Genomic DNA, 72,089 nt, shown 5'->3' on the forward strand with positions numbered 1-72,089 from the left:
TCCTATCTCCCTGGTCAGCAGTGGAATAGGTTGGAAATTACAGATCTTATCTCCCTAAGTAGTAGTGGAGCAGATCGAAGACGACAAATCTTATCTTCCTCAGGAGTAGGGAAACAGATTTAAGCCACTAGTCCTATCTCCCTGGTCAGCGGTGGAATAGGTTGGAAATTACAGATCTTATCTCCCTAAGCAGTAGTAGAGCAGATCGAAGACGGCGAATCTTATCTTCCCCAGGAGTAGGGAAGCAGATTTAAGCCACAAGTCCTATCTCCCTGGTCAGCAATGGAATAGGTTGGAAATTACAGATCTTATCTCCCTAAGCAGTAGTGGAGCAGATCGAAGATGGCGAATCTTATCTTCCCCAGGAATAGGGAAGCAAATTTAAGCCACAAGTCCTATCTCCCTGGTCAAGAGTGGAATAGGTTGGAAATTACAGATTTTATCTCCCTAAGCAGTAGTGGAATAGATCGAAGACAGCAAATCATATCTTTCCCAAGAATAGGGAAGAAGATTTAAGCCACTAGTCCTATCTCCCTGGTCAGCAGTAAAATAAGTTGAAGGTTGTGAATCTTATCTCCCTGGTCAGTAGTGGAATAGGTTGAAAATTACAGATCTTACTTCCCAGGCGATGCGATGGAACAGATTAAAGCCACAACAATGAATCTTGCTTCCCCAACATTACAGTTAAAAAGATTAAAGCTACAACAACGTATCTTACTTCCCAGGCGGTGTAGTGGAACAGACTAAAGCCAAAACGGCGAATCTTGCTTCCTCGACATTGCAGTTAAAAAGATTAAAACTACAACAGTGAATCTTACTTCCCAGGCGGTGCGGTGGAACAGATTAAAGCCACAACGACGAATCTTGCTTCCCCGACATTGCAGTTAAAAAGATTAAAGCTACAATAGTGAATCTTACTTCCCAGGCAGTGTAGTGGAACAGATTGAAGCCACAATGGCAAATCATGCTTCCCCGACATTGCAATTAAAAAGATTGAAGCTACAACGGTGAATCTTACTTCCCAGGCGGTGCAGTGGAACAGATTAAAGCCACAACGACAAATCTTACTTCCCCGACAATGCAGTTAATAAGATTGAAGCTACAAGGGCGAATCTTACTTTCCAAAAGTTACGAGTTACAAATCCTATCTCCCTGATATTACAGTGGAGTGGATCGAAGCACCAATTCCTATACCTCTGAAGATGCAGTAGGATGGAATGAGGCAACTCGAAGAAGAAAAGCACCAAGGTCCAACACGACCGGGCAAAATTGGCCATTTTTAGAGTCTTTGCTCCGTTCCTGTTACACATCAGCGAGCAAAGACGGGCAGCTGTAATACCCAAATTTTGCCCGGCCTGAGCCCAACTATTAAAACCCACATATAAAATATATATATATATACATAATAAAAGTCCAATAACATTACTCCAGATTACAAACCAAAATAAATTAAGCCCAAACCCGATTACAAAACCTAAACTACCCAAAATCAACCCAATATAGTGGCCCAAATGCTTAAATGCTAATCCACTAAGGCCCATTAAAATTTAAACCTAATTTGCCTAGACCCTAGCCCAATCACAAAGCGGCCCAACGCAAAATCGTAAGTGAAACCCTAGCGACTTCCGGTCTTGCTTCTCCCGACCACGCACACCTCTCACAAACCTTCACACACACCAGCATGCATTTAATCGACCGTACCTACACACAACAAAAAAGAAACAAATAGAAAGAGAAAAGGAAAAATAACAAAATAGCAACAGAAAATAAAATTAGTGGAAAAATGAAAAGAAAAATGGATGTATTTTTGGGGCTATAAAACCCCATTTCTGTATTGTTTCGAGATCTTTTGACACATATATTGAATATAAAAAAACAAAAAAATTCAAAGAAAACGAAAAGCCAAAAATTTGAAATGTGATTTGCAGTTTTTCTTTGTTTTCTTTTTCTTCATTTCTTTTCATTTCTTTTTTTTTCTCTATACGCGTAACAATAAAAAGGAGAAAAGGAGGGAATCAAACATTGTTTTTGGAAGCCGTCCAATCTCTGACCCTCTCCGTCGCAATCGGGGTCTTGGTGGAGGTCATGGACGCGAGAACGGCGCAGTACCTGGGGGCTGGCACCTAGGTTTCTTTGAAAAGGGGAAATGGAATCTGATGGTTAGGTTTTAGGTTTTGTTTATTTTTTTAGTTTTATAAAGCGTGAAACGACACCGTATTGAACCATGACCCGAGTACTGACCCGATCCAATCTCGGATCTGCGCATTTTACTTTGATTGGGCTATTTGCGCACTGAATCCCTCCGCATTTTGTTTTCATTTCAGTTTAGCTTTTCTTAAATTTTTAATTGCTGCCTTATGTTTGATTCAGATTCCAATCGAATCCACGAGTGAACGATGTCGTTTTATCAATTGGATCTGAATGTTTTAATTTTGCATTTAATTACTACATTAGTCCCTGTATTTTAAATAGATTTTAAATTCGCCCTTTCAAATTTTTGTTTAATCTTAATTTAATGACTTTAACTATTATTATTATTATTTCATATTCTCTTTAATTACATTATTATTATTACTATTACTATTATTATTATATGTGTTAATATCGTATTAGTTTGTATATTTTTTTACATTATTTTATTATGTTTTTCTAATTCTTTTATCATGTATTATTATTATCTAATTACATAATGCTTTATTTTAAATCTTCTCTATGATTAATTTGTACACATATTTATAATTTTATTTTACAATATATTCATAAATTCCATTTTTTCACAATTCTTAACTTTATTTATACAATAATATTTTCATAATTCCATTTCATATATATATACACAATTTTATTAAATTATTTTTATTATACACATGTACATACATAATATGCTATTAATTTTTTATAACATTCTTTTTATAATATTATTCTTTTATAATTTTTCTAATCTTAATTTTCTTTTTGTATAATATTTGCTTCAAAATTCATCTAAATAATATTATTTATGTAGTGTTTGTTTTATGAAATTTATTTTGAATCTAATACAAATTCATATATATTTCTTTTAAAATTTGGTGTTTACAATTTATTGATTATCATTTCTTTTTTAGGTACTTAAAGATTAATTATTAATGTTATGGTTCTTCTTTTAATGTTGATAATTAGGTTTGCATGGCTTGAGATGTGTGATTATTATTCGTACATGTTTGATGTTGTTTATTTGTATTCATAAATTATTGATGACCATTAATCTAAACTTTAGTTTATTAATTATTATTTCGTGTTGTACATTAATATCTCATCACATTATTATTATTTTTAAATATTTGATTTCATGAAATTGTTAAAATCATCTTATTTTGCAAATTGTCAAAATACTTGATATTCATGATTCTCGAGAAAATTGTGCCCTAACTTACTGGGCTTCAATTCTTCTCGATGAATTTAGATAATCAAGTGTTCATTTTATTAAAACCATACAATTGTTAAAATAAAGTTCTTAAGATTTCAAAATGTTGGATCCTAACTTACTGGATATGACATTTTGTTATCTCGATTTTAAAATAAAGGCAATATTTGATGTTTAAGAATTTCGAGAAATTGAACCCTAACTTACTGGATTCTGATTTCTCGATTGACTTAAATAATCAAATATCCTTCTTAAAACACATGATTTTCTTAAAAAAAAAGGGGACAATCTAATTTCGAAGATTGAACTGTTGCACTCTAACTCACTGAATGTGGCAGTCTATCTCTTTGAAATGGGTCCGTCTATTTAACAAATTCAATTATTTAAGCTTTCATTTCGTGGGATCGTATTTAAAAATCTTTTCAAGTTTCGACACTAAGACATTAAATAATCAATTCGGTACCAATTTTGGGAGTTACGAGGGTGCTAACCCTTCCTCGTGCGTAACCGACTCTCGAACTTGTTTTCTCAAAATTCGTAGACCAAAAAAATCATTTTTAAGGTGATCCGATCACACCTCAATAAAAGATTGGTGGCGACTCCATTTTCAAAATGGATTCCCATTTTTTCAAATATAAAAAAATGGTTTCGACAGAAAATAACACAGAGTAAGCATTTAAACTTAGTAAGTTTGTATAACATAAAACTTAACTTACAATTTCATTGCATAATAGGTAAGATAACATAGCATATTCCAACCATAATTTTGCCAATGCCTATGCATATACCTCAAGCAAGTTAGCCATGTAAACATATACATAAACCAAACAAATATGGATGAGCACAACATACAAATTATGTTTCACATACATGTATCATCCAATTAAATTTTCCATATAGCATGGAATGACATTTCCATGTAATTCATATGTGTCCCTGTAATAGTCTGTATTGAACCCTTACCATTCCGTTTCAGAATAATGCCCGTTGAACCATTTAGAATATCATTGGATACCTGAGATAGCTCACACATAGTGTGCTAACTCATATAACTGTAATCTATCAAATCCTGTACATGTACGCTCACACAAGTTGTATCACCTACATTAGTGGAGAGGAAGTCCTAAGTTCAACAAATGAAGATCATGAATAAGCCTTGTGATTGTTTGCTTGATTGATAGGAAATTATGTTGAATGAAGAATGTTATCTATGGTTGTGACATACATGCAAACTATGATTCATGTTGGCATATTTTGAAGCTTAGTATAATCTTAAGGAATGTTTGCATATGAATTACTTGTTAATAAAGAAGATCGATAAACATGAAGTTATTAATGCATGATTATGGGACAAAGTATGATGCTGCTTAAACAATTAGCAATTTTGCCTTAACAAGACCTTTTGCTGTGCATAAACATTACTGGGGACGAGCAATGATTTAAGTTCGGGGGTGTGTAAACGGAAAAATATATAGGATCTTTCCTATGTAATTTATCACCTTTTTTACTTAAATCTGTTGTTAAAACTAAGTAATTGTTTAATAAATTAGTGAAATATGTGAAAAATATGAAATTAGGACATAGAAATTATTAAAATGTGATTTTATGCTTTATTATATAGTTTTCATGCAATAAATGACTTATTTTATATTAATTTGAATATATTATATTTTTTAAAACCTAAAGTGGGCCATGCATGATTAAATTAAATGATAAAATATAAAATTATATTTAATAATTCATTTAAAAATATTTCATTAATAATTTTGGTTTTAACTAATTAATTAAATTGGATAAATTTTATTCTTTGGTCCTCTAACTTGTTGATTTATTTTGGATAGGTCTGATAGCTTTGCTGGATTACAAAACCGTCCAAATTGGAGACCAAGTCAACCCAATATTTGGCTACACATGGCTGCCCATTTAAACCATTCTTTGGTTTAATTACACAAGGTCCTTGCAGTGTTGAAGAAATTAGAGATTTGCTCGAAGATTTACGATTGACCGACTCTCAGTCCTGAGTTGTGTGGCATCCAAAATTGCTTAAAAATCAAGCAAAAAATCAAGTCAAAAGCCACTAAGCATGGCTGATCACAATTTGAAGAGATTTGAAGAGGTTAACATCCACTATTTTTAACAAACTGTCCCCCTCTCATCACCTATAAATAAGACCCTCTCATTCCTTTATTCATCATCCCTCAAGCATCCCTTAATCATTCCTCATTCATTCTCATCATTCATCATTCTCTCTTTTCTCCTAATTCTCTTAGCCTTTTCCATCCCCACGCCTAGCATCATCTCTTCATAGAGATTTTAGCAATTAAGCCTCTTAAAGAACCCTTGGTCGGCCACCGTGGAGAGCCATCAGCAAAAGAGCAAAGCAAAGGAACGAAGGAGCCTCATTAATCAGAGTCTTGGGTGACAGCCACTCTGAATTGGGTTTAATCTTCCTTTTCTTTAATTTAATATAAAGATGTTTGCTATGTGTTCTTTGTTCTTGTTTACAACAATGTTAGCTTAATTTTATTTAAGCTAGGATGATTATTTTGATTAAATAATATTTATTTGATTCATGCTTATAATGTTTGTGCCTCAATCGATCATCTTTTCAATTAAAATCAAGTCTGTATTTCGTTCATACGTGATTGAAATGCTCTAGAATTAGCTGAGCGATCCTGACCAGACGACGACTAATGGACACATAATTGAAATGTGCATGCTCAATTTAGATCCTGACCCGATTAAATTGAAGGTTGCATAACAACTCTGACCAAGCTCTGTTATCTACATAGTTTTTAGATTTGTGTGATTAAATTATTTCAAACCTGACACGTCCCTGTTACCTCACAAGAATGCTAAGAAACCCTTAGTAAATAAGGATTAGTAAAATGCGTATTTACTAAGTAAAGGATTCCGAAAGGACTTAATGTGGTTTCCAAACTCATGAAAGATCGAGTTGCCATTGAATGTTTTTCCGAATGTTATTAAGCATGTTGATAATAAATTGAGTTTAATTAAAGTAATTGCCCTAGCTTATTTATGTTATAATTGTTGCAAATTGTGTTTAATTTTACTAAAATCTATTTCATTCATATAGTTTGCATACTTAGGATAATTTGCATTAGGGATCATTGCATTTAGTTTAATATATTTTAATCACAACTTATCAACTATATTGTGTTTTTATTTACGAATTCTTAATATAATTTTACAAATTAAGTGACTTACCACAAATACAATCCTTGTGGAGACGATAACTCGATACTTACTTATTACTTGATAACGACTGTGTACACTTGCACAAACCTACGTGTTACAGTAAGTAATAAGAGGAAGTAAGTTTTATTTTTATTTCTTGATATTTCTTTTGGAGTAGAGCTGAATTCTTAATCAAGTGATTATTTTGGATTGAAGGTTTAATTTAGGAACCAAAGTCTTTTTGCGAAACCAAGTTTGAGTTTTTGGAGGAAGAGACTTAAGGGTAAGTGTTGTTTTCAAGTATGAAGAGTATGTTGGATATTATTTGGTTGGTGGACAATTTCTTTCAAGTGGACATAAGTGATTCTAATTTTCAATCTAATTTCCTTATAGCACAAAATTCCCTCAATCACCACTACCCCCTAAATCCCTTAATTAACTCCCCAACTGTCCACCACAATCCTCTCAACCACCGAATTCAAACCCCACTCAAACTTTTCAGAATTTTGGTCAAACTACAACACCCTCATGGAAGAAGCAGTAAAAAAATAAATCCCATGTTTGCGCAAGGACTCGAACTCCAAACCTCCTGCTTAATTGCACTCCACTTAACCACCAAACCAATAGGCCCATTCTAACATATTTTACCAATATTTATTAATAAGCTTACTGACTAGAGATAGAGGTTTATTCATTTAAAAACAAAAATTTTCCCAAGCTAAGGCTTGAACTTGGGATCTCCCAAACACTCCCAAAACACATAACCACTAAAGCTGACAGATAGTTATGTCACAAACATACGAAAATAAATATATAAGGGATTTTTGGGGCATTACAGTAAAGCATGGGTTACCATGGCTATCGATATTTGATTTGTATATGATTGCATTTTTAACATACTTAACATTTTGATAATGAGTATGCATGTCATGTCACATTTCATAGGGTTGGGACTATCTGTAAGGAGGAAGATGTGGCAGTTTAATAATATGCAATATTTGGTAGTTTATCCACATATGTTATTTGACAAGTTGTTTGTGATTTTGGTGGGTTGACCGCAAATATGTGTTTTGGAAGCTTGTCTGCAACTTTGGTGGCTCTGTCCACATATGTGTTGGTGTGTTTTGGATGGAAGAGTTTTGGGGAACTCTTGTTGGTGGAGATGGATAGGAAAGTTTTGAAAATTTGCATATATGTTTTATAAAAATATTTGCACTATCATAATCATGCACATGAAGTTTGCATGTTTGATTATTATGTGCTTAATAATATTTTTGTTTATCTAAACTAATTTCTTATTTTATTTAAGCTTGATGTAAAATTCGCACTAGGCATATTAGCTCACTCTTTTAGTTTTCTTAAAACTTTTCAGATAACACTCAATGATAGGACTTGGATACATAAATTTGAGGAGATTCTCAAATTTATTTTAAAATAAAGTATTTAAAACTCTTATGTGCTTAATAATATTTTGTTTCATCTAAACTAATTTCTTATTTTATTTAAGCTTGATATAAAACTCACCTGGGCATATTAGCTCACTCTTTTAGTTTTCTTAAAACTTTTCAGATAACACTCAAGGATAGAACTTGGATGCAACAATTGGAGGAGATTCTCAGATTCATTTTAAAATAAAGTTTTTAAAACTCTTTTGGGATTGTTTTGGATAGTGGGCTTTGGTTTGTTTTTGCTATTTTAATTATGCCATGAGAATTGATATAATATTTAGAATGCATGCATAATCTTTGGATTTTAAAACACTTAAATCATTGGTTTTAAAACTTAAATTGATAAATTTGAAATTTTAAAATAATTTAAATATAAAGTTTTCAAATGTATTATTCAGTTCATTGCGTATTTTTGAAAATAGAACATTTGCAAAACAACATTTCAAAATTTAATATGAGTCTTTTTCTTCGAAATACTTAAATTGAACATACTTTATTAATTTTTTTCATTTCTAAAATTTCTATCAAAGATAAATAATATTTTTTTGACAAATGTTTTAAAACATATTGTCTCTCAAATCATTTCTACAAAATTGATGTAGTTTCCGAAATCTGGTCATAACGTCTAGGTCGGGTTTGGGGGGTTACAAGATTGTGAGTTGATAACTCACATGTGATTGTCTTGTAGATGCATCTACAAAAATTATATCAAAACATCCAGTTGCTGGAAAAATGGGCTCATATTTATTTCAAAAATGCAAGGGATTCAATCTCAGTTTTTATTAGTGAGGGTGTAAGAAATAATCTTCTTTGAAAACAAGCGACGCTTAAAAAATCTTTAAAATGAATATTATTCATGTTCTTTAATAAATATCAATGTGAATTCTGATTTTTCGCATCATTATTTATCGGGATGATTGAACTAATAAACTTCTAGTTTACTATGCATGTGATTCAATAATATTAACACATGTATAGTACAAACTAGAAGAAAAGTAGTTAACTCTATTATATAAATTTCTTACTAAATATAATATAAAGATATTCATTCTTACTTCAAATATGATATCCATCACAATAAATGTCTTTAACACTTAATAATTTCTTTGAGACTTATTAGAACATAATACATTACATCACAAATTTTTATTCTTTTGGGTCATATTAGCTCTTACGGACCTTGAATTAATTTTGTACTATAAATATTATATTTATATTGGCATGTTTCATTACCACATTGATAACATAATTTAGGCCTATATTTATATTGGCATGTTTCATTACCACATTGATAACCCGGTCTAGACGTTAGGCCCAAATTCGGAAAACTACATCAGCCACTAAGATGGCCTAGTAGTGTTATTAGAGTTTCGAAAATAGTTATTTTAAAAAAATTGTTTAATTTAGTAGAAAACTTAGTTAAATACCTGTTTATTATTCCACAAAAGTTTAATTGTCATCTAGCAGTGAAAAAAGATGGTATTTACTTAGGTTTTTAACAAAAATCGGGTTCATGCATAATTATTTAATAATCATAATTCGAAAACTTTAAAACTTAAATTAAATTTCATGTAAAATAAAACAACCCTAAAACCTAAATCTTATGCCATAATTCAAAATAAAATAATACAATCCTCAAATAATAAAATATATCAAAAGATCAAGCCTTAATAAATCAAAAATAAAATAGATTGTGTCGAGACCCTCTTGATGCCACATCCGTGTCCTAACCTAGTGGGTTATATTTAAGGATGAAAATATAAGGGGGAGTGAGCTATGGTGCTCAGTATGAGTCTATTTAAAATAAACTCAGTGCAAACAATTGTTAAGAAGAACTAAATAACACCGCATAAATTAATCACAACCAGATAACAGTTCAAAGTGTCAATTTTACAGTTTAATCGTCAATGGTATCACAGTTTTCACAGTAGTAATTTCAGAGTATCAAATTTCTACATCATTCACAATGTTCACACATATATATTATAATAGAAATCTAGATTTTGTATGCACATGATTTGGAAGATGCCATACAGTTTCGAGTTTTAATAAAATAGATCCTACCCCACCGCTATACACCATAATGGGAGTTCCTCAACACTCCCTTGTCCAACATACCGGGATGTGGATAAACCACTACTAGTTCACAGATAATAGTTGTCATTTGGTTGTGGACACACAACAAGTTCCTGCAGTTGGAATCTACCTTCGGCTGTGGGTTCATAGCAATAAGTGCTGCAGAAGAAACTTGCTTTTAGCTATAGATTTTATAGCATAAACTTGCAGTTGGAATCTACCTTTGGCTATGGATACACAACAATACCTACAGATGGAATCTGCCTTCGGTTGTGGGTGCACAACAAAGCTGATTATTGTAGATAAACTGCCAAACTTCCTCCGATCACATCGTCCCTTCTCATGCAATGCAATGTGACATATTTAATACAAATCACATATGGTAGCATTTAATGTACTAACACATGGAAAATCAGTAGCAAAATCATGCTTTTCCTGTATTCAGATTATTAATAATATAAGGCATGTCGTTCACATGATCGTAAGTATATAGATACAACAGTCATATATACTATTCATAGTTCATGCATTTATATATATGCTTTTAATTTAATCAGGCAAGGCATATATTCTAACATGTTTCATATTATCAATGACTTAATTGCACAAATTAAACATTAAAATAGTTCGGTCATCAAACAGGGGCTAATCAAAACAAATTATAAAAAATTTGGGTCAAAACTATAAATTTTGAGTTACAAGGGACATACGACCGTGTGACCGAACCGTGTGGGAGGCCCTAAACCGTGTGGAGGGAGTACGCAATCATGTGAGAGTCTGTGGTTGTGTAGCATTCGAAATTTCAACCTACAAGGGAGACATGATCGTGTGGCAAGCCATGTAGAGGGTCCTAGGCTATGTGAGAAGCGAAAATCTTATGGTTTTAGGGGGACATTACCGTGTAAGGGGGCCATGCGGTCACATTTACGGCCCACGTTCCCATGTGGTTAGTCGTATGGACTATTCTAGGCTCGATTTTGCCTCAATTTTCTCGTAAAAGAACACACACCTATCTCTATGGTTTTAATGTTGTTCCTCACACCTAAGTCTAATTTGGGGTACCTAAATTGGGTTCATCAACAAAGAAATACGCAAGAATTAATATCGATTTTCAAGATTTATAAAGATTATCGAAAAAAATATCCGCAAGATTCGCAAAAAAATGTTTAATCGATATTAAATTAATGCGAATAGGAATTCTATAGGAATTTAAGATCGAAATGTCGGATTTGGAAAGTTCTTACTGAAACTTTGCAATGTTAAAGACGAAATTGACGATAATTCGATTCCAGTAAGAAAACGGGTTAATGTCGAAGATGAACTTTGATTCAAGTTGCAAAAAGAAGGATAATTTCAGTAATGGAAAGAAAATAATTGTAAAGATGAAAATGGAAAAGAAAATGGGGGGAAATAGGAAAAGAGAAGGAAAATTTTCAGCCTTAGTAGAAAAAGAAACTAGATTTAATTTCTTCCTATTAAATAGGATTAAATAGTTAGAGCTTTCAAATTATAAAGGGTTGATTGGGTAAATAATCCTTCTTTCCATCCAAAAAAAAAGAAATGGAGAAGGAGAGTGGCATGACTTAAACCTAGGAAGCAAAAGGGGAAACACAAAGAGCTTACCATTTGGATTGCTACCTACACTTCATATATTTCTATCACATTTAATATACATTGTAGTTTGATTTTGCTCCTTAGTTGCTAAAAAAATAAAAGAAAATGGGAAAAATGGGGTTTGAACCTACGATTTATTAAGGATTACTCTAACTACATAACCATCAAGATTAATTCATTTCTTAGTGATTTATTAATTCTAACCCTATATATCTTGGGGTGTTACATAAGTTATCTCTAATTTTCAAATGTTACCTTTAGATCTCTTTTTGTTTTATACATTTCCTCTTTGTCGGTGACAAAAGTATCATGATTATCCTTATATTGGTTATTATTAAGCCACAAATTTGCATTCACTTCAAGGAATGAAATAGGTCTTGTAAGATAGACATATCCATACTAATCGATTATTTATTTAAACAAAGTCAATATCACAAAAACTTGAATTTGAATAAATGATGAATCAAGCACAGTTGAAATAACCCAAATAAAAAGTGGCATGAATTAATGTCATAAAAAATCCAAACTTTGAATGATATCAACTAAAATGATGCAACTTATACTTTTACAAATTTCATCACAGGAGATGTAACATCCCAAAAATAGGAGATTAGTAGAATCGAGTTTGTGAATCAAGGGAGAGTGGTCATACCTTAATTTCTGAGATTATCTATGCATTTTTAGGAAATAAATGAGGTATTGGTTTTTTAGTTAAGTGTTAGTGAAGCGTTCCTTGAAACCTAAGTTCAAATCTCTCTCTCTCACCATTTTTATTATTTTGCAAATTTTGTCTTAAACCCTACTATGTGACATGCCTTATTTTTAAAATAAGTATTGCAAAATTATTTCAAGAATGAGGAAGAAGCTTAATGGTTAAAATAAATATGAGAAAGCATGGAATTAAACGAGGTTCCAAATTCGAATACTTTCCTTTGCGAAATAATTAAATTTTGCAAAATCCTTTGTTTTTTTAATGTGTGTGTCATCCGTACCCTTAAACACTAAGTATAAATACAAATTTTATTGTACTTTTCAGAATTTAATTCAAATTTTCCCTACCCTAGCCGTTCACCCTCTTCCTCTCCTCTTTTCTCTTCAATTTTCTTTCTTTCGTCCATTATTGTCGTCGCCTACACCTCCCATTTTACCATCTCTTTATTCTTCTTTTTGCATCAATATTGTGCACCATCTTCTTTAATCTATTGATTCCATTTATAATTATTTAAATCAGCCCCAGATATGAAATCTTGAACCCCATGATTGATCCCAAACATTACCAAGCAAGTGACATTGCGGTTTCTCTCAACGAGCTTGGGTAAGATCTTTTTTCTCTTCAATTTTTATTAATCTTGTCAATTAAAAATTAAAATTTACAAATATTAAATTTAAGGAATTTTAAATGATTTCAAAGGTATTTTTCCAGATTTTAATGAGATCTTAAACCATTTTAAAATTTAGCCCCAATTTTGGTCACTATGGGTGGTGGTGCATGCGCCTATATGCAACAAAACGAGTTGTTTTGTTTCTTGGGTCTTGCTAATATTTTTCCAGTATTAAATTGTGCTCTTAAACCCTCATAATCATCCTTTAATCACATGTTAATTATGGAGAGAAATTATTGATCAATTAGCCAATCAGATCCTAGAAATCGTGAAGCGTAAGTGCAATTAAGGATAACTAGTTTGTTATTTTGACATAGTTGTTGGGTAAATGTTATAAATTGATTAAGTGAAGGAATTTAATCATTAATTAGCTACTGACTTTCCAGTATATTATTTAATTATGTGCTAACCCAAACACCCAAAATCATCCATGAAGGCGAAGAACGATTGTACGTACGGTTCCCATCGATATAGTGTAAGAAATCTAACTAGTTTGGATTTGTAAAATAGTAGTAATTTTGATGATTGGTTGGACCCCATAAGTGGGTTTTTAAGGGATGCTTAAGAGATGAATTGATTGAATTTATATTGATTTTTTGTTTAGGTTCGTTTAAGGAATTACTAATGAAAATTGGAATATTCAATAGTGTGTTGCGAGGAAGCGAAAAATAAGGTGTGGGTCCTAAACTCATAAAATCGTTTGAAAATGTTAATTATCATGTTATATTTGATAAATTAGCTTGCTTATTGGATTGACTTAATAGCCAAATTATTGATTTTGTGAGTGGCCGAACCAGGTATGTTTCAAGCGTTAAAAGATTGATATGTTGGAAAAATTGCTAGTTTGGTAGTATGAATGTTTGATTGAGTTTGTAATTTCATATTTGAGTTATGAGATATGAGAATGTTTGACTAAATGATATTGTAACAGCCCGATTTTAGCTAAATCGAAACAGTGGTTTCAAGACCACAAATCCAGAGCCAAAATATTTATTTTATCATTTTATTATGGTTTATAGCATGATAGAATTATTGTGTGAAATTTTCGTAAAGAAATTTTACTGTTTAAGTGTTTAATTCGGTAAAAAGGACTAAATTGCGTAAAGCGTAAAAGTTGTGTTCTATAAGCTAAAGGTATCAAATAGCTATAGAACTTAAAAGTGAAGGTCCTTATGTAGTAAATATCCCATTTATGAGATAGTGGATGATAGTGGAGTGGCAATTGGTGTTATTATTAATGTTTTTAAAGGGTAAAATGGTAAATAAGTAATTAATGATAAGTTAAATAAAATAAAAACAAAACATCTTCATCTTTTCACCATTTTTAGCCGAAACTTAAAGGGGAAAAAGCCATTTTTATGTTCAACATTTGGCAACCTTAACCCCTTCAATTAGGTATAAATTATTAACCTGTTTTTAATGATTTTTACGTTTTTGAGATCGTTGCTTTGTAAACTAGCTAGCCTGTGCCTCTGAATTTGAAACTATTAAAGATTTAACATGTTGTCATTGTTGAATGCTTGAGTAAATTGATGATTTATTATAGATTATGAACATTTGATGTTATATTTTCATCTTTTATAAAGTGATTTTTGAGAAAAATGTCAATTTTGGACTAAATTGTGAAATGTGGAAATTTAGTGGTTAAAATGTGAAATAAATTGAAAATATGGGCTGATATTAAGATATGGAAAATTTGGCTAGCTTGGGTTTGTGTTTAATTTCATGCAATTGTGATTTTATGTGATAAGTACTAAATTGCAAAAATATGAAATAATAGGGGCAAAAATGTAATTTTTCCAAAATGTGTAAATTGTGCTAAATTGAATGAAATGATGATTAAAAAAAAAGTAAATTTTGATATTATATAGATTGAGATAAACGAGATTTGGATCTAGAACGGGGGAAAATAAAGTATCGAATTAGTCGACCTAATTTGTTGTTTTAGCGAATGAGGTAAGTTCGTATTTTTAATAAAGATTAAATTATACATGTTTAAATGCTTAATTGAGATAATTATAATGAGTGCTTAAATATTGAATTTAATTGTGATTACAATGATTAGGAAATGTTCGACGGAGGTTCGACAAAGTAAAAGTCCCGGTTGAACCTTATGAATAGATAGGTTACAAATGTAATGACATTAGGGTTACCGAGATTACATGTAAGACCATATTTGGGATATGGCATCGATATGAGAATTCATGTAAGACCATGTCTGGGACATTGGCATCAATATGTGATTTCGTGTAAGACCATGGCTGGGCTATTGGCATCAATACGAGATTACATGTAGGACTATATATGGGATATGGAATTGTTACAGTACTATGTGTACGAGATCCCCGAGTATCCTTTAATATTCCAAATGGTTCAACGGGAAAAGTGGATGAAACATGGTTATAAGTAATGGTACAATGAAAGCAAGGTATTCGTGACAGAAATCAACAAGTAAGTGAAAGTTGAGAATGAAAGTATGATCGAGTTAAGCAAGACAGGTACATACAGAACCTATGTGAGAATCGAATGAAAGTGAATTGGTGAGTTCATACCGTATCATGTATATGAAATGAGAAAGGTATGTGTTTAAATATGTTGTATACCAAAATGTGCTCATTTGGCTATATGGAAGTATGAATTGAATGTTATATGGGAATTAAAGTGATTAAACTTATGAAAGGTAAAGTTAGCTATGTAAATGATTATATGATTGAGAATGAAATGAAATATGATCTATGTGATTTGTATAGATGAAATATGATATGTTTTATGAGGACGTATGAAGCTGGAAACGAAATTTTATGAAATGTATGAAAGAAATCATGAAAGAGTAAAATTTGCAATAAAATAGTTTTAGATAGCAATAGTTTTATAACTTTGAAAATCACTAAAATTGTGGGAATTGCAGTAGAGGTTTAATAAGACATGAAATTAAAGCTTATTGAGTGTAGTTTCACATAGAAGAAACAATGTAAGAAAAAGAATCTTGTATTTTCAGATATTTGAATTTTTGAGAGATAAGGTCAGAATGATTTTGGAATCCCCTATTTTGACTTTGGAAAATCATTACAAATTGTATAAAAATATTATGGGTTGTAAATTATATTATTAAAATTCTTAATAAGTCTATTTTGAAGTGAAACAAACAAGAATATCATCTGAATCTGGTACTAAGAGATAATTAATTTTTAGAGAAGAATGGTCGAAACTATCAGACAGCAGAACAGGGACGACTTTGAAGAATTAACTGTACTTATTGGCTAAACCAAAAATTCTAAAAATTTTATGGTAAGAAGATATGTGAGTCTAGTTTTTGGAAAATCAACCAGGCCTTAATTTGGAGTTCTGTAGCACAAGATATAAATAATTAAGTGGCTATGACTCGAGTAGATAGCTTGATGTGAACATGAGTAAATAGTGGAACTATGTGCAATTTTGATTGTATTATCTTGAGAACATGTTGTGAGGATTGGTAAAAGTAGGTTAACAGATTGCTTACTATTTACATATCAACTTACTAAACTTTATAGCTTACTTTGTGTTATTTTTCTATGTTTATAGTGTTCCGAAGGCTCGCTCTGTTTGGAAATCGTCAGAGATCCCATCACACTATCCAGCTATGGTTTCGGTACTTAAAAGGTTTGTAATTTTTGTTATGTGGCATGTATAGGCTAGTTGGTTTGTTAAGTGTATAAGTGATTTTGGCTATTGGTGCCTATATGTTTGAAATGTATTGAGCCATGAGATTTGGCTTGTTTATAATGTGAGGTTTGATATGTAGATGGCCTTATAATTGGAATGTGCTTGTGTAGGGTTGACCCTTATGGTTGACGAATTGGCCTTACAAATGGCCTATATTCGTCCACGCGGCTGTTCACACGGGCGTCTGACGTCTGTTACTTAGAAAATTCTTAAATTTTCAAAAATTTTTATGTGAAACTAGTTTAGTCCCGAACCTTCTTAAAAGTATGTTTTAGATCTCGTACACCTAATTAAGGGACAATGTGATTATGAATGAATGTGATATGATGATACATGATCAATGTATATGAAATGTTTGTATAATGATGTGAATTGTTCGGTAATGCCTCTTAACCCTAGTTCGGTAACGGATACAGGTTAGGGGTGTTATAAATATAATGTGTTAAGATATTAAGCTTATGTATGATTTAAACGCATGATATATTCTTTATATTGTGTACTGAAAAGGGTGCTATTAATGCACAATGAAAATTCGTAAAATATGTGAAATTGAATGATTGATTGATACCAACACAATGGTAATTTAAAAGATTGGAACACTATTTCCATTTATGAAAGTATGTGATTATTGGGGACATGCTCAAATGTGAAAAGTATTGAGATATGATTACGTATGAGATAGTGTGACATATTGTATATGCATTGGGTTGGGATTTTATGGTTGATAGAGGAGTTTCGTGGAGTAACGGTGGCATATTAAGTCTGCATTATTCGTAGTTAATGCACTGCACCTGGAGTACCGAGGGGAATGGCAATTTATCACATTTATATAGGTAGTTGATCTGCATTTTTACTGGCAGAATTTTCTGCATATTGCTATCGATGGTTTTAACCGCAACAGACTTAAGCCCATAATGTTTTGGAGTTTGGATGATGGGTTCTGGGGAACTCGTGGTGTGTAGCGGATGGTATGGGTAGGAACATTTTTGCATTGCATCATGCTCACAACATATTCGAATGTTATTGATTTATGATATGTATTGTATTGTGCTATATTAATGGTATTATAATTAATGATTATTACTCGAATGAATGATGTCCCATTCTCATACACCATTTGACATCAATTTGATAATGGCTATGTAATGATTTGAAATTCCTATGATGGTTTTGTTTTCTTCTGTTAATGTTAATATGTTTCACTGTATTTGACGTTTTTGTCTGTTTAAATAATTGTTCGACTCACACTGAGCTTTCATAAGCTCACCCCCATAGTGTTTAACTTTTCAAGTAAACCTCGAAACTAGGACCGGACCTGGCATACTGAGAATCACCTTGGGCCTCGGACTATTCTTAATAAGTATTATTAAGTCTTTATTGGTTTTGGTTTGTAAACTTTAATTATTTCTGGTTTGTGGCTTGGTAACTTTTCTTCTAGAATTTTGCATGCATGGATTACTCAAGCATAATAATTGGATAATGCATGATATCAGGCTTAAGCAAACAGTTTTTCTAGAACAACATTATCAACAATAAAATGAATCCTACACGACCTAATGAAAGAATGCTTTTAAGCTAACTCAAAGTACAACTACGGTTTTCTCTAAAATGAGTTTATTTAAGGTCTACAAAAGTAACGTAAGTTAGCTTAGCCATTTCGGTGGCGAATGTAGCCTTCTCAATCTAGCAATAACATCTAGGCCTGATTTGGGAGGTTACAAGAGCTTTACATAATTAGATAACAACCAAAAATAACTAATTAGGTCATGTACAGATTTAAACCTTTATCTGAATAAAACTCACATATCAAACATAAAAAAGCCGACATAATATAAGAACTAACTTTTTTTCCATAACGACCATCACAAATATGCATGCATTTCATTTCAAAACCTAAAATTTAATCTATACTCTCTAATTATTATATGCATGTCAGAATAAACTATAATAAATATTGAACAAAAAAGTAATAAATTATAACAAACATAGCTAAAGGTTGTACAGGTTGGACATCATTAGCATAACTGTCATCACAATCACAAGCTAACTAGGTTGTGGGAAAAATCATCGACTTTTCATTCCTTTATAACTGTGCAATTTCTTACTTCAGCTTGTATTCGCCGCAGTACTTCACTCTTTTCGGCTTGTATCCACCGCAGTACTCCACTCCTCCTGGCTTAAGTTTATCGATGGTGTTTGGGGCATATGATTTTTCTTCTATATTTCTTACACCCCCATGTGCAGGTGAAGAGAACGTTGATCGCCGCGATCACCCGCAACGTGAACGTCAACCTCCACAAAAATATACCCTAAGACCACACCATCAAACCATCAATTTTAGGGGCTTTTACAATTAAAATAGTCAAGTTTGTATTTATTTTATTCTACAAAAATATAAATGAAAAAAGGACAATATTTATATTTATTTAATTGAGATTCATTACAACATTAAAACGAGGAACAAACTTTGTAATATAAATTAGATTAATTGCAACATTAAAATAAGGAACAAACTTTGTAATATAAATTACATACATTGGATTACATTAGCTCAATTCCTACCCAATTGTGATGATTGTCCAATATGGTAGTTTTGCTACGGGCATTTACTCCGATTATGACTAGCTAATCTGCATACTCCACAAAGCTTCCCATCCGATTTCTCCCTAATGTCCATTTCATTATGGATTCTGGATGATGGCGGACGACCTTTTGGATTCCTATGTAGCCCTTTGTTTAGGACAAGCTCGAAAGTTGTCAGACGCACCTCACATGTAGATAGGTCAGGCAGGGCGGGGAACTGGTTCTCCCAGACATGCAACGTGCACTCAAGGGTGTACACCTTATCGGTAAATTGTTCAAAATTGAGCGAGACTTTAGCACAAACTACCACAACATGTGCATAGGGATAATGAAGTGTCTAGAACCTCCTACAATCGCACCGTCTATTTCGGAGAACAACTTCATACGACCTAGGTGGTATACCGGGTCGAGGACCAATGGTCTCTGTAACTTGAAACGTTTCAAGACATCGTAAATATACTTCTACATTTATTGACCTCGCCATCCGATAGTTTGCAACCATTGTATCCATAACATCTTCGACAAACACGTGTCCTGCCTCCATCTGGTTGACTTGTTGCTGCCCCATTCTTGGCATCAAGGTAGGCAACCTATAGAACGTAGTCTAGAAGATAGATGAAATCAGAAGATGTCGTGTTTTCATCAACACGGAGTTAACCCCCTCCGCCAAGTTGGTGGTCATATAACCTTAGCGAAAGCCCTCATCGAAACTTTAAGTCCATTACCACGGCTCCATGTTACCCAACTATTGTCGAAAAGGTGTGTTCGTTTCACCCTCTATGTCACTCTCAAGTCGAGTCATCCTTTGTCAAAAAAATGTATAGCTCTAGCTCGTACACTAAATATATATTAAGAAAATATAAGTTACAGTCTCGCCCTAAAACATTAAAACTTATATTGAAAATATAAGGTCATCCTTTACCCATTCTCACAACTTGCCTCTACCAGTCTGCATTCTTATAATCTCGGTGAAAGTTAGCCGCGATGTGCCGGATGTAGTAAACAGATTTCCACGGTACACCGAAATGCCTAATGGTGGTAATTAATCTTTTCCCTCTATTAGAGATGATGCAAATATTATCGTTACTAATAACATACCTTCGCATGTTCATAAGGAATATTTCCTACAATTCCATATTCTCCTTATCCACAAAGGAAAAAGTATCGGGAGTATGTTCTTGTTCCCGTCTTGAGCAACCACAAGAAGCAAGATCTGTGTATATTTTTCTTATAGCCAGGTCCCATCTACTTGCACAAATGGCTTACAGTGGGGAAATGCGTGAACGCATGGATCAAACGTCCAGAACATCCGTTGGAAAATTCTTTTTCCCGGTTGTAGTTGGTCATCCGGGCCATAATAAGGTCGTGTCTGTAACTCAATGATAGTCCCTGGTACGTATTCCTACATAGTAGCTATCCATCCTTGTAGCTCATTTTACAACGTATCAAAATCTCCATACTATTACTCCATTGCAATCTATTTAGCTATCCATGCCTTCTGGTATAATACTCAATATTGGAATCGTGCCTGCATTTTGGCAATCAGTACTGAAACTTTAATGGTCAACATGCCCTTCACCATTGGCATGATACACGTATAGATAGTTTTTGAATTAAGTTTTCGATGATCCTCTATCATACGTGTAGAAGTGCATGTGTGCTGCCCAACAAATTTTTGTATCTCCCACATCTAAGACTTCTGGATAAATGTGGCTCGTACTCGCCAATTGCAGCCTTCCGTTGACCTCCAACACTCTCCAAAATATAATCTTGGTTTAGACACGATGATTTTGTAGTCCACTGACATATTCATGTTATACCACTTAATGACAAATATGCATTCTTCCTTACTTTCAAATCTCTGGCCCACGAACAACTCCTCTGAATCGAAATCTATGGTGAGCAGGTAGTATATCTGGGTACTCCCAGAACTCAGCTACGTGTGCTGCATCGGGGTCTATGAGCAACATGTGTGGCCCAAGATTATTATAAAACAAATCGATGAATCGGAGCATTTTGGTAGCTCTGATCCTACAATAAAGAGTGACCATTATCTCCACGTCTTCATCGTCTACAAGTTTCATTTCGATGAATTTGATGGGATTTGTCAAAACTGGAAACTTGTAGAAAAGTTTTGAAATCCTTCTTGATACGAGTCATAAAGGCCTTAGATGCATACACAAAAGAACGAGAAAATCAAGAATCACTTTCTAGTTTTCAAGAAAATCAAGAAACCGAATCTTGGCCCAATCTTGCTGTTTGGAATGATTTCAAGAATCAAGAAAATCAAGATTTCAAATCTTGGAAATCTTGGTCCAAGAAACCGAATCTTGTAGCCAAAGCGCATTGGATCTCCGTTACGAGCATCAACGAATCAATTTCAGTCAGAGATGGACTACAAGCCCAAGTTCTTAAAGGCAAGGCCCAATAAGAGGATTCCAAGCTCAACAAAAAAGTCCACCCATACTTAGTTGAAAATCAGGCCAAATTGTTAAAGGGCCCAATTTGCAAACATTTTAATTATTTAATTTAATTTTTAGGCTTTAGGAATATTATATGTTAAATTTTGGCCCAAACAGCCCAATTAAATGCCTGGCCGAATTTCCCTCTTATTTTTTTAATTAGGTTTTTTTTTTAAGTTTTCCTAATGAGATTAGGACTAGTTATAAGGCCTATTTAAAGGCATGGCCGGCCACCCTTGTAGAACACTTCTCAAATATATTAAAAATTTCAGATTTGTTTAAGTGCAGAATTCTCCTTGAGTTTTTCTCCAAGAATTCTCTCTTGAGTTTTCTTTAGAAGTTGTTTTAACAATCTTTTGATTGTGGGAGCCATCTTCAGCCTTCTTCTTGCCATTAATATTCTTTGGAGGGGAGATTAGAGCTGTTTGAAGGGAGTTGTGATATCTTTCGGGATTTCAAGGCTTCTTAGGACTTATCTTTTAATTTCTTGCTGTCAATTTTTTCTTTTAAATTCTGCTTGTGTCAATTTTATTTAATCACTTTGTTTGCTATTCTTGTTGCATTTCAGGCGTTCCAAAGCATTCCAAATCTGATTCGCCCTCTTCTTTACTAAAGATCGGATCGCCCCTTTTGTTCTTGGCAGCAAAATTAGTTCAAAATCCCTAAATTCCTTGTTCTTGCCGATTTTTTTTTTCATATTTGGGTTGTTTTGATTGCTGGAATTTTAGGGAAATTTAACTTGCTGTTTGTGTCTTTCTTTTCAGATTCGGCAGATTGGAGTATTCTTTGGGTTTAATTACATGTTCTTGATTCCCCAAGAACCTTTATTAACACTTATCCTATTCTCAATTTGATTCTTTGCTGATTTTAAGATTTTTATTCCAGATCTGGAAATTCAAAGTTTTAATCTTTTAATTTCTGTTTCGTTTCAGATCTGTTCATTTAGAACCTCATAGGAGTTTTCTCGTGACTTGGCAACTCGATCTTGGTCCACGCGCAACCCTCTATCACTTCTCCTACAACGTCTAACAATTTTTGCACTAATTTTTTCCTTCATATCATCAAATGAGACATTTCTATTAAATCTCATTGCTATTTGTTGGTGACATTCAAACATACATCCAACGGTTGTTTTCAAAATTACTCCATCGAAATAAACGCATACGAAAAATTCATTATCCATCTTCAATACTAAATCTGATAAAAAAGAAATAAAAAATCTCAAAACAATTTTGAACAGCAAAAAGAAATACTTATATAAAAAATTTAATGAATAAAAAGAGATCAAAATTATATCAATATGAAAAAATTTTCATTCATAAGCTCAAACTTTATCATTTCTAATTTCGTACATGTACAACCATATTTACCCATTTTTTTCACGTTCTCAACTCTCTAACATTTATCTTTACATTTAACCACTTAAACACATTTCTACATTTTCTTCCATCTCCGATTCTGTATCTTCCTCCGGGAAATTCACTATATTAAATTCTGAATTCTCTTCAAATTCATTTCTACAATCCAATTTGGAAATTCCTTAGAATCTTCTTCCACTTCAATATTTATAACGGGTATTGAATTTATAAATTCTCTTGAAAATTTCCTAACAACTAATTTATCCATTCATGGCATGTCAAAGATGTCGAAACCATTTTTTTTAAAAGGGGTCGACTTTTGTTTGAAAACGAAAATTAAAACGAGAGTCGCCACCGATCAATTTTATGAGGAGTGATCGGGTCACCTCATAACGGTTTAATTTATTAAAACAACAATTTTGGTCTACGAAATTCAGAAAAATGGGTTTGGGAGTCGGTTACATACGAGGAAAGATTAGCACCGTCGTAACGCCCAAAATTGGTACCTAATTGATTTCTTCGTGTCTTAGTGTCAAAACTTGAAAACTTGAAAACAATTTAAAAATACGATTCCTTTTTGTATTAATGTTAATTTTACTAAAAAAACACTTGGATAAATCGAAACAACCTTAACACTCTCATCTCGAAATAACAAAATGTCACATCCTGTAAGTTAGGACACGACACCTTGAACCTTTGAGAATAAGCTTGCCTTTATTTTTTATTTGAAATCTTATATATTTTAATTATAAAAGGATATTCGGTTGTTTTAGTCCAACGAGAAAAAAATCGAAACCCCGTAAGTTAGGGTACAACATTCTCAAATTTCTAAATAAGGAATATTGCCTTTATTTTCAATTTTTTTACAAATTTGGGTTAAAATGTGTAATATTTAAAATGATACATGAATGAAATGTCGCATTAATAAATGACAATAATGAATATACTAATAAAAACAATTTACAAGAATCATATAATGTACACTATTTTAACATTAATATGAACAACCAAAAGATAAATAAAATAAATAATAACAATGATAATAGCAACAATGCATGCACATAAAGGACAATGCCAATAAAATAATAATAAAGACAAAGAAACAAATACATAAATAAATATAAGGGAAGATAATTTATAAAATATCGAAAATAAAGAACCAAGTTAAAGCATAAATGAAATTAAGGGTACAATTTGTAATAAAATATAAAAGTAAAATATAATAACAATAGTAAAATATAAAAGTACATAAAAGAATATAAATAAATGAACTTTAATTATTAAATAAGGTTGAAGAAATAATAAATAAATGAATAAATAAATAAAATAAACTAATGAATAAAACAATTTGCAAAAAAGGATTGAAGTTAAATAAATCAAGTATCAAATTGAAATTAAAATGACATTAGGGAGTATAAATTATAAATAATAATAAAAACTACTAAGTATTAAAAAGTAACAAACCAAAATCGTAAGATAAAAATAAAAGAAACAAGAAACAAGACCAAATTGTAAACCATTAAAAATCAGAAGGACCAGGACAGCAATTAAACGCACTGATCCCATCTGGAAACCAAGTTGGGTTTCGGGTCGTCGAAAACTGCACCGTTTCAGGCATTCGTCTTCTCAAATGGTCTAAGGACCAAATTGAAAATAAAGGAAGATTAGGTGATAAAATTAAAAAAATAGAAAGGTATTAAATTGAAGCAGGCCGAAAATCGGAAGGACTAGATGCATAAATATCCTATCATCCAAAAACACGTGGATCCTCCAAGAGCGGGTCGAGTCCCGTGTGGGTCAAAGGCCAATATGGTGTCGTTTTAGGGCTATTGAGATTAGCCCTAAACAATGTCGTATTACATAACCTATAAAAGCTATTTTTTAAAAAAAAAACTTTTCATTCTATCCCTTTTTTTAAAAAAAAATTCTGAGAGCTCTCTCTCAGTCTCTCTCACCCTCTTATCCTCTAGCCAAGTTCCGATCGTCGGCCACCGCGGTGACCACCGGTCGCCGGCGACGGTGCCATCGTCTACGGTGGTCAAAAATTTGAAAGAAGGCTATTTTTTTGCTTTTAGACTCCCTGAGCCTAAAAATGTCATTTTTCATCAGAAACGACGAACCTCAGCCTCCCACGGTGGCGCAAACGCAAAAAGAAGCGGTAAGATTTAACTTTTCTTCTTTATTTTTTTCTTTCCTTTCCCCTTTTTATAAAAAAATTAATAAAATAAAACAAACGAAAATAATGAAAATAACAGAATCACAAAACTACCTGTAAAATTTTTTTTTCTTCTGTTTTGATTGCTGTGTAAAAACATTACAACTTGTAGTGGCTTTTATAGCTGAAGAAAAAAAATACAACAGTTAATGTTTTTTTTTGTTTCTATTCTTGATGCCTCTATGTTGTTGCGTGTTTGTTTTGCAGGTACGAGGGTCGTAGGCCAGCTGTGTACGAAGGTGCTGACATGGAGGTACGGAGGTTGACGTGGAGGAGGCAGCAGCAGTGGGCCTGCTAATGTGCAACGCTAGAGGCTAGGGTTTTTACATCTTTTTTCTTTTGCTGAAAATGTTTAGTTTTTGGGCCATATTGGGCCACTAGGGTTTTTTGTATTTTGGGTCAAGGGCCTAGTAAATTGGGTTGTTTGTAAATTAACATTTGGACTTTGGATTATTGAATTATTTTTGTTTTGGTTTTGGGTTTATTTTTGTGATTGTGATTTGGGCCCAGGCCAAAATTGGCCTATTACAGCTGCCCCTCTTTGCTCATTATCGTGTAACGAGAATAGAGCAAAGACTTTAAAAAGGCCAATTTTGCCTGTTCTTGTCGAATCTTAACTTTTTGGTGTTTCTTTCTTTCAAGTAGCCTTATTTCATTTCATCATATCTTCAGGGGTATAGGAATTGGTGTTTCGATCCGCTCCAATGTAATTCCAGGGAGAAGAGACTTGCAGCTTCGATCTACTCCGTTGTAACTTCAAGGAGATAAGAATTGGTAATTTCAACCTGCTCCACTGCAACTTCAGGGAGAAAAGGATTGTGGCTTCGATCTGCTCTAATGTAATTTCAGGGAGAAGAGATTTGTAGCTTCGATCTACTCCGCTGGAACTTCAAGGAGATAAGAATTGGTAACTTCAACCTGCTCCACTGCAACTTCAGGGAGATAAGGTTTGTGTATTTTTATCCTGCTCAACGAAAATTTTAAGGAGATAAGGATTGTGGCTTCGATCTGCTTCAATGTAATTTTAGGGAGAAGAGATTTGTAGCTTCGATATACTCCGTTGGAACTTCAAGGGGATAAGAATTGGTAACTTCAACCTGCTCCACTGTAACTTCAGGGAGATAAGGTTTGTGTATTTTTATCCTGCTTCACTTCAATTTCAATGAGATAAGGATTATGGCTTTGATCTACTCCAATTTAATTTTAGGGAGAAGAGATTTGTAGCTTCGATCTACTCCGCTGGAACTTCAAGGAGATAAGAATTGGTAACTTCAACCTGTTCCACTGCAACTTCAAGAAGATAAGGTTTGTGTATTTTTATCCTGCTCCACTGCAACTTCAGGGAGATAAGGATTGTTATGATCTTCTCTACTGTAATTTCAGAGAGATAAGATCTGCAATTTATAGCTTTAATCTGTTCTAATGTAACTTTAGGGAAATAAGGTTCACTATCTTCAGTCTGCTTCACTGCAACTTCAGGGAGATAAGACTTGTATCTTCAACCTGTCCCACTGTAACTTTAGGGGGAACTGATTTGTGGCTTTAATCTACTCCACTACAAATTTAGGGAGATAAGATTTGCCATGATGACTATAATTCATCCCACTGCAATTTTGGGGTATATGATTTGTTTCTTCAGTGATCTATTCTCCGGGGGACATGACCTATAGAATCCATTTCATGGACCTATTTATGCCTAGTGATTAGGATGTCGTGATCAGAATGAATCAAATGCTCCTAACTAGATATGTATGAATGATACTTGCATGAATGCAGATTGTCATTTTTTTAGAATGATCCCTTTTTGTTTAGGTTGTCATTGCTCTTTGTTCATGAAGGTTCTGACGCATTACCCTGCCCTCTTGTTTAGTTGGTATCTTTGACAGAGAACTCGAAGAAATAGCCACAATTTTGACTATTTTTTCTCAAATATTTCCAACCCTTAGGTGTGGTTAGTTCTAAATAATAGCCCTGTTTCAGGTCCTCATACTATTTAGAAGCTTTCAGAGTAATATGCAGAACTCCTTTTGCTTGAATATTATTAGTCCATTAATCGCTATTTCAATGAAAAATCCTTGAAAAAGATTATCACAATGGAAAGATGAAATTTTATTGAGAGCAAAGCTCAAAATGAATAAATCAATCAAGATAGAAAATTTTGGTAAGATACAAAATGAGTAAAATGAAAATAGGTGCCCCAGATATCGTAGCGTGAGCTTCTCTGCACAAAACTTCTTGAGGACCTTTTGAACTTGATACGTGTTTAGAAGTCCTAGAAGACTTTGTTGATGCCCTAAGATGTAGGATCCATCATTCTTGTTAATTAGGAGAGGACAAGACTACCACATCCCCCACCTTTGATAAAAAATTTGAATTGCCCATTCCTGGGTTTTCAATTCAAAACCCCTTTGCTCTCAAGGTGCCCTTTGCGAGTTTTCACCTTGGCCTTCCTTTTCTTTTTCTTCTTTTTCTTTTCTTTTCTTTTCTCTTTTTTTTATGAAATATTTTTTTGATTGAATCTAAAATCATATGATTAGGCAAGTCCTTGTTATACCTCCCGATCAAAATCAACGCTTTTCCAGATAAGGCCTTCCACATAAGGTCCTTCCCAGTTTGGCATGCTTCTGAAGTCCTTTTGTATGGGAAGGATCTTCTTCGATACCAGGTCCCCCTCATGGAATTCTCTGGGGTGAACCTTTTTTAGTGAGCTTGCATCATTTTTTTGGTACATTTGACCATGACGGATAACTTTAAACCTTTCTCTTCAATCGGGATTGGATCCAAAAAACTCGGAGAGAAGGAATCTCGACTTCAATAGGAAAAACCGCGACAAGCCAAAGAGAAAGGCGTTTCCCCGGTAGAGGGTTTTTTTTGCTTCCATTCATTTTGGGGCAATATGGTGTTAATCTTGAACAGACTGCAAACGCTTTGATATCGCGCTGTTGTTAGTGCATTATCAGATATGATCCTTTTTGGCATTCCATACTGACATATGATTTTTTTTCAAGAATTTGCTGACTGTCGACTTCGTCACATTGGCATATGAAGCAGCTTGCACCCACTTAGTGAAGTAATCAACGACCATAAAGATGAATTGATGACCACCAGAAGCTTTTGGTGAGATCAGCCCAATGACATCCATGCCCCATATAGAGAAAAGTCATGGATTCCATTGATTCTTTGTAAGGTAGGATCTGTTTCTTATCTTGTTTTACCATCCTTAACAAATCAGGAGACAAGCTACAGTCTCAGTCATCTTCAAAGTCTTGAGATTCCTTTGGACACATATCTTGCTCAAAAAGAGGTTCTAAGTCAATAGCAGTGCCGCTCATATCATTGATATCTGGAGACTTGTTATAGGAATGAAGGAAGACTCAAAGAACCAATGAATCAAAGGGTAATTATCTTTGTGGTATGAGTATGAATGAAATGGAAGGAACAAAAGAATGTTTGCTAAAACGAGACACAAATATACATTTTGTTGAAATAAAAAATAGTGGACATGTCCCTTTTTCACAAAAGGATTTCTATTGCTCCCAAGCTTACAGCAATAAGAGTGTTCTGAATATTACTCTGAAATGGTCCTAAAAACTACAAGAATCTCCTCCATAGTCCAGTTGTTCAGAACGCTTCTAGGGATGTAGGAACAAATTTCTGATAGGTTTTTTGTTTTTGTTTTTAGTTCCTTCTTCAAAGGCACAAACATCTTTCCCTTTCGAACCATCAATATCTTCAAAGAATTCCAATTCTTTATCATCCATCAGGCTCTGCACTAGAGTTCTGAACTCGACGTACTTTTGGATTTTAGGAAATTTATTATATGAAAGAAATGTAATGTTAATGAATGGAAAAGATGCATGCAAAAAAGCGTTGATTCTAGTTCAATTCCATTAGAACAACTTTACTAGAAAATAAGTTTCTTTACTTTAAACGGATACATATACAGTTCTTCCTTCACACTTAAAACCTTAACTTTCCAAAGAAACAAAGCTAATTCTTAGCCCTGATCCGACTCCGATTCATATTTCAGGCTTTGAACGGCTGGGGTCTGCAAGTGGTCACCCACTTCTCGTACTCGAACGAAAGCTTCGTTCATGACGTGGTCCATATCTCTAACCGGCCTCTCTAACAGGCTATCACCTTTCTCTTGTTGCCTTTTTTGGACCATATTTGCGCAGTCGTGTTGTCTTCCGCTTTATCAAGAAACCCATTTTCCATGACGAGCTCTCTATTTAGCAACTGAGCTTGAATCAACACCTTTTTTATGATGAAAATTTCATGCAATCCAATCAAAGAAAAACAAAACAAGTCAATACATCTTATACAAAGCTAAAATTTAAAGCAAGCAAGATTGTATGCGGTTCTACCTAGGCTAGGCTCTTAGGGCTGATTGTATGCGGTTTAGTTCTAAAGTAAAAGTACTTGAACTAGCAGATTCCTCGATCCTCACCCATTATAGGCTCATATGGATCGAGTTCAATTTCGGGGAATACATTTCCCTCTGGCTGCACGGAGATGAAAATCTCACGAAGACATAGGTACGGATGTATCCCAAAAGTGATCCACTATCCTGCATGGAGGTGAAGACCTCACGAAGTAATAGTTTCTCACTCCCTCTTAAAAGGGTATAATCAAGCGATCATATAATGCAATGTACAAAAACACATCAAAAATTCAAACCAGTAAAGCGATTATAAATCAAAATGATGAAGATCGTAATAAAAACAGATGAAATGTAGCAAAATGATCACAAATTTAAACCAAGTTTTCAATTTTCGACAAAAAGACAAAAAGTAATCAACACGTGGCTTGACTCTCTTATTTTTTGATCCCCAGTGGAGTCGCCAAGCTGTCGAAACCATTTTTTTGTAAAAGGGGTCGACTTTTGCTTGAAAACGAAAATTAAAACGGGAGTTGTCACCGATCATTTTTATGAGGAGTGGTCGGGTCACCTCGTAACGATTTAATTTATTAAAACAACAATTTTGGTCTACGAAATTCAAAAAAACGGGTTTGGGTCTCAAAAAAAACGAGGAAGGATTAGCACCCTCGTAACGCCCAAAATTGGTACCTAATTGATTTATTCATGTCTTAGTGTCAAAAGTTGAAAACTTGAAAATAATTTAAAAATACGATCCCTTTTTGTATTAATGTTAATTTTACTACAAAAATACTTGGATAAATCGGAAAACCTTAAAGACACTCTCGTCTCGAAATAACAAAATGACATATCCTGTAAGTTAGGACATGACAACATGAACCTTTGAGAATAAGCTTGCCTTTATTTTTATTTGAAATCTTATATATTTTAATTCTAAAAGGATATTCGATTGTTTTAGTCCAACAAGAAAAAAAATCAAAACCCCGTAAGTTAAGGTACGACATTCTCGAATTTCCAAATAAGGAATATTGCCTTTATTTTCAAAATTTTATTTTTACAAATTTGGGTAAAAATTTGTAATATTTAAAATGATACATGAATAAAATGTCGCATTAATAAATGACAATAATGAATATACTAATAAAAACAATTTACGAGAATCATATAATGTACACTATTTTAACATTAATATGAACAATCAAAAGATAAATAAAATAAATAATAACAATGATAATAGCAACAACGCATGCACATAAAGGACGATGCCAATAAAAGAATAATAAAGATACGAAACAAATACATAAATAAATATAAGGGAAGATAATTTATAAAATATCGAAAATAAAGAACCAAGTTAAAGCATAAATGAAATTAAGGATACAATTTGTAATAAAATATATAAGCAAATAACAATAATAATAATAATAATAATAATAGTAAAATATAAAAGTAGATATAAAGAATATAAATAAATGAACTTTAATTATTAAATAAGGTTGAAGAACTAATAAATAAATGAATAAATGAAATAAAAAAACTAATGAATAAAATAGTTTGCAAAAAAGGATTGAAGTTAAATAAATCAAGTATCAATTTGAAATTAAAATGACATTAGGGAGTATAAATTATAAATAATAAAAAGCTACTAAGGATTAAAAAGTAACAAACCAAAATCGTAGGATAAAAATAAAAGAAACAAGAAACAAGACCGAATTGTAAACCGTTTAAAATTAGAAGGACCACGACAGCAATTAAATGCACTGATCCCATCTGGAAACCAAGTTGGGTTTTGGGTCATCGAAAACGGCACCGTTTCAGGCGTCCGTCTTCTCAAATGGTGCAAGGACCAAATTGAGAATAAAGTAAGATTAGGTGATAAAATTAAAAAACAGAAAGGTATTAAATTGAAGCAGGCCGAAAAATCAGAAGGACTAGATGCATAAATATCCTATCATCCAAAAACACGCAAATCCTCCAGGAGCAGGTCGGGTCGCGTGCAGGTCAAAGGCCAATACAGTGCCGTTTTAGGGCTATTGAGATCAGCCTTAAACGACGTCGTATTACATAGACTATAAAAGCTACATTTTTTTAAAAAAATTCACTCTATCCCTTTTTTTTAAAAAAATCGGAGAGCTCTCTCTCAGTCTCTCTCACCCTCTTCTCTTCCGGCGAAGTTTCAGTCGTCGGGTAACATGGCAACCGCCGGTCGCCGACGATGGCGCTGCCGTTCACAATGGCTGGAAAATTGAAAGAAGGCCATTTTTTCTTTTCGACTCCTCGAGCCTAAAAAAGTCATTTTTCATCAAAAACGACGAACCTCGGCCTCCCACGGCGGCGCAAACGCAAAAAGAAGCGATAAGATTCGACTTTTCTTCTTTATTTTTTCTTTTCTTTCCCCTTTTTGGAAAACAATAATAAAATAAAACAAATGAAAAAAATGAAAATAACAGAATCACAAAACTACCTTTAAAATTTTTCTTTTTCTTCTGTTTTGATTGTTGTGTAAAAAAATTACAACTTGTAGTGGCTTTTATAGCCGAAGAAAAAAATACAACTGTTAATGTTTTTTTGTTTCTATTCTTGCTGCCTCTGCGTTGTTATGTGTTTGTTTTGCAGGTACGAGGGTCGTAGGCCAGCTATGTACGAAGGTGCTAACGTGGAGGTACAGAGGTCGACGTGGAGGAGGCAGCGACGGTGGGCATGCTGATGTGCGGCGCTGGAGGCTAGGGTTTCTACCTCTTTTTTCTTTTGCTGAAAATGTTTAGTTTTTGGGCCATATTGGGCCACTAGGGTTTTTTGTATTTTGGGTCAATGGCCTGGTAAATTGGGCTGTTTGTAAATTGACATTTGGACTTTGGATTATTTAATTATTTTTATTTTGGTTTTCAGTTTAGTTTTGTGATTGTGATTTGGGCCCAGGCCAAAATTGGCCTATTACAAAAGACATTTTGCTTCCCAGTCAACTTTCGCAAACCTACCTTTTGTCTCGTTATTTTCCTTGCTCCATAAGAGATTATAAACTTCATGATGTATATAACTATATTTCAATAGGTTCGTGGTACCAATGTCTTTCAAAGTTGGTCTAAAGTGATTTGATGCTCTCGTTCTATTAATGTCCCTCTAAGGGTCAAGTGTTGTATTTTATTATTTCTAGTCAGTTCATGACCCTTCCATAACACTTCTTGCATCTTTTGATTTACGGCAATAAGGTGTTGAACGATGTCTTCTTCCGGTTTCATTCTGTAATCTTGCAATTCTCTCATCATCTTATCAACTTTCTCCCTTTGTGCCGAAGTTGATATCTCATCAACCAATATCAGATTTATTGTCATTTCTACTAATATCTATGACAAAAAAAATCGATTTTCATATTTATCTATTTTCCTATAGTGTCATCACTAACTAACAATTAATTTATAATAGTTACTAACAAAATAACTTTAAAATAAATTAAAAATATTGAAAGATTACATTCATAACATAACAAATCACAATAAACCCTAAACCACGAACAAAAAATTAACCTAATCAAAAACTTACTAATAAAAAACTTTAAAATAAATTAAAAATTAATAAAAAAATTACATTCATAACCTAACAAATCACAATAAACATTAAACTAAACAAATAATTTATAATAGTAACTAACAAAATAACTTTAAAATAAATTAAAAACAACATAAAAATAACAATAAACAAACTACACAATACTAACAAAATAATTTATCCTCCTCATAATTCATTCTATTTAAAAAAATATACATTATCCTTCTTTTTCTTCTCCTTTCTTTCTTTCTTTATTTCTTCTCCCTCTCTTCTTCCTTATTTTCTGCTATCTTTTTTCTTAGCTTACGTCTGTTCTTCATCGGGACCATTAAATAGGAACCCAAAACTACTTCACTGGTGGCGCCTATCAGATAGGAGTCACCAGTGCCACCTATCAGATAGGAGTCACCAGTGCCACCTATCAGATAGGGGTCACTAGTGCTATAACACCCCTAACCTGTATCTATTGCAAGAATAGGGTTACGGAGCATTACCAGAGTTTACAGATCAATTAATTAGACATTTCATATAATATTATAGCAGTCATATCTGAAATAAATCGAAATCAAACATATTGTCCCTTATATGAGCTCTCAAGGCCCAAAATAAGCGTTAAAAACAAATTGGGACTAGATCAGGTACTAAAAATTTTTTCGAAAAACATTGAAATTTTTTAAAGTTGCAGAGGACACACGCCCATGTCTCAAGCCATGTAGGCATTCGAAATCAGGAAACACGGCCGTGTCCCAAACCCATGTCTCTACCCGTGTGGACAAAAATAGGTCATTTCCAAGCCACATTTCTCACCCGATTTGGTACCAACCTAAACACAACAATTTGCATATCAACAAGCCCTAACAAGGCATTCAACTCAACTTAAAATCAAGTCCTAAACATGTATTATCACAACATACACCCAATATGTCCTTAGGCACCTCAAATGACAAATTAATAATATCCATATTTACCTAAATAACCAAATGCATATATGCATAATTGTACCAAATATACTATTTCAAACCAATCATCAATATACCTATAAGTTTTCCATCATTCAACCATATCAGACACACATTAAATATGTTAAGGCCACATATATAAACACATCAAAATATATCTAACACAATCCATTCAAATGCCTTGTCTCAATAAAACATTTATATAACAACATTGGCCAAAATATCCTATACATGTCATTATAATCGGAATTAATTTATTGAAAGTACCAAAAGAGCCAATGGATAGTGTGAAATAACTCGACCAGCTTCTAACCCGAACGAGCTTCCAAATTACTATAAACATGGAAAATAACACAGAGTAAGAATTTAAGCTTAGTAAGTTTGTATAATACAGAGTTTAACTTACCATATTTCCACAAAATAGGTAAGTAAACATAGCATATCTCATTAAATTTGGCCAAAAGCCTAAACACATGATCACCAATGTATTAGCCATAAAAATCACATATAAAATCCAACACACATGGTTGAATTCATCAAATAATCATATTTTATGTATTTCATGTATATACCGGTAATAGTTCATATCAAACTCATATGATTTCATAATAGAACTGTGCCCGTTGAACCATTTAGAATATCATTGGATACACGGGTAGTAAACACGAGGTGTACTGAACTGTAATTCATCAATTCATATTCATGTATGCTTATACGAGCTGTAAACAGTAAGCTCTTTCGAGATGAATAACGGGAAGCTCATGCGAGCTGAATAACGGGAAGCTCATACGACCTGAGTATCGGGAAGCTCATAAGAGCTATGGTGTGTCCGCAACACATGCAGGACCCTAACCAAATCAGTAACCATATTGACATGTCATTTGTATCCTACGAATTTCATAAGGTTCAAATGGGACTCGGTAATCGTCGAATATACAATCGGCATTTTTTTCATGGCAACTGTACAATTCACAAACAATAATTCAATTTAACACATATTAATGTACAATTTAATTACACGAACTTACATCGATGAATTTATGTAGATACGAAGGTGACTAATCTGATATTTTTCCTTTGCGTCGATCTAACTCCGTATTAGATCTAACTGGATTTATACGAATGAATTTAACTCAATTCAATATAATTCATATTCAATTTAGTCCAATAGTACTTTTTGGCAAAATTACTATTTTCCCCTATACTTTTACTTTATTAAAATTTAGTCCCTAGGCTCGAAAAATGAATTTCATGCAATTTAATCCTTATTCAAACCTAGTCAATTTTTATACATATTAATAGCAGCCCATAGAATTCACAATTTCACAATTTTACCATAAATTTATCATCTTTTTCAATTTAACCCTAATTGAAATTTTCATCAAAATTCTCTTTACAAAAGTTATTTATCTAACAACAACCTTTCATTTTCTATCATAAAACTTGAATTCAAGTATACTCATCAATGGAAAAACCCTAATTCTTTAACACTTTTGCAAATTAATCCCCGAGTTAGCTAGATTAAGCTATTACTATATAAGGACTATTCATGCTTAATCACTAAGCATTTTAACGATTTATTTACTATATAAGGACCTTCAATTTAAAATTCTATAGCTATTTAATACCTTTAGTTCTGAAAGTAAAGCTAATCGATACGCAACAGATCCGATTCTCTCAGTAATCTCATATGGCCCGATAAATCATGGACTCAACTTTCCTTTACGGCCAAACCGAAAAATTTTCTTCCAGGACGATACTTTCAAAAATACTTTGTCTCCGACTTGGAACTCTATATCTTTACGTTTCAAATCTGCATACGATTTTTGACGATCTGAAGTTGTTTTTAAGCTATCTTGGATCACTTTCACTTTTTCCTCAGTCACGCGAACCAAATAAACCCCATGTATCTTTTTCTCACTAAACTCAGTCCAATATAACGGAGTTCGACATTTGCGACCATACAGAGCCTCATACGATGTCATTTTATGCTTGATTGAAAACTATTATTATATGTGAATTTGACTAACGGTAAATATTTCTTCCAGTTGCCTTTGAATTCTAAAATACAGCAACGAACCATATCCTCAAGAATTTGAATCGCACGCTCAGACTGGCCATCAGTCTGAGGGTAAAATGCAGTGCTAAAATGCAATCACGTACCTAGAGCTTCTTGTAATTTTTTCCAGAATCGCGATGTGAATTACGGATCTCTATCTGAAATAATGGAGACTAGTACTCCATATAGTCTAACAATCTCTGAAACATATAACTTAGCTAATCTGTCAAGTGAGAAATATGTACGTACCGGAATAAAATGTGTAGACTTTATGAAATGATCAACGATAATCCAAATGGCATCTTTCTTTTTCGGAGATAGGGGTAACCTAGATACAAAATCCATAGTAACTCTATCTCATTTCCACTCTAGAATCATCACTGGCCATAACATTTTGTTACAAAATCAGAAATATCACATTTCATTCCCCGCCACTAGTACATCTATCTCAAATTATTGTACATTTTATCACTTCCCGAATGAACAGACAAGCTACCACTATGAGCTTCCTGCAAAATTTTCTGTATAAGCTCTGGATTCTTCGGCACACAAACTCTACCTCTGAATAACAAACAATCATCGGGTCCTATCTGAAATTCTGAAACAGAAGTCGACTCACACTGTACCCGTTTAGCTAACATCTCACTATCACATTTCTGAGCTTTGCAAATATGTTGTAAAAACATCGATCTTGCTTTTAACTCAACTAAGATCGAGCCATCATCAGATATTGACAAACAATGATTTTCTACTCAAAGCATCAGCTACTATGTTTTCTTTTCCCGGATGAAAATCAATAATTAATTCATAATCTTTCAACAGTTTAAGCCATCTACGCTGTCTCAAATTTAGATCTTTCTGCAACATCAGATACTTTAAACTCTTATGGTCGGTAAATATGTGACATTTTTCACCAAACAAATGGTGTCGCCAAATTTTCAACGCAAACACAATAGCTACCAATTCTAAATCATGTGTCAGATAGTTCTTTTCGTGTGGCTTTAACTGTCTGGAAGCATAATCTATTACTTTACCTTCTTGCATTAAAACACAGCCTAAACCATTCAATGACGCATCATTGAAAATCACAAATTCCTTACCTGATTTAGGCTAAACCAAAACTGGTGCTTTGTTCCACAGGGCTTTCAATTGGTTAAAACTTTGCTAACATTCATCAGACCATTCAAACTTCACATCTTTCTGTAATAACCATGTCATCGGTGTAGTTACCATCGAAAACCCTTTTACAAATCTCTGGTAATAACCAGCTAATCCCAAAAAACTTCTGACTTTAGATACGTTTCTCGATGGTTTCCAATTAACAATCGCTAAAACTTTATTCAGATCAACTCTGATGCCTTCAGTTGATACTATGTGTCCTAGGAAACCAACTTCCCGAAACCAGAATTCACATTTGCTAAATTTAGCAAACAATTGTTTATCTCGCAAAGTTTTCAGAACAATTCTCAAATGCTCAGCATGTTCAGTCTCATCTCGGGAATATATCAAAATGTCATCAATAAATACCACAACAAATCTGTCTAAATATAGTCTAAAAATTCTATTCATCAAGTCCATCAATACTGCAGGTGTATTAGTTAAACCAAACGGCATCACAAGAAATTCATAATGTCCATACCTGATTCTGAATGTTGTTTTTGGCACATAAGAATCTTTCACTCGTAACTGATAATAGCCAGAATGAAGATCAATCTTCGAGAATACTATGACACCTTTCAACTGGTCCAACAAATCGTCAATATGAGGTAGTGGATATTTATTCTTGATTATAACCTTGTTGAGCTGATGATAGTCAATGCATAATCGCATCAATCCATCATGTTTTCTTAACAAACAAAACCAGTACACCCCAAGTTGAAAAACTAGGTCAAGCAAAACCCCTATCAATCAACTCTTGCAACTGTGCTTTCAAATCTTTTAACTCTGTAGGAGTCATTTTGTATGGTGCTATTGATTTCAGTGTACAAGTTCTGTAGCAAATTCGACTTCTCTGACCAGCAGTAGTCCAGGTAATTCCTCTAGAAACACATCAGGATACTCTCAAACCACTGGCACTGACTCAATCTTCAATTCAAACACTTTATTGTCCAACACATAAGCAAGGTAAGCATTGCAACATTTTCTCACATATCTCTGTGCTGACAAAGTTGATATCACAATAGGCAACCCATTCAACTTATCTGATTCAATATGAAACATCTCACCATTCTGACATTTCAGTATGATATGCTTTCCTCTACAATTTACTACAGCATCATGCAGAGTTAGTCAATCCATGCCTAATATCACATCAAATTCATCAAAAGGTAATAGCATCAAATTAGCCAGAAAACAATAACCCTAAATCATTAACGGACAGTTCCTGCAAACCTTATCAACTAACATATACTGGCCTAGAGGGTTTGATACTTTAACCACGAATTCAGAGGACTCAACAGGTAAATTTTTACTAGACACTAAATTCGTGCAAACATATGAATGAGTCAATACGGGATCAATTAAAGCCGTTACATCAGTATCAATCAGAGAAAAAGTATCGGTAATAACATCTAGCGTAAAACATTTTTGCGCGTACGAATAACATAAGCCCTAGCTGGTGCTTATGCCTCAGACCTTACAATAGAACCTTTCGTCACACCACGGCTACCGCTCACATTTCTAGGATTACGAGGTGGTCTACCTCTCGTAGCTGTGTTTCTCAGCCTCGAAGTTTGAATATTATCTTTTTATATTTCATCGGGCAATCTCTAAGATAGTGGTCAAAGGAACCACACCTGAAACACGCTCCACTCTTCATTCGACACTCACCAAAATGTGATTTGTTACAATGCTTGCACTTGGGTCTGATGTTTCTAGCATTACCCACACTCGCTACAAATGTAGCCTGAGATTTAAGACTGGAATGTCGGGTACTTCTGTCTCTACCGGAGTATCCCGTAGAAGTAGTAGAACAGTCGTGATATTTTTTTGATTTCTTTAACGTTGACTAGTATGACTTTCTCGTCAATCTCTTACTTGAATCTCTAGCTTCAGTCTCAGCTTGTCTTTTCTCTTTACTCAGCTCTTGATACAAGTCACAAAGGCCCAATTCAAGCTCAAGGACGTGATGGGCTCAAATTACCACAAGGCCCAATAATGAGGTCAAAGGCCACGTAAATGCGTATGAAACTAAATGGAATCATTCAAGACTTCATTAGCAAGGCCTTAGATGCGTATACAAAGGAAAAAGAAAATCAAGATTCACTTTCTTGTTTTCAAGAAAATCAAGAAACCGAATCTTTGGTCCAATTTTACTGTTTTGAGCGATTTCAAGAATCAAGAAAATCAAGATTTCAAATCTTGGAAATCTTGGTCCAAGAAACTGAATCTTGCAGCTAAGGCGCATTGGACCTCAGTTACGAGCATCAACAAACCGAATCTTGCAACGAACCAAGTTCTTGAAGACACGGCCCAATAAGATGTTCCAAGCCCAATCAAGAAGTTCAAACTAGACTTAGTTGAAAATCAGGCCAAATGGTCAAAGTGGCCCAATCTGTTAAGTTTTAATTCTTTAAATACTTAGTTTAATTCTTAGACTTTATGAATTAAATTCTATGTAAACATTCAGTCCAAGAGGCCCATTTAGAGGCCTTGGCCGAATTTTCCTTTAAAAGTCAAACAATTAGGTTTTTTCTTAATTTTCCTAATAGGGTTAGGAAAGTAGTAGTAGGCCTATATATGTAAGGCTTGGCCGGCCACCCACACACACAACACATTGAAATCAGATTTTTTATTGAATGAAAAATTCTCTTTGAGTTTCTCCAAGAATTCTCTCTTGAGTTTTTTTAGAAGTAATTTTAACAATCTTTTTTATTGTGGGAGCCATCTTCAGCCTTCTTCTTGCCCTTGTTCTACATCGAAGGGGAGATTCGAGCCGTTTGAAGGGAGTTGTGAAATATTTCTTGATTTCAAGGCTTCTTAGGACTTTTCTTTATTTTCTTGCTGTTTATTCCTCTTTAATTTTTCTGCTTGTGCCGATTCATTGATTAAATTGTTTTAATCTCTCCTGTTGCGTTTCCAGCCCTTTCAATCTTCAAGAATTTGTTCGGCACTAGTCTTGGGCATCAAGATTCATTCTTGATTCATAATTCTTCTTTTTCTTGCCGCAAAAAACCTAGTTCTACTTTAATTTGGGGTTTCGTGTTCTGTTAAGTCTAATTTTTCTGTTTTGTGTTTACTTGTCAGATTCGGCTGATTGGAGACTTTTCTTAAAGTTCAATTTTGTGTTCTTGACTTCCAAGAATCCCTATTAATAAGTATTTCAATTCTTGGCTGATTCTAAATTGTTTTGGGTGTTTCGTTTCAGATTTGTTGATTCTAAGTTTAATTTTCTGTTTCGTTTCAGATCCAAGCGTCTAGCGTTTTCATAGGAGTTTTCGGTGACTTGGCAACTCGATCTTGGTTCGCATGCAACCCTCTATCATTTGGTATCAGATTTTGGGCGTTTTGGGTGTTCTTGGTTGATTTCTAAACTGATCTCCTTTTAAAAACAGTAAATAGCAATTTTTTTACCCAAAAAATTTTTTGGAAAAAAATCATTTGAGTGGGTAAACGTTGTCCGATTGGTCTTAAATTTTATATGCATATTTTTGGCACTGTGATAGAATAGTAAAAAATATTTCCCGTAAAAAAAAATTAGTAGAAAAAGTCAAAAATTTGAAAAAGACGAAATCAAACAAAAATTAAAAAAATATTCAGTAGGTTGAGTTTAGTACCGAAAATTTATAGATCAAAAATAAAATATTTAAGAACATTCTAGTTTAAATTTCATGATTTTTGGAGATCGGGAACACCTCGAACGAAGTTGTCAAGTTACTCCACAGTTTTTTCAAGTTTTTGGGTATCAGCAATTTTTATTGATTCTTAGCTGTAGGATTTCATTTGTTTTGCGTTTATTCTTCCTTTACACTATCTAACACCTTCTTGATTCTTGTGTTAGTAGGATTTAAAAGTGTGCACAATTCATCCTCGGTGCAACACAAATCAATTGGTGTGTCGTCACTTTTTGGATTCCTAGTGCAATTAGGATTCTTTGGTAGTTACGGTTCATACATTTTCTAATTGATTGATATAGACTCTACTAAAGAACTCACAAGATTGAATTCTACCTCTTTGAGAACTTGATTTTCCTTTTTGAGTGATTAACGGTGAGGTTTGTTAGTTTTTTTTTTTTTGAGTGTTAAGTGTTTGTTTTTCAGGTATTCCAAAAGGAAAAAAAATAAGATGCATAGACTGGGTCAAGTCGATGATGAGAATAATGACCATAATGAGGTCCATGATAAATTTATAGAGTTCCAACAACAGTTAGACGAACAGACTGCTGCACTCAAACAAACAAATGTCATACTTCGAACATTGAGTGCTACTATCAATGAGATGCGATTGGACCGAGTGGAGAAAAGAGCCCAACGAGGACAACTTAATTCAAGTGAAAGAGAAAAAATGAGACTGCCAAGAAGACGAACATCCAACGAATATTCGAGAAGAGATTCATATCATGATTCCTATTCAACGAGAAATTGAAGACGATGCAAAGCAAGCTTCGAGTGTGAAGTTTTCCAAGGTGACGAACAAGAAATCACAAGTAATCCTTCATATGCCCCGAGGAACTCATCCACTGAGAATCAATTTCGAAAAGGTGATCATTGTTCGTATGCAAGTCATTCCGTACATACCCAACGAGAGTCTTTTCGTTCTAATTCATTTGTAACATCTCTATCTTGTAATGAAAGGAAGACAGAAAAAGAAACCGAAAAAGAAAAAGAGAATGAAAAAGAGAAAAAAGAGATTGAGAGTGAACAAGAAAATTGAAAAAGAAATTGAAGAATGAAGAGAAAATGAGTTAGAAAAAAAAAACAAAAGAAAAAGACGAGGAACAGGTAGTGAGGAATGTTTCCACTAACCAAGATATGAATTTTTGTTGTGTTACTACTTTTCAGGTTCCCGAAAGACTGAAAGATAACTTTCAACTTCAATACCTTTCCGATGAAAGACGCTTTCATACGATCAACATAGGCAAGTTTGAAGATGAAATCACACTACATGAGCCCGAAGGTAAGCGAGGTAAGGAAATTTTAGAAACCGAGTCCCGTGCAAATTTGAAAATTATTGATAAAACTTTTGGTGACTTAGTTCTTAAAAGATCCCCTCATTTTGATCCGATTAATTGTTATTCTTCGATTGTGGTTGATAAAGTCATTACGAAAGGAAGTGTGAGTTGTTATTCTCTTGATTTGCCTTGTGTAAAATCCGCGAATTTGTGCAAATCTATTTTGGAGAATAAAAAAGTTTTGAATGTATGTTGGTATGTATGCAAAAATCCTCATGGTTTAACTTGATTGGTTTAATGAAATCTTTGTTACACTTCGACATGACTAATCAAAATCAAGTTTTTAAACCCGAAATCTGTTTTGGTATATTTTGTTGGAAAATCAAGCATCATCTATTGTGTGCAAATATTTTCTATTGTTTTGATACTTGGTTTTTGAAAAAGGTAACGAAATTTGCCAATTTTGTTTTCAATTTATATTCGTGCCTTAAACAGTTTCTATGGTTGTACATGAAGTTTGAGTTCCGTTTGACAAAGGTTAACTCAACAACGGAGCTTCGACTACACTATGCCCTCGATGACCAAAGGTTTGTATTAAATGGAAAAGGTAAAATCGACCCTTATTCTTCTGCTTATAAAGTGGACTCAATTTCCATTAGTCCCATTCGATCGAGGAAAGTCGAGTAAGAGGAGCTATGTTCGAGTGAACCAACGCATCGACTTGAGAACAAGTTACTTCGAAGAAGGGGGGATGATACGACCCTGCCCCGAAAATGCCCTGGGTTCAGTTCATCAAGCGCCATTCGAAAACTTTCGCAAGCTGAATTAACTTGTTCCAGCTCCATGGAGTTCAATTCGAGCTGACTCTAGCTCGTTGAGCTTAATTTGCTTTTATTTAATTTCATGCATTTTTAATTTGCTGGAATAAATTAAATGAGTTAGTTTATTAAATTTAGTTCAGCTCAAATAAGTGTTAGAATTAATTTTAGTTCATCTTTAAATAAGTGTTAGTAATTAATTTGTTTAAATCTGGACAAATTTAATTATTTGTGTTTAATGCGTTTCATGCATGCTTTTAATATGTTTTAGTTATTACATAGCATAAATAAGCCTGTTTCATTACATCTAATTAATGTGTCTTGTTTTTGATTTAATATGTCTAAATTCAGCCGAACTTTACTTTGTCTTGCTGCTGAATTCATTGTGTCTTGAGCTCATTCAATTTGCTGAAAGACCAAGTTGGATCCAAGAGGTGATGGGCCTTTCCAAGTACTCGAACGGATCAATGATAATGCATACAAAATTGATCTACCCGGTGAGTACAATGTAAGTTCTACTTTCAATGTGGTTGACTTATCTCCATTTGATTTTTCAAATTTGAGGACGAATCTTTTTGAGGAAGGGGGGAATGATATGAGTCACAAAGGCCCAATTCAAGCTCAAGGACATGATGGACTCAAATTACCACAAGGCCCAATAACGAGGTCAAAGGCCAGGCAAATGCGTATGAAACTAAATGGAATCATTCAATACTTCATTAGTAAGGCCTTAAACGCGTATACAAAGGAAGAAGAAAATCAAGATTCGCTTTCTTGTTTTCAAGAAAATCAAGAAACCGAATCTTGGTCCAATTTTGCTGTTTTGAGTGATTTCAAGAATCAAGAAAATTAAGATTTCAAATCTTGGAAATCTTGGTCCAAGAAATCGAATCTTGTAGCTAAGGCACATTGGATCTCAGTTACGAGCATCAACGAACCAATTTCGGGAAAAAATGGATCACACGCCCAAGTTCTTGAAGACACGGCCCAATAAGATGTTCCAAGCCCAATCAAGAAGTTCAAACTAGACTTAGTTGAAAATCAGGCCAAATGGTCAAAGTGGCCCAATTTGTTAAGTTTTAATTCTTTAAATACTTAGTTTAATTTTTATACTTTATGAATTAAATTCTATGTAAACATTCAGTCCAAGAGGCCCATTTAGAGGTCTTGGCCGAATTTTCCTTTAAAAGTCAAACAATTAGGTTTTTTCTTAGTTTTCCTAATAGGGTTAGGAAATTATTAGTAGGCCTATATATGTAAGGCTTGGCCGGCCACCCACACACACAACACATTGAAATCAGATTTTTTATTGAATGAAAAATTCTCTTTGAGTTTTCCCCAAGAATTCTCACTTGATTTTTTTTTAGAAGTAGTCTTAACAATCTTTTTTATTGTGGGAGCCATCTTCAGCCTTCTTCTTGCCATTGTTCTACATCGGTGGGGAGATTCAAGCCGTTTGAAGGGAGTTGTGAAATCTTTCTTGATTTCAAGGCTTCTTAGGACTTTTCTTTATTTTTTTGCTATTTATTCCTCTTTAATTTTTCTGCTTGTGTTGATTCATTGATTAAATTGTTTTAATCTCTCTTGTTGCGTTTCCAGCCCTTTCAATCTTCAAGAATTTGTTCGGCACCAGTCTTGGGCATCAAGAATCATTCTTGATTCATAATTCTTCTTTTTCTTGCCGCAAAAAACCTAGTTCTACTTTAATTTGGGGTTTCGTGATCTGTTGAGTCTAATTTTTTTTATTTTGTGTTTACTTGTTAGATTCGGCTAATTGGAGACTTTTCTTGAAATTCAATTTCATGTTCTTGGCTTCCAAGAATCCGTATTAATAAGTGTTTCAATTCTTGGATGATTCTTTATTGTTTTGGGTGTTTCTTTTCAGATCTGTTGATTCTAAGTTTAATTTTCTATTTCGTTTCAGATCCAAGCGTCTAGCATTTTCATAGGAGTTTTCCGTGAGTTGGCAACTCGATCTTGGTCCGCGCGCAACCCTCTATCAGCTCTTCAGCTTTATATGACCGATCAACCAATACAATAAATTCTTTCAACTCGAGGATCTCAACTAATAGTTTTATATCTTCATTTAAGCCATCTTCAAACCGCTTACACATTGCAGTCTCAGTTGGAATAAATTCTCGAGCATATTTGCTCAATCAAACAAATTCTCATTCATATTTAGACACTGTCATATGACCCTATTTAAGCTCTAAGAATTCTTTACGTTTCTGGTTGAGAAACCTCTGACTAATGTATTTCTTTCAAAACTCGGTTTGAAATAATTCCCAAGTGACCCGATCTTTTGGCATAACAAAAATCATCGTATTCCACCATTGGTAAGCTGAATCTTTTAATAGATACACCGCGCACTTAAGATATTCAGCAGATGAACAAGATAATTCATCCAGAACTCTGATGGTATTTTCTAACCAGAACTCCGCTCTTTTGGGATCATCCTCAACAGTAGCTCGAAATTCTTCAACACTGTACTTACGAATCTTATCAACAGGAGGCTTACCAATTTTGATAGGTTCTGTATCATGAGAAATAACAGGAGTCGGTTCAGAAAAAGGAGGGGGTAGAGATTGTTGAGCAGCCAGGTTCGTTCGTACGAACTCGGTGAACCATTCATTCATCATCTGGAAGAAGACCTCTATTTCATCGGAATCAGCTCGGTTGGATGACATTGCTATATGAAAACATGTTTTAGAACGGTCAGGAGATATCACACTATCACAGGTTATATAATGGAATGTATAGCTAGGCTCGTGTATGTTTCATCTGTTCGATAATCGATAAAACTGTGGCTCTGATACCAATAAATGTAACACTCCTAACCCGTATCTATTGCCAAAATAGGATTACAAAGTATTATCAGAGTTTACAGATCAATTAATCAGACATTTTATAAAATATAGCACTCATATCAGAAATCAATTGGAATAAAACATATGGTCCCTTATATGAGCCCTCGAGGCCCAAAATACACGTTAGAAACAAGTTGGGACTAGATCGGGTACTAAATTTTTTTTTTGAAAAACATTAAAATTTTTCAAAGATGTAGAAGACACACGGCCATGTGGCCAGGCCATGTAACTCACACAGTCAGGAGATAAGCCCGTGTGGCCAGGCCATTTTACTCATACGATCAAGAGACACGGGCGTGTCTCAAGCCATGCGGGCATTTGAAAAAGGGACACACGGCCATGTCTCAGCCCGTGTACGTGCCCGTGTAACTCTCTGACTTGGGGACACGGCCAAACCACACGCCCGTGTGCTAGGCCGTGTTAACATACTTCCTTGCACAATTTAAAAGATACAGGGGACACAAGAGCGTGTCACCTGGCCATGTGTCACACACGGCTGCGACACACGCCCATGTCTCTGCCTGTATGGACAAAAATAGGTCATTTTCAAGCCACATTTCTCAACCAATTTGGTACCAACCTAAACACAACAATTTTCATATCAACAAGCCATAATAAGGCATTCAACTCAATTTAAAATCAAGTCTTAAACATGTATTATAACAACATACAACCAATATGCCTTTAGGCAGCTCAAATGACAAATTAATAATATCCATATTTACCTAGATAACCAAATGCATATATGCATAATTGTACCAAATATACTATTTCAAACTAATCATCAATATACCTATAAGTTTTCCATCATTCAACCATATCAAACACACATTAAATATGTTAAGGCCACATATATAAACACATCAAAATATATCAAACACAAGTCATTTAAATGGCTTGTCTCAACAAAACATTTATATAACAACATCGGCCAAAATATCCAATACATGCCATTATAACCGGAACTAATTTACTGAAAGTACCAAAAGAGCCGATGGATAGTGTGAAATAATTCGATCAGCTTCAAACCCAAACGAGCTTTTGAATTACTATAAAACATGGAAAATAACACAGAGTAAGCATTTAAGCTTAGTAAGTTCGTATAATATAGAATTTAACTTACCATATTTCCACAAAATAGGTAAGTAAACACAGCATATCTCAATCAATTTGGTGAGAAGCCTAAACACATGATCACCAATGTATTAGCCATAAAAATCACATATAAAATCCAACACACATGGTTGAATTCATCAAATAATCATATTTCATGTATTTCATGTATGTACTGGTAATAATTCATATCAAACTCGTATGATTTCATAACAGAACTGTGCCCGTTGAACCATTTAGAATATTGTTGTATACACGGGTAGTACACAGTACACACGAGGTGTACTGAACTGTAATCTGTCAAATCAATTCATGTATGCTTATACACACTGTAAACAATAAGCTCTTCCGAGATGAATAACGGAAAGCTCATGCGAGATGAATAACGGGAAGCTCATATGAGCTGAGTATCGAGAAACTCATATGAGCTGTGGTGTGTCCGCAACACATGCAAGACCCCAACCAAATTGGTAACCCTAATGACATGTTATTTATATCTTACGAATTTCATAAGGTTCAAACGGGACTTGGTAATCATCAAATATACAACCGGTATTTATTCATGGCAACTGTACAATTCACAAACAATAATTCAATTTAACACATATTAATGTACAATTTAATTTCATGAACTTACCTCGATGAATTTATGTAGATACAAAGGTGACTAATCTAATATTTTTCCTTTGCCTCGATCTAACTCCGTATTAGGTCTAACCGGATCTATACGAATGAATTTAACTCAATTCAATATAATTCATATTCAATTTAGTCCAACAACACATTTTTGGAAAAATTACTATTTTCCCCTATACGTTTAATTTATTACAATTTAGTCCTTAGGCTTGAAAAATAACTTTCATGCAATTTAATCCTTATTCAAATCTAGTCAATTTTTACACATATTAATAGTAGCCCATGTAATTCAAAATTTCACAATTTTACCATAAATTTATAATCTTTTTCAATTTAATCCCTAATTGATAATTTCATCAACATTCTCTTTACAAAAGTTGTTTATCTAACAACAACCTTTTATTTTCTATCATAAAACTTCAAAAATAATCATACTCATCAATGGAAAAAACCCTAATACTTTAACAGTTTTGCAAATTAATCCCCAAGTTAGCTAGATTAAGCTATTACGATCTCGAAAACATAAAAATCATCAAAAACGAGACAAGGATGCATACCTAATTGAGCAAAATAAGCTTGCTAATATCTCAAGCTTCTATGGCTAGCTTTTCTCTTTTTTTTTTTTGTGGTAGATGATGATAATAGATTTTTTTTATTTTATTTAATATCACTTTAATTGATAATTTCCAAAATTAACTTTAATGTTTCATCAAATTTCCAATGATGACTATTCATGCTTAACCACTAAGCATTTTAATGGTCCATTTACTATATAAGGACCTCCAATTTAAAATTCTATAGCTATTTAATACCTTTAGCTATTAGAATTAATTTTTTGCACTTAGTGCAAATTAGTCCTTTTCATCAAAATAGGTATGTAATCGGTAAAATTTCATAACAAAATTTTTATATCTGTATTTCTATCATACAATAGAACATATAATAAAAATAATTTTTCTGACTTTAAATTTGTGATCCTAAAACCACTGTTTCGATTTCACTGAAAACAGGCTGTTACAGGTGTCGCCTATCAGATAGGCACCACCCCTATATACTATTCCTGTATATATATATATGGGCACATACCAGACTCGACACCTGTATACAAATGTGGTGCTGCCTATGAGATTGGCACCACTAATAAAAAAAATTTTTAAAAATTTGAGCGTTAGAAGTTTAGGGTGGTGCTGCCTTTGCACCACTCTCCACTTGCATGGGTATACCATTTTGGTTGCATGGGTATACCATTTTGGTATATAATCCAACTGACATACCATTTTGATATATAATTTTTTTATATTATTTTTGTAAAAAAACCCTTTTTACCCATATAATATGAAATAAAACAAAATTTTTGAAATTGGTATCCCACCACCATTAATTATGAGAATGGGTTGTTTAGGATAGTGGAGGGTGATGAAAGGTGGTGAAGAGGTGGCACCACCCCTATTTTCTAATGTGTACAGATTTCTATTAAAAAATAAATATTTTATTTGGCGAAGGCTTGTTTATTGGCTGCACCAAAAATACCAAAAAGGAGATATTTCTGTGGGTTAAATACGGGTTTAGGTCAGTTAAATACGGTTTGGTGGTGCCTATTTGACAGGCGGCACCAGTGAAGCCCCTGTCAGAGCCTACTCCAGTGGGGTGAAGCCCCTCTTAGAGGCGGCACCAGTCAATCCTACCAGTATTTAATCATTGTTTTGTGAAAAAAAATGTGTGTAGTGTTTTGTGCAAAAAAAATTAGAAAATTAAAGAACGGCAAAAATTTTTTTGTAGAAGAGTAAATAGAAAGAGAATATTTCAAAAGGTTAGTAGATATGAATTTCATTTTTTTATAGTATTTTTTTGAAATTTTATTGAGAATTTTTAATTCTTTTTTAATAGATATAATTTTGAAGATAGATAATCAATTTTTCGTCTATGTTAATTTCGACGGAGTAATTTTGACAACAGTAGTTGGATGTATATTTGAACATTGCCAACAAATAGCAATAATATTTAATAAAAATGTTTGAGTTGATGATATGAAGGAAATGATTAGTGCAAAAATTGTTAGACGTTGTGGGTTTAGGGTTTCGAAACTATTCTACAAGTTTCCAGTTTTGATAGATCCCATCAAATTCATCGAGATGAAACTGGTAGAAAATAAAGATGTAGAGACAATGTTCATTCTTTATTTTGGAAATCGAAACCACCAAAATGCACCGATTCAATTATTTGTTGTGTTAGCTAATATGGAGCCAATTGAAGATTCCACTCCATTAGGTGAAGAACATGGAGTTCAAGATCCCACTCTGATAACATACGTTGATAATCGATCGACTATACGTGGGATCGATATTGATCTTAATGTTGCACCTATGTCTGAGAACCCTAACCTAGGTCCCCATTTAAAAATACATTCGGTGATGTTTGAGACTAAAGCGGATGGTGATGATGGATATGATAATAGTGATTCTTCTGATCACGAGGTCGAAGATTATAGTGATCCCAGTCTAGACGAGGTCTTGGATGATATCGACGAGGAAAGTACAAATGATGATGGAAATGTTAACGCATATTTAGTCGAGAGAACCTGATTCGACGCATTATGATACGCAATGATCCCGGGGCACACATGTCACTCGTAGACCTCGATATGGTACATGCAGCCGAGTTCCCAGAGTACCTTGATATACTACCTACTCACCGGCTGATTATAGATTCCAAAGCTAAAGAGTTGTTCATAGGCCAAAATTCAAAACCAAGGAAGAGTGCATATTTTCCATTAAGTGGTATAACATGAATGTGTCGGTAGACTACAAAGTCATCGTGTTTAAACAGACATTGTACATTGGGAAGTGTTGGAGGTCAGGCGGGTACAAGTCGTATTTATCCAGAAGTCACAAATGTGGAAGATCCGAAAATTTGTTGGGCCTCACACATGCACTTTAACACATATGACATAAGATCACTAAAAACTTGATTCCAAAACTATTTTCACCTGCATCATTCCAATGATGAAGGACATGCCGACCATTCATGTTTCGATACTGATTGTAGAAATGCAAGCATGATTCCAGTATCGAGTATCATACCGGAAAGCATGAATAGCTAAATAGATGGTAATGAAGCAGTTGTCTGGAGATTAGGATGTGTCCTACAATGAGCTATAGGGGCAGATAGCTGCTATTCGGAAATACATGTCAGGGACTATCATTGAGTTGGAGACACGACCTTATTACAACCCAAATGACCAACTACAATCGGGAAGAAGAATTTTCCACCGGGTGTTCAGGACGTTTGATTCATTCATGCATCATTCCCCACTGTAAGCCGCTTGTGTAGGTAGATGGGATTTAGCTATATGGAAAATATACATAGATCCTACTTAATGCGATTGATCAAGACAGGAACAAGACGTACTCTCGATAGCGTTTCCCATTGTGGACAAGGAGAACATGAAATCATAGGAATTCTTCCTCACGAACCTGCGAACGTATATTGTTAGGGAGGATAATATTTGCATCCTATCTGATAGAGGGAAGGGAATAATTGCCGCCATTAGGCATTCTAGTGTTTCATGGACATCCGTTTATTGCATCCAGGACATCGCGGCTAACTTCCAGCGAAATTACAAGAATACAGACTGGCGGAAACAAGTTGTGAAAATGGGTAAATTTTAGTTTCAATATATGTTTTAATGTTATTAATACTAGAACAAATTCATCCTAGAATGTAACTTGTCTTTTCTTGATAATACATAGTGTACGAGCTAAAGCCACACCTTTTCTGGCAAAGGATGACCAGACTTGAAGGTGACATGCAAGGTGAAATGAACATTATTTTTCGATAATGATTGGCTACCATGGAGTCGTGGCAATGGGCTCTAAGTTTCGATGACGGGTTTCGATATGGTCATATGTCCACCAACCTGGCAGAGGCGGTTAACTCCGTCTTGAGGAAAACATGACATCTTTCGATTTCATCTGTGTTCTCAGCTACATTCTACAGGTTGGCTACCTTGATGCCAAGAATGGGGTTGAAACAAGTCAACCAGATGGAGGCGGGACACGTGTTTGTCAAACATGTTAGGAATGCAATGGATGCGAACTGTTGGAGGGTGAGGTCCATGAATGTAGAAATATATTCACAACAGTTTGAAACGTTTCGAGTTATGGAGTCCATCGGTCGTCAACCCAGTATCCCACCTAGGTCCTATGGAGTTGATCTTTTAAATAGACGGTGCGATTGAGGGAGGTTTCAAACACTTCATTATCCCTATGCGCATGTCATTGTAGCTTGTGCTCACACCTTGATCAATGCTGAATAGTTTATCACTGAAGTGTACACCCTCGAGTGCACATCACGTGTATAGGAAAATTAGTTCCCCATCCTTCGTGATTTGTCTACATGAGAGGTACCTCCGATAACTTTTGAGCTTATCCCGGACAAAGAGTTGTGTAGGAATCCGAAAGGTCATCCGCAAGTAATCATAATCCACAATAAAATTGACATTAGAGAGAAAAACCGATTGGAAGCTTTGTGGTATGTGTAGATTAGCTAGGCATAATCGAAGTAAATGCCCACAACGAACCTACTATAGTGGACAATCATTATGATCGGGTGGGAATTAAGCTAATGGACTCCATGCTGGAATTTATATATATTTTACAGAGTTTGTTCCAAGTTTGTTCCAATGCATCTAATTTAAATTACAAAGTTTGTTCCAATTTTGGAGCAATACATCTCATTTAAATTATAAAGTTTGTTCCAAATTTCTTTCAATGCATCTAATTTTTGCATGTATGTAAATCGCTAATTTATATCTTAAACACCATCTCATTTAAATTTAGTAGCAAAATATCCAAAGTTTGATCCACGAGAATTGAGTTAGAATGCCCAAATATTAATATAATTAAATAAATACAAACTTGAACATTGAAATTATAGAAACCCCTAAAATTGATGATTCGATGGTGTGGTCTTAGGGATAAATCGTTATGGTGCCCGGCATTGACGTTGCGGGTGCTAACAGTGATTAACGTTATCCTACCCCGAGTCTAGGGTGTGTTAAACATAGTAAAAAAATCGTATACCCCAAATGTTTGCCCGGGAGGAGTGGAGTACTGTGGTGATAATGGGCTGAAGATATCAAACGGCATCGATGATCTCGGATCTAGATGATCAGAACTGGATCTGAAAAACTCCAAATGATATCCGTAGCCTGACGAACCTTAGAAATAATTATCGACCCCCAAGTTCAAATGATAAGAATTACCCCCAGACTCGGGCATCAGCTCAGGTTTAGGCAAGGGCTCCAATTCAAGTTCGAGTGCAGGAGGCGGATGTAAGAGGGGATAATAGGGTTTCCCTAGTCGTGGCATGTGTGGGGGGCTACCATTGATTGCCTACCAAATAAATATTGTTTCCCTATCTTGAAGTACCACTGTATATACTCTAATGAAGGATCCAAATTGAAAGAAAGATCCATATGAGGTCTCCGCCCCATCTGGTTGTTCCACACTGCAATATATTGTTGATGCGCTACCGCCCAGTTCAATCCTTGTTTCCCTCCCTTGTTAATTCCGTGGATCTTCCCCAATTCACCTGACAATGCCGAGATGTACTGTATGCACCGAAACTGTCGCATTACTCGATCCCTATGATACCACTCCACTGTCTAGAATTTGATAATGGGTGCGTTAATGCACCACAAGTGTGAGTGAATGTGAGTAGACAAGGGAATAACAGTCGCAATGTCTAGGAAAGAATAGGGCATCCAAATGAACTGCACAATTAATAACATGGTTATAGTAACATGTGTCAAACAAGATAAACAAAGTAATTACATGTCATGAATAACTTACCCCCTCCCCAATGTTTGTCTCAATCATCTTACTGTCTATCGGAATCGTGTATGGCCTTCTGATACCCGGATTAGTACTCCATCTATGAAAGAAGAAAACTTGTTAGAATAAATTTACACAAAAATGTCAAATAATTGTTATAATGCTTAAATTTTATCACCTATTCACGAGTGGAAATATATATGCTTGGTGACTAACTAATGCCAAGAAAGGCATCCAGTAAAGTGCCCAAGACTGCAGCAATATGAGGTAGTCACCTATGTCTACAAAACACTACAGCAAAACAGGCTTTTAGCGGTGTTTTTTTAGCTAAAACTATTCGCAAAAGCGCCGCAAAAAATGCCGCGATAAATTACGCCACTAAATTTTGCGGCGTTAATGTGAAAAAACGCCGCTATAGAACATGACCTTTAGCGGCGCTTTATCCACAAACGCCGCTAAAGACATGATCTTTAGCGGCACTTTTATCACAAACGCCGCTAAAGAGCATGACCTTTAGCTGCGCTTTTATCACAAATGCCGCTAAAGAGCATGACCTTTAGCGGCGCTTTTATTACAGACGCCACTAAAGAATATGATCTTTAGCGGCGCTTTTATCACAAACGCCGCTAAAAGTACTGTTCTTTATTAAAAGCATTTTGATTAAATGAATTTTTATGATAACAAATAGAAAGGTCAAATTTTATTTTGAATGTATTACTTTTCATTAACAATAAAAGTAAAATAAATTATAATAATAAATTTCAACATTCACTTATAATATGGCAACAAATTTACACTTTAACCTTATTTTAAATTGATTATATTATTTAATTTATTATAGATCATTAGTATATAAAATAATGTATATAGCATATAATATTAACATAAACAATTAAATTTCCTAACAAAAATAAAAATAAATTTCATTATACGGAAAAGAACATATATTCTTTCCATTATTATATAACAAAAATTACTACTACAAACACGGTTATTATACATACGCTTCCATTTTCTTGCAGCGTTGAATTGATTAAACTCTACGAGTATCTAATACTGATAAGTGACAAAATTTTGGCTACATATTTAATTTTTCAATGTCCTTATTTCCAGTCTAATAATAAAAACAACAGCGCCTTAAATTTCCGTAGTGGTGAGACAACAAAAGAAAACTTTACTTATCACTCCATGTGTGACAAAAAAAAAATACCTCCATGGCTTCTTGCAAATCCTCAGTAGCATCAGCCCTCTTTGAGTAACTACATGACAATTTAGTATAAAAATTATGAAAAAGCAACATTCTACTCATCAAGCTCCGGTCATATTGAAGGAAACCAGCAAAAAACAATTTGAATAATTTGCAATAAACTACCGCTTACCAAGCTCTTGTTTTTTCAAATCTGGAGGTTGCCCATCAAAAACATAGCTGAAAGAAAATACCACAAGCATTAGCAAATAAAAGGCCTTTGGGTTGTGATACTGTATAGGCAGCATAAGGTAGAAAATATCTGTGTTAAAATGACTGACTAATTAACTTCTAAGGAAAATGAAAAGAAAAGGGAAAGAAACACATTACACAGGCCCAGCTTCAAGAAGTAGAATTATCCGAGTAAACATACCTTGCAAATGATTGGATTACGCCAGCAGAACCCATGTAAACATTTTATGAACCAAATAATGAAAATGTAATTGAAAAGGTAAAAAATAAAATAAGAATCAGCTAACGATAGTTTTGTAAGATAAAAAAGAATTAATGAATGAAGAGAAAAATATATTAAAAACCTAGTAACTTCACCGGTTTCATTAGTGAGCATTTCAGTCCCCATACAACCCACCACAATCTACAGTCAACCCAAAATTAAAAAAAAAATTATTAGTTAGTCTTAGCTCTCAAATGGATATAAAAGAGAAAACTTTCATTTTTTTTCTTTTCGAGGGAACAATATACGAACGAGAAACTGGTAAATGCTCATGCTGGCATCGATGGCAATCTTGCGGCCGAAAGAGGTCTCTAATTTCTGTTCCTTCATGGCCTTTGGCGCATTGTCTACTAGAAGCTTCGTTAAACCCTAATCATGAAATTCAAATGTTAAGAATGAGAATGAGAACTTACCAAATGATCAAGAAGAGATACAACTTTATCCCCAACTTTGTAATTTGTGACTCCTGGTCCAACCTTTACGACTTCACCGGCTACATCACTTGCTGCACAAGAAAATAAAAATCTTTAACCGATGATTAAAATGCGGTGATCCAAATATCAACAGAGAGAAAACTACAAAGCTTAGTGAAGACAGGTTCTTTAATATAACTTGCAAATGGTATATAGCTAGACAACTTTCATTTGAGATATCAAATCTTCACGTTTTAAAAGCATTAGCTCTATGACAATAGGATGCCAAAAATTACCATCAAAATAACCACAAGTGCTTAAACTAAGAGACCTACAAACCAGTCTATTATTTGGTTGGTTAAATTATAAAAAAAAAAGGATATGCCTTAACAAGTAGACAATTTTTTTCCTTTAATGATAACTTGAGTTAACAAATAGACACAATTTTTCCCATCAATAGTTGCAACTAAAGCAACCTCTACAAATGTAAACCATCGGTTCAACCAGTCTATACCGTTCCAAAGCCATTATCTGGACACTTACCCCTACCAGTCTGGTTTAAACATCATTTATAAAAAGAAAGAGTCGAGAGAATATATAAACTACCAAGTATGAAGGGGAATTTTCTAGGTAAAAGTGGGCACAGCATCCCTTTCTGTATTTTCCAGTCAGCTGGGTTTAGACTAATTGCCTCCAGTTTAAGCAAAATTTCACCTTTATTTGGAGTTCGGATCGGAACTTCAACATGCTGTAAAAAGCATAAAAATTCACAGCGTTATAAAATCAAGTCCCTGCCAATTATTTTTTCAAGTTTATATCAAGCAGGTCCATATAAAAAATTTAAACACTTCACTGTAAAGTATCAACCTCTCCGTCTCAGCAAATCCTTAATTTACTTCAATTCCAGAAAATTCCACTATCCTAGTGCTTTGCGGCACTCATTCAAATTATCTATATGCTTTCAATCACAAACTTAACTAATAAAAATTTGAATTCGATGATAAAATGGGTCAACACTTAACTTCTCCATCAAGTCAACCTCTCAATCTCAGATCCTTTTTGTGAAATTTTAATTCCGAATACCAAATCCCTAGTTCATTTCCATTCCAGAAAATTCCACTTCCTTAGTAACTCACGGCACACATTGGAATCATCTTCATACTTTCTTCAATCACAAATTTAACTGATCGAATTTTGAATCCGAAGAACAAACTTAGATCAATATAAACACTAGATTAACAACCTTAATTGAAATCTCCATTCAAAAGATGAATTAATATCTCAACCAAAATTATATGAAGAAAAAAAGTACAAAAAAAGAAAAAGAAAAGCAAAATAAATCATCGTAATGAAGTAGATTTTTACCTTCAAAACAGCAGCGCCTCTGCCATAGTTGTTATATTGTAAAGCATGCATAAGATTTTCAGCCATTTGTCTCACTAAAATAGATCAAATCGAAGCTTTATTTTGAAGGAAAAATGAAGTTCAGAGGTGGGATTTGTATTATGTAGTTGAACCCGAGGACCTGTGACAATTCACAGGATTTATTAAAGGAAAAAAAAACAAGTAAAAGAGAAACGAGCTAAAAGGAAAATTATATTTATTTATACCGATTTAAACTTATTTTCCATACACACTTCTATTCTTTGCTTCAGTGAGCAAAAAGAATATTTTCCATACACACTTCTTCTCTTTGCTTCAGTGAGCTAAAACGAGCTAGTAATAAGAATATTTTCCATACACACTTCTTCTCTTTGCTCCAGTGAGCAAAAAATAGTTAGTAAAAGAGTTAGCAAAAGTAGCAGCTAACTACTACCTGATGAACTAATCTTAGCTTAATGAAGCTCAATAGTTTCAAATTCTTAGCTAATTAATCTTCGAAGCTAAAAACAACATGAAAAAAATGATTAAAGAAGGCAAATAAAGGAAGCTTAAATAATAATAAAAATTAATAAAAGTGAGAAAGAAGAGATGAACCTAAAATCTGAAAGGCTAACTTGAAGGATTTTAATAGCTTGTGACCTCGTCACACATCTCACAGCATTTCCTTCCTTTTTCTTTCCCTGTAAAATTTCACCATAAATTATGAGAAAAAATTCCTTAAAATAAGTCAAATTTGAAAATTTAAATCGCCAATTTGAAAGCAATAAAGTTCGAAAGAACTTACCGGAGGTCGGTAGTGCTTTGGTTTCCCCATACAACTATGGATAGAATTGAGAAATTGAGAACCAAGAAAGCCAAAAAAAAGGAGAGGCGCAAAAAGGCAAAAGAACCACAACAAATTAAACCCGCCAGGCAGCAAATGCGAATGTCCTTCACCAGAAATCGGTGACCTCCCATCGACATGGTGGGCGAACATAACGGCGGATAACTTTCGAGGGACATTGAGCAAAGCAGAGTAACGGATTCTCGCCGCGGGAGTGCCTTGACATGGGAAAATGGAACGCGCGTGGATACACTGGCATTGGGTATAAACAAAAGGGTGTTTTTTTGTTAAACGTTTGCGGCGGGGATAGCCATTGGAGAGCAGAAAAAGAAGGGGAAGTAGAGAAAACGATGAAGAAGGAGTTCAAAACATCGTCGTCTGGTAGCGAGATGGAAAGCTGGGTTCCTTTGATAGGGTCAGGTGAAGAGGAAAGAGAGAATGGGAGAGGGGAAAGGGGAAAGGGTAATAGGAGAAAGGACTTGGTGAATGGAAAGGGAACGGGTATCAAAAGAAAGTTGATCGACATGAGGGGATTTGAGGATGAAGAAAGCGATGGCGTAGATAGTGGTGGAAGGGAAGTCTAAGAAAAGAAAAAGGGAGATGTCGGTGGTTAAAGTGTGATAAGAATCAGTGAAGGAGTGAGGGTCCAAAGGTGCCATTTGTTAGGGTTTGGAATGGAAAACTGATTTGTAATGGGAAGGGAAATAAAAAGATTGGAAGATGGAGGGAGAATCAAATATTTTCTATAAGAACATAGAAAAGTTGGGATTTGGATTTAGTTATTCCATCATTCTGCTGTTTTTTACTATTTTTTACGGTGATGAAAGGGGAAGGCACCACGGCGGAGAAGGGAGTGAGAAGCTGTGGAGTGGCCTTTGGGGTCTCATCAGCCATGGGAGTGCAGAGTGTTTGTTGGAGAGTGGCAACTGAGAAAATATTGTTGGCCATGGGAAGATTATGGATTTTTGGGGGAAAATATTTCAGCGGGGAAAATTTGGGGTAAAATGGCACGATTTTTCAAAGTAAAATAATTTTTTAAAGTAAAAAATGTCGTTATTGTTTATCTTTTCGGCGTTTTTTTAATTTTGAATAAAAATTATTTTATTTTTGTATTTTAATTTTATTTCCTATAATTTGGTCATCTCCAAAATAAATAATTATACCTAAATATTCATATCAATCTATTACTTTTTTAACTTATTTATTAATTCTATTTAAACTAATATTTAAATATATCAAATAGTTTAGATTAAATTTTTTAAATATAAAAGCATTAATTAATTGTATAATTTTTTTCATTTAAACTATACTCATAATTTCAATATATTTAATTTATTATTATCTCTTTTACAAATTATATAAGAACATATTTAAAATATAAATTAAAAAAATAATTAATCTAAACCCAAAACCCTAACCCGATCCCTGAATCCCTAAACCTTAAATCCCTAACTCTTAACCCCTAACCCCTAACCCTTAAACCTTAAATCCCAACCCTTAAACCATAATCCATAATCCATAATCCCTAAATTCATACTCCTTAAATCCATACTCCCTAAACCTTAAAATATGAACTCTTAAACCAGCCTTAAATCTTAAATTAATTATATACCCTAAACTAAAAACCGTAAAAAAATTTATTATTATCTCTTTTACAATTATATAAGAACATATTTAAAATATAAATTAAAAAAATAATTAATCTAAACCCAAAACTCTAACTCGACCTCTAAATCCCTAAACCCTAAATCCCTAACTCTTAACCCCTAACGTCTAACCACTAAACACCTAACCCATAAACCTTAAATCCCAACCCTTAAACAATAATCCCTAATCCATAATCCCTAAATCCATACTCCCTAAAACTTAAAATAGTAACTCCTAAACCGGCCTTAAACCTTAAATAAATCATATACCCTAAATCAAAAACCCTAAACTATAGTGATAATTAATTCAATATTTTAAAATTAATACTATCTCTTTTACGATTATATAACAAAATTTTTAATATATAAATTAAAAAACAATCAGTAATCTTGTACCCAAAAAACTTTAAAATTATTTTAAATAACAGTATTTTAATTTTTCCATGTGTTTTATTTCAAATTATTTCTACGTGTCATTATTTTTTTTAAAGATTTTAAATATTCAATTAGAAATAAATTGAATTTTATTTAATTAATATAAATAAACCAATTAAGATAAAATGTTTTTAGCGGCGCATTTTCAAAAACACCGCTAAAGCCTCCAGTATTAGCGGCGCTTTTTCAAAAACGCTGCTAATACCCCCAGCATTAGCGGCGCTTTTTAAAAAACGCCGCTAACACCGAGCATTAGCGGCGCTTTATCAAAAATGCCGTTAAAGCCCCCAGCATAGCGGCGAATTTTCAAAAACGCCGCTAAAACCCCAAGCATTAGCGGCGCTTTTGAAAAATGCCGCTAAAACACCGAGAATTAGCAGCAATTTTCCAAAAACGCCACTAAAACCCCGAGCATTAGCGACGCATTTTAAAAAACGCCGCTAAAACCCCGAGTATTAGCGGCGCTTTTTCGAAAACACCGCTAAAGCCCCGAAAGGTAAGAAAACGACGCCGTTGGGCTTTGGTTTTTTGCGGCGTTTTTTCGTAAAACGCCATGAATGCTCATTTTTAGCGGCGTTTTATGCTCGACCTTTAGTGGCGATTTCCATAAAGCACCGCTAATGCTCGATTTTTACTGGCATTTTTGGTCCAAGCGCCACTAAAAGCCTATTTTGGTGTAGTGAAATAAGGCTTTGTCATCCAACAAAGCTCGCAATACAACATAGCTAGTACTGTTGAACCCCAACTATACGAAAGGACGTTATGCAAATCAATTAATTGGGGCAAATACATCTAGTGGACCTTATTATTGTTTGCATCCGGCATGAGTACACCTTCTATAATGTGCATAATGTATGCTCGAGCAGTGCACATTACCTCTTGCTCAATGGCAATACTCTGTAAATACTCGAAATTGGCCTTCATCTATAAAAACCGTAAACCCGTAAATTTTGACACAGCATCACCGGGCAGGACTCCCAGTAAGTTATAGCAAAGGGCGACCGACTCAAAGATCATACTTACGCCCGTAACCGCACTCCTGTCGATTGGGAGCCCGAGTTGCAATGCAACATCCTCTAGTGTGATGGTGCACTCCTCACACAGAAAATGAAATGTGTGGGTCTCTGGGCACCACAGCTTGACTAAAGCAGATATTAAGTCGTACCGCAAATCAAATGTCCGGATCAATGTCACTGATTTGAATCTGGCTAATTCGAAGTATGGGATGAGGCCATATACAATATTATCAATGCGCGGTATGGGCTCTGACAATATTAAATTACGAATTAGTTAATATAACCTAATTTACTTCCGTAAATGACTTTGAACTTTTTATAAGGGACCCGTGAGTAACAAATAACAATTTTATTACTATCACATTAACCATTTTTTATATGTGATTATCATCGTTAATTAAATAACCCATTTAGATATTTGCAATTTCAAAAAAAATCAGCTCAATTAGTTTGCTGCAAAAAACACATTTCGGTAATTAATTTGTATTTGGGCCTTTTTATCCCACTAATAGGAAAAACATTATTAAAATACAGAAATGAGACACCCGAGTTGCGAATAACACATTCGATAATTAATTTCTAAGGTGGTCCACTTTAAATAATTATCAAAACATATAAACATAATTCAATAAATATAGTAAAATAATATCATTACAAAAATACTAAACAGCTTTGTCCACATCACATTTTTTGCCATACTATTGCAGTATATAATAAACTTATTTATAGTTGTTCAGTAAATAGATGTGATCATGGGCCGGGCCAGGCCCAGACAAAATTTTAGGCCCGTTTTCAAGGACTGGGACTCGGCCCGACCTGAAATATGGGCCTAAAAATTTGCCCAAGCCCGGCTTGAAAGAAAATTGCTAAGCCCGAGCCCGGCCAGGCCCGACCCATTTTAAATATATATTTAATATATATAAAATATATATTTGATTAAAAATAAAAATATATATATTTGATTAAAAATAAAAAAATATATTTAATATATAATTCGAGTCGGGCTGGGCCCGAGCCAAAAAGTTTTACCCGAGGCTCGGTCTGTTTTTTAGACGGGCCTCTTTTTTTGCTCAAACCCATATTTCGAGCCTATATTTTTATCTGAACCCTCCAATTTTCCGGGCGGGCCATCGGGCCGGGCTGGGTAGCCCAACCCATGATCACCTCTATCAGTAAATAACAAAATAAAAATATCTCATCAATTCCAACTCAATGGTCTCATCTTTTACCTACATAAAAAACAAAAAACAAATATGTTAAAAAACATAAAATATCTAAACATACTAAATCTAAACGTAAAAAAAACATACGAATCAAAAAAGAAAATAGAAACATATTTGCTAAGTTTCTTTCAAACAACCTATATTTCTTACAAAAATACCTTACAAAAATAAATAAAAAATTAATCAAAATCTCAATAAATCAAAAACATTTGTCAAATAAATAAAACCAAAAAATTACATTCATACCGAACAAATCACAATAGACACAAAACAATAAGCACTAACTTAAACAAATAATTTATAATTATTACTAACAAAATACCTTTAAGATAAATTATTTCAATGCTCCCTTCAAAACCTTAAAACAAAAATCTATTCCTTAATCCCCACTATTTTTTTAAAACAAACAAACACACATACCTTCTCCTTCCTCTTCTCTACTCTCCACACTAATCTATGTGTTTTTCTTTTCTTTTTCCTTCTCCTTTCTTTCTTCTTTCTTTCTCTTCTATCTTCTATACTAATCTTTTTTTCTGTTTTACTTTCCTTCTCATTCTCCTTCTCTTCTCTACTACTTTTTTTTAACAAACAAAATCTCTCCCTCTCTTTTTCTTTATCACCAAACGGGGGACCATGGTTATAAGATCCCCCAAACCCAAACCTTCCCATGACCATCTCCTAAAGTCCCATCAAGTCAGCTCTCCTGCACCGACTAGACTAGGTGTCTCAGGTTGACACCGGTGCTGCCTATCAGGGAGGCTTCACTAGAGTGGTACCGCCTATTAGAGAGGCTTCACCAAAGTGGTGTCGCCTAACAACAAGGCTTCACCATAACAGACCCCTTTCGTATTTTGACCCCCATTTTGACCCATTGTGACACTTGTATACACCTGTATATATCATTTTGGTGCCGCCAATGAAGAACCCTCCACCATTAAAAAATTATATTTTTAACTGTTGCTGACAGTTTTCAAAAAATAGGGGTGATGCCGCCTTTACACCACCCTCTACCACTCCAAACAATCCATTCCCATAATTAATGGTGGTAGGATACCATTTTCAATATTTTTGTTTTATTTCATATTATATGGGTAAAAAAGCCTGAATTGATATTTTAAGTGACGAGTTATTTCCATGATACCTGCCCTGCATCCTCACCCTATCTTTTCCTTTCTTTTCTTTTGTTTTATCTTGCAGTTTACTTCCTCGCTAATCACTTAATCAATGCCTAACTCAACACACATGATGCATAACGTCATACAATTTAAAAATTTATTTACCATAACTTATGTCATATTAAAATTGAATTTATTATAATTTATTAATATTATTTATGAAAATATATCATAAAAATAAGTTATCAAATTATCAAAATTTTCATTTTAAGCACCAAAATAAAATTTTAAGCACTCATGTTATATAGTTTGATTATTTTGATCACTATTGTTAAAATCACAATAAATTGAGGTAAAAGTTAAAAATTAGAATAATAATAAATTTAGTTCTTAACTTTTACATATTATATCAATTTAATTATAATTTCTAAAAAAAAACCCTGAAATTTTACAAATGATCTCAATTTGATTCTAATTATAAATAATTCAAAGAAATATATAAAAATAAATATTTTCATAAAATATAATAATAAATTTAAATTTTATATTAATATTAAATAAACACAATTTTATTAATGCTAAATAAAATTTAAAATTCCCCTACCTTCCTCCATCATCCCTCCCCCTGCCCCACCACTGTCTCTCTCCCTCTCTGTTGTTGCTGCTGCTGAAATATGTCGAAAATTACTAGAGACGGTAGAGCCGCTTGATATCGAATAGCATAAGACGAAAATTAGGCAGCCAAGACGATTATATTTGATGCTTACAAGACACATGCAACTTAACTCTTTGGCTTTTGCATTTGCAACAACAACAGTAGGGGATGGCATCAATGGAGAAGAACCCTAGTGAACAGGCGAAAAGTGGTGATGAAGAGAAGCATGTCACCAGGGAATCTGCCTTTTGTTATATGTAAGGCTTGAATTGATTTTTTTTTCTTGGGCTTTTTAAGATATGAAGGAATTTGGGTATTGTGTGGTGATTAAATCGTGTTTGTTTTGGTGCAGCAAATGAGACGTTTGAGAAGGTTGCTGAAAATTCAACAGCAGCAGCAGCAGCAGCAGAGAGGGAGAGGGGGAGGGACGATAGCGGGGAGAGAGGGAGGTAGGGCGGATTTTTATTTTATTTAATATTATTATAATTATATTTATTTAATATTATTATAAATATTGATATAAAATTTAAATTTATCATTATATATTTTTTAAATATTTATGTATTTTTTATATGTCTTTTTAACTTTTTAGAATTAGGATCAAATTAATTTTTAAAAATTATGACTAATTGATATAATATGTAAAATTTGATAGTTAAATTTATTATTATATTAATTTTGTTAATTACCACATTAGTAAGTGCTTAAATTATTTTTTTATTTATTTTGGGTGTCTAAAATAATTTTTATAATTAAATGAATATTTGTATAATTTACTTTAAGAATAAAACAATCAATAATCATGTGTATATTGAAGACAATAATCACATCAAATTAAATAACATTTAAAATATATAAACTGATGAATAGAACAAGTTAGATACAATTAATTTATATTTTCATAACTTTTATAAAGGAACTATTATATGTGAGGCTTAATTTATATAGTGTCAACCATAAAGACCAATACATAAAAGGTATATAAATTTTTCAATATATAAATTGTTTTTATTTAAATATCTCATATATTACTTTTAATATATTATTTATCTATTACTTTATTTTAATTCTTTATTTATATTGTTTGTATATCAGTTAGTTTAAAATTAATATATTTTAATTATTAAATACTATAAATTCGTACATCGCACCCAACCACACTAGTTACAAAATAAATGAAAGCAAATGCCAACACATGCGTTTAATTATTATTTTTACACTGAATTTCTTAAAAACTATCGTTTTTAAATATATTTATTGGTTTAGACTATTTTTTTTTTGTAAAATGACGGGATTAGGCTGAAATAACAAAAATGCTTCCAATTAGAAGCGCTTTTCAGTTGATTTGTAAGAAAACGCTTCTAGCTGGAAGAGTTTTTAACATATTGCAGAAAAATACTTCCAACTAATAGCATTTTTCTTATAGTCCTTTTTGTAGGGTTAGGGTTTTGTTTTTTTAAGTAGAGTTAGGATTTTGTGGATTTTAAGGTTTAAGATTGTGTAGGGTTTTTAATTTTTTTTTATATTTCTTAAGTTTTTTTTATATATTCTTCAAATGAATTTAGAGTTCTTTTTATCTATAGGTCCATTCTAGACTTAAATTTTTATATAATATACTTTTTATTTTATGTTGATATGATAATATCACATTAGCATTAGAAAATTTACTCATTGCCTATGATCACATAATAATAAACTATAGAAACCACGGACTAGAGGTATGCATGGGCCGAGTCGGGTTCGGGCCAGGTTCAACTAAAAATTAGGCCCGTTTGCTAGGCTCATGCCCTGGCCCGGCCCAAAAAATAGGCTTAAAATTTTTCCCAAGTCCAACCCGAATAAAAATGTTAAAACCCAAGTCCGACCCTGCCTACCCATATTAATTTTTATATTATTTTTTATATAATTTTAAAATATATATAATATATAAAAAATACTAAAAACATCAAAATAAATATTTCCCAACAAATTGAAAATAAATTTTAAAAAATATGTATACTTAAATAACACTAAGATAGATGCAACTTAATAAGCAAATGTCTCTAAAATAATAACAAAATTAACAATAAAATAAGTTTTATACAATATCCAAATAATAACAAAATAGTAACAACATAATAGTAAAATGGTAGCAAAATAGGAGAAAATAATAAGAAAATAATATTTTTAAAAAAAATTTCCTTAAGTGAATTTGGACCCGGGCAAAAAATGCCTTATTCAAGGCCTGTCCTGTTTTTTAAACGGGCCTTTTTTGTCTAAGTCAATTTTTCGAGCCTACATTTTTGCCCAAACCCTTTTACATTTCGGGCAAGCCTTCCACGGATTGATGCATTTTCAACATTTGAAAATTTAATTAAATACATTTAAAAAAAATTTTAATTGATATATTCATAAAAAGTATAGAAACATATTTAACCCTTACGCCTAAAACTTGAAAGGTTAGAAGTAAAAAACAGCATTCACTTCGATATAAATAAACTTTAAAAAGCTAAAGTCGTATGCCATCATTTAAATGAGGGGTAAAAAAATTGGGCAATTTACCATTAAAAGCCCAATTTTTTTAAATTTACCGAAATGGCTCCGGTATTTTATTATTTACCAGAATGGGTCATTTTCCCCTAAATCACTTCTACGTCAGCGCGATGTCAGGGGACGTGTTAGCAAATAGCGTTCACGTCAGCGTGATTTTCTGACGTGGCAGCAAATAGCATCCACGTAAGCGCGATTTGTGTCCACGTCAGTAAAGCGCGCTGATGTGAACGTGATTTGTTGACGTGGAGCGCGCTCCTTGGGACGCGATTTACCCCGCGCGTGAACAGTGCAATGGTCAAAAAATTGACCGTTCCCCCCCAACGGTCAAAAAAAAACTATAAATACCCCCACCCTTTTTTTTCACAAATTAATCCTCTCTCAAATTTCATCTCATTTTCCTCTAAATTTCCTCTCAATTTACTCTCAAATTCCTTCCAAATTTCTCTCAAATCCATATATAATCTCAATTTGCTCTCAAGTTCCTCTTAAATTTCTCTTAAATCCCTATTTTTAAATAATTTTAAAACAATTTTATTTTTTTTCAATTTTTTTAAACCGTAAAAAATTTGTACGATTTCAGCAATGGTCAGAGAATTGACTCGTCTTGATAAGCAGCACATATCGGTGGAACAAATGAAAATGGTAAGCGTTAAATTTAATTTTTAAATATTATTTAAGAATTTTTTATTTATGCATTTTGAGATAATTATTAATTTATTATTTGTTATAAAAGTCTGTAGATCAGATATTGGAATGCAATATCCGAAATATGCATGCTCCTCCATCACCGTTGGTAGAGAACTACTTGCGGGAAGCGGGTTTTTGGCACGTGGCAACGGTTGGCTGGGGATGCAAGGTGGACCCGAACTAATTAGTGCGTTGATCGAGAGGTGGAGACCCGAGACACACATATTCCATCTTCCATGTGGAGAATGCACTATCACTTTGGAAGATGTCAGTCTGCAATTGGGATTGTCGGTGGACGGGTACCCAGTCACCTGGTCTGCCCAATCTAGCGATTGGGGAGCGATGTGCTACGAGCTTTTAGGCGTTATTCCGGAGAAAATGGACGGAGGTAAGATCGAGATGGGCTGGTTACGAGACACATTCTCGGATCCGGATGAAGATTCAACCAAAATAGAAAGAATCCGATATGCTTGGGCATACATTCTTAAGTTAATTGGAGGTTATCTGATGCCGAACTCGTCACAGAGCCGCGTACATCTAAGACGGCTGTTGAAACTCGTTGATTTTAGAGCAGCTAGTGAATTGAGTTGGGGGACTGCCGTCTTGGTAACGTTATATCGGGAGATGTGCTGGGCGACGCGACCGAGGAAAGCAAAAATCAAAGGTTGCCTGTCACTAATGCAGTCATGGGCACAGTTTCGCTCTCCATTTCTACGTCCTCGAGTGGACCAGCCATATACATTCCCACTCATAACGAGGTAAATTCTATATTAGATTTTACAATTATTATGTAGATTTTTAAAAATTAAAGTATGCTAAAAATTTATTTAATTAGGTGGAACCATCCGGCAAGTCATGCTCGATTACCTACCTCTCTTGAAGACGGCTTCTATTAGACCAAAAGTTGGAAGCACATGTAAGTATTAAATAAAATTGATATTTCCATCATTCGCTAGTCAATTGGTATTTAGTATTTAGTATTTAGTATTTTGTATATAACTAATATTTCTATCATGTTCATATAGTTTCAATGGACACCATACGATGAGCCGGTAATTCGGGCAGTAATTCCAGATGAGTTCTTACAAAATCCAAACGCTTGGCACGCGAAAGTCGCGTTGATCAACTACGTGACCGTGAGATGCACCAGTCAGACAGGGTATTACGGCAATTTGGATGTAGACAACCGATTCCCGTGGAACCTGAGGTGTTTGACGATCAGCACAAAATCGACATTTGGCTATTGAATACGGATTGGCCAAGATTCTGGTCCGAGTACATCCAAATGTGGGAAGATCGGTATGATTATATACCTACTAGGGAACCAATCATCGTTCCGGAGTTAGTGTGCGTGCCGAAATACATATCATGGTTTAGGATCCATGGCAAGTCGTATTTACTGTCGCCAGAGGAGAGGCAGCGGAAATTACGTGTCCAAAGGGAAAGACGCAGGCCTTTAAATCCAATACGACAGGACGACGACACTGGCCCCTCAATGAGGCTCAGACATTCACCTGGCCCATCATCAGCGGCTATTCAATCACCAGGCCCAACGATAGCACCGACACAGTCACCCGAGCCAGCAGTTCAACCGATGATACCCACGCAACCGCCTTTTCAGATGATGCCAGGTGCATTTCCTAGCCCTTTTATGTATCCTAACCCTTATATATTTCCTTTTTCGAGTTCTATGGCAGGTTGGAGCCAATGGCCCGGTTCAGCTCCATTTCCTGTTACGCCGAGTGGACCGCTGATGTATAGGCTAGCAACGCACGAGGGATCGCCAGAGGGGCCGTCGGGAAGCTCATCTTTTTACCAATCCCCACCACTGTATGGGTTTCAAACACCGTCACCGTTGGTGATGCAAACACCTCCCCATTCACTATTCTATCAAGGTGGCTCATCGTCCCAACTCCGACAACCAGATGTCCTACCGGAAGAACCAAAATCCCCGCCGGAGGAACCACAACCGCCGCCAGAAGCTGGACAAAGGAGGAATCCAGCACGTAACCGTCGATAGCCGCCATGTGGCATTGAATCTGGCGGGCACAGACATTGATTTTTGTATTTAAATTATTTGTACAAATATTTTGAATATTTTGATATTATTTAATGTAATAAAATAGAATTTTTTTTATCGTTATTACTTAAAAACCCTAAACTAATTTATTAAAAATTTATAAATTTATAATTTATAATTAAATGCATAATTTAATTGACAAACCTTAAACCCTTGACCTAAAAACCCTACCCCTAAACCCTTAAATTAAAAACACTAACCCTTAAATTAAAAACCCTAAATCATTAACTTAAAAACCATAAACCCTTAACCTAAAAACCCTAACCCTTAACTTAAAAACCTTAAACCCTTAACTTAAAAATCATAAATCCTTAACTGAAAAACCCTAACCATTAACTTAAAAACCCTAAACCCTTAACTTAAAAAATGTAACCCTTAAAATAAAAACCCTAAACCCTTAACTTAAAAACCCTAACCCTTAACCTAAAATCCCTAAACCCTTAACTTAAAAACCGTAACCATTAAAATAAAAATCCTAAACCCTTAACTTTAAAACCGTAACCCTTAAATAAAAAACCCTAACCCTTAACTTAAATATAATTTGCTAATTTTACTAACCATTAATACAATTATCAGTTAATAATTTGATATAATTTGATAATTTTACTAAAAATTAATACAATTATCAATTAATAATTGAAAAAATATAATTAGCGGCAATTACATTCAACTATTGCGATTAGGGCATGATCGACTTGTATGGCCTGGATTCCTACACGATCCACACAACTTCTGTTCACTGGCTGTTTCTCGAATATCCATATTGTTACGTATTCTAGTCGAGCAAGGTCGACCCTTTGTTTTGCGACGCAACTTTTTATCCGCTAACGGCTTCAAAGGAGCAAGAGATACGAGCGGCCACTTACATTCATCTGGGACCGGTGGGAAAACGTGTCTCCAGACGTTGTACATGTTTTCTAATTTGTACACTTCGTCCACATAGCTCGTCAGATCCAGACGGAGATTCTGACAAGCTGCAATAACATGAGCGCATGGATAACGAAGTGCATCAAACATCCCACAATCGCAAGTCCTATTTCGCAAGTGTGCACAATATTGCCCGCCAAAAACACCTTGGTGCGGTCTGTCAAACTCTATCACGCGAAACCATAAGTTGTATCGATCATGACACACTGTGTAAAAGGTGTTTACCCGGGCCTTGGCCTTATTAATTTCTTGAACTACCTTACTGCACCATACATGGCCTCCTTGCTTCTGGCCTGCATAACTTGCTGCTCACTTTGGAAATAGCGCTGCCAAACTAAAATATGTCTCTCGTACAACCGATGTTATCGGTAGATGACACGTTCCTTTAAGAACAGAATTTATGCATTCAGCCAGATTTGACGTCATATGGCCATATCGTTGGCCGCCGTTCTATGCTTGTGCCCACTGTTTGAAACGTATGTTACAAAGGTAGTCCGCCCTTTCTCCTTTAATTGAACGTAAAATTACCAACATCTCGTGAAAATTGTCTTTATTTATTTCATACCCTGCCAATATAAGTTCATAGCGAATATTACATACCACTTCTACCAATAAAACTAATTCAAATTGACAAATGAAATAACACAGATATAGACTAAATACCCATGTTGGTCACTTGTCGTCGTTCGCCCTTAGATCGATATTGCCTGTAATAGTTGGAAGCAACGTGTCTTAAATAATATCAATGGTGTGTACGCTGTCATAAGCTTCCCTGTCGATCAAATGCAGCTAGTATACCGACGCCCCGATCTGAATTAACACAGATATCAGGTTGGGGACACACATGCTCCTTAACCTAGAGAGAAAGAAATCCCAGTCATCAGACGACTCCCCCGGTGTTATTGCAAATGCAATTGGAAGAATTCTCCCACCGCCATCTTGTGCCACTGCAAGCAATAGCTGATGAGTATACCTACGAAACATAAAGGTACCGTCAATTTGTACCAATGGCTTGCAGTATGGAAATACGTCTCGGTATTGTTTAAAGGTCCAAAACAGGCGTTTGAACACTTGACATTCACGTAGCAAGCGACCGTTGTAGTACGCATGTTCCGTTTTAAGGTTTGTGATGGCACTTGGGACGTATCTCTCTAGCACTTGACACCACTGTCATATTTCATTATATGAGGCGTCCCATCCACTATGCATCTTCTCTAATGCCTTTTGCTTAGCTATCCAAGCCTTGCGGTAAGAGGGCGTATACCCCATTTGGCTACGGATATTGGCAATTAACACCAATACTGAAGTCCTGGGATCTGCTTTTACCGTGGGCAGTATCAAGCTAGCTAACATAGCTGAATCCATCTTGGGATGATCTTGTGAAACACCTATAAACAAAGTACATTAAATAATGCAACATTACATAATAAAAGTATTATTTAGAACCGTTAATACTGTATCTGCAGCACATGTATGTGGACCTCTGTACTTTTTAATCTCCCACAACCCTGTCATTTTCCTTAACGAGGCATAGATTTTCCATGAACATGTGGCGTCTTGCACTACACACTTTGCCTCAAACTTATCAGATTTGGATTTAATGACGTGGTTGTTAACGCCGTTTTTGATGCTATGTTGTTTCAAAGCACCAATAAAACTATCCTTGTTGGTAAACTGATTGCCAACTTCAA

General features: G+C 34.1%; 1 protein-coding gene and 1 long non-coding RNA gene across 2 annotated transcripts; one reads left to right on the forward strand and one right to left on the reverse strand.

Moving 5' to 3' along the window:
• Positions 1-52,799: 52,799 nt before the first annotated feature.
• LOC105780801 (uncharacterized) lies at positions 52,800-58,953 on the reverse strand. The gene is made up of 9 exons (XR_008195274.1): positions 58,044-58,953; positions 57,854-57,939; positions 57,242-57,401; positions 56,483-56,624; positions 55,143-55,968; positions 54,974-55,022; positions 53,942-54,054; positions 53,782-53,863; positions 52,800-53,702 (listed from the first exon to the last, which is right to left on the reverse strand). It is a non-coding gene; the product is annotated as an uncharacterized LOC105780801 (long non-coding RNA).
• Positions 58,954-67,243: 8,290 nt separating this feature from the next.
• Positions 67,244-69,534, forward strand: LOC128040634 (proline-rich receptor-like protein kinase PERK10). The gene is made up of 4 exons (XM_052629894.1): positions 67,244-67,346; positions 67,438-68,149; positions 68,227-68,307; positions 68,417-69,534. The coding sequence occupies exon 4, from the start codon at positions 68,533-68,535 to the stop codon at positions 69,409-69,411; it is 879 nt and encodes a 292-aa protein (XP_052485854.1). The 5' UTR covers positions 67,244-67,346; positions 67,438-68,149; positions 68,227-68,307; positions 68,417-68,532; the 3' UTR covers positions 69,412-69,534.
• The last annotated feature ends 2,555 nt before the right edge of the window (positions 69,535-72,089 follow it).

This window comes from Gossypium raimondii, chromosome 4, assembly GCF_025698545.1.
Source record: "Gossypium raimondii isolate GPD5lz chromosome 4, ASM2569854v1, whole genome shotgun sequence".
In the NCBI taxonomy this organism is placed as follows: Eukaryota; Viridiplantae; Streptophyta; class Magnoliopsida; order Malvales; family Malvaceae; genus Gossypium; species Gossypium raimondii.

Bases quoted from the DNA above. Each gene is read 5' to 3' on its own strand.
- LOC128040634 (XM_052629894.1), top strand. From the start codon at position 68,533: ATGCACCAGTCAGACAGGGTATTACGGCAATTTGGATGTAGACAACCG.